Raw genomic sequence first — 68,872 nt, 5'->3', positions numbered from 1 at the left:
TGCCTCGCTCAGGATCACCCAGCTCCCTGGGGCAGAGCCAGGACAGGGACCCAGATCTGGCTGACTGGGTAAGCCCTCCCCTCTAGTCATCCTTGCACGGAGGAGTGGTTACAGAGGGCCTGACCCGTGCTGCGTCCTGGCTGGGTCCTGGTGGGACACAGGTACGTGGAGAACCAAACAGGTGAGGATCTGCCCGCCAGCCCACACACCAGGTTCCCTCCACGCCTTTTCCTTGAGCATTTGCTCAGGCTGCTTATGACTTGACATTTAGCTCATTCAACAAACTTTGACCAAAATAGTGCCTCTGTCTCTCCCCTCCGTCCCCCAGCTGCATACCTTCACCCACTGACCCAGGCCTGGGGGCGGGGCCAGCGGTATACCAGCATGTAAGTCAGGTGCTGGGACCACAGGTGCAGAGGGGAGATGGTAATCCAGATTCTGTCCCAGCCGATACCTGCAGAGCAGGGCAGCAGACAACTTCAAAGTACACATTTCAGGTACGCATGGGACCTTCACCGACATAGGTCAGATCCTGGGCCATAAAGCAAGTCTCAGTGCACGCACCAAAATCATATGAAGAATTCCTCCCTCGTCGATGTATAACAACGAAATCAATCTAGGAAAGCTCCAAATGTTTGCAAATTTAAGAAACACGCCATGGAATAACCCTGTGAGTCCAAGAAGAAATCCAAGGAAAATGAGAAAATATTTTCAACTGAACGAAAACAAAAATACATGTCCGAATTTGTGGGAAGCAGCTAACTAACTCAGGGCTTAGAGGGCATGGAAGCTTTCAGTGTTCATATTGTGAAAAAACAGAGGTTTAAAACCAGTAATCTAAAGAAGCTAGAGAGCAAATGAAAATCAAATTCTCCAAAATAACAGCCCCCCGGAGATGTCCGCATCTGATCCCTGGAATCTGACTCCGTGAGGATAGGTGGCTAAGGGGAATTAAGGTGACAGGTTAAATTAAGCCTGCAGAAACAGAGAGATTATGCTCGATTATTCCAGTGGGCTCAGGGTGATCAATCACAAGGGTCTTTAAAAGTGGAACAGGGCGGCAGAGGTTCAGCGTGCTGAGATCCGAGCAGGGCTGATCCCCCCAGTGCAGGCTTTGAAGAGGGAGGCAGGGGCCACCAGCCAAGGAGTGTGGGGAGCATCTGGAGGCTGGAAGAGGTCAGGAGGGACTTTGCTCAGTAGCCTCCTTGAAGGAAGAGCGCCCTGCAGACACCTTGATGTTAACCCCGAGAGACCTACATCAGACTTCTGGCCTTCAGGACCGGAAGGTAAAACATTTGCCTTGCCTTGCTGAGCTCCAAGTCATTAGTTACAGCAGCAATAGGAAATGAATACAAAAATCAACGCAGCTGGGGCGCCTGGATGGCTCAGTTGGTTGAGCGTCTGCCTTTGGCTCAGGTCATGATCCCAGGGTCCTGGGATCGAACCCCAGGTCAGGCTCCCTGCTCAACAGGAAGTCTGCTTCTTCCTCTCCCTCTGCCCCTCCCCCAGCCCCAATAGCCGAAGCCCTGGTGAGACTGATCAAAGAAAGGAAAGAAAGCACAAATTAGCAAACCCAGGAAAGAGGGAACATCATTACAGATCCTACATACATTAAAATGATAATAGGGGAACATTAGGAAAAACTTTGTCAATAAAGTTGACAACTGGTGCGAATCAAACCCCTCGAAAACCATAGATTATCCAAACTGACACAAGAAGAAAATAAGAACATCTAAAGAGCCTCATACCTATTTTGAAAATTTGCATTTGTAGTTCAAACTCTCAGGAGGAAAACTGTGGACGTTGATGGTTTCACTGGTGCATTCTATCAAATATTTAAGGAAGAAATAATACCAGTCTGACAGGAACCCCTTCAGACACTGGAGGAGGAAGGAGCACATCCTAAATTGTTCTAACAAGGTAGAGCCATCCTGATACCGAAACTCGACAAGAGAGAGAGACCACTACAGACCAGTATCATTCTTGAATGTAAAGCAAATCCTCAACACAATTATAACAAATCGAACCCAGCAATATACACAAAGGATAATGAATCGTGACAAAGTGGGCTTTTTGCCAGAAACACAAGGTTGATTTAATGTTCAAAATCAATCAAGGTGATTTGCTCCATTAACAGAGTAAAGGATTTTTAAAAACTGTAGTATATCACAAAAAACATGTGACCAAATTCATTCATGATTAAAAAAAATTTTTTTTTTCCAGACACTTAGGAATATGAGGGAACATCACGAACTAAATAGAGAAACTACAGAAAAACCTATAACTAATGCCACAGGGAATGGTGAGAGACTGAAGCCTTTCCCTGGAGACCCTGTGTCCGCTGTCCCCGCTTCCATCCCACCTCGAGTCCAGAGGTTCCAGCCGGTCTCTACGTGCCAGCATCATGACAGTCCATGCAGAAAACCCTAGTAAATCCACAAAGCGCCCACCAGGCCTGGCCTCAGTGAGGGAGGGATGGTTCTGGCATTGAAGGGAGCGTCCGGGAATGCTGAACTTGCGGAGAAGTCTGCAGGGGCTGCTTCTGCCCGGAAGGCCACCGAGGATGCTGAGTTATTTTAAGGCAAATTGGGCCAGGGTTTCTGCAGTGGCCAGGCTTGTTCTGTTTGAAGACAGCTTCTTGGCAGGACTGCCAGGCCGCGCTAATCCTGCCCCCTGGCCCCGGATGCTTGGGCCGGGTGCAGGGGGCTCCCTGCCAGCTTTTCAGGGTGGACATTGGAGGGGTAAGGGGACAGGGGCTGGCTGTGTGACGGGCCTCGGCCCAGACCCCTTTTATCTCCCCGCCCCCGACCCTGGGTAGGGGAGGGAACACTGTGCTGCCAGAGCCATTCCCCCCGGGAATGAGTGGGTCTCTGGAAGGAGAATCTGGCCCACGGGGCCAGCAGGCCCGGTCCTGCCAAGTTCACCCTGTCAGGCACCCCTGCCTTGGTTCAGTGCCCGGATCTGAGCCCAAGACCCTCACCGGCAGGCACCAGGCCTGGGGTACTTAACCAGAGCCTCCATGCTCAAGGGGGCTGGCCTGTGGGGTGAGCACTGGTCCCCGAGTCCCGAGCCGGGCTCTGGCCTCTGTGCAGAACTGCCGATGAACTCCCAGGAGGAGAGGGCCAGCTCCAGCTCCAGCTTAGAGCCCTTGTCACATCAAGTGGCAGAACTGGCTTTAGAGTCTGGCTCCCCTGACCCCAGAGCACCCCCCCGGGCTCCCGTCTGCAGCCCAGCCCCACATGCAAACCTAGCATAGATGAGGCACATGGTCCTCCAGTTGAATCAGACTCAGCCCCCTGTGGCCAGCCAGCGGTCTCCCCAGCGCCGAAGACAGAGGGGCGCCTGGGCTTCCGCTGGGACAGGACCCAGAGCAGACGAGTCTAACGCGGGAGCCGGGGCCAACGGGAGAGTCAGGCGGTAGCAGCTCTCTGCCAGAGCCCCCGCCCCTCCAGCCCCGCCTGGCAAGTCAGCCCACTGCCCGAGCTGGGTCACCTCCCCCAGCCAGCCTGCTGGGCCCTGTCACCACAGCAGTATCAGCCGCCGACGGTCCAATGTCGAGCTGGCACAGCCCCCAGCCAGGTTCGAACCTCCCACCTCCCCTCCAGCTCTCTCCCCCCTCAGTCTGAGGGTCTGGAGAAGGAGCCTGTCCTCTTGGTGGTCCAGGGGAAGACTCCCCATTGCCTAATGTCTCCGGCAGAGGCCACCAGGAGCATCCCTGTGGGTGAGCAAAGAGGGGCCATCGCCCGTGGCCTAGAGGGAGAGCCACCACGGCAGCGGGGGGTGCTCGGCAAGGGGGTAGGAAGGACTTACAGGGTGTTGGGCGGGTGCTGGGGGGGCACGGGGGGGCCTGAGGAGGCGGGGCTCTGCTCCGGACTGGGCGCTGTCAGGAAGGGGGCATCTCAATAACCCTCATCCAGGGGCCCCTGGCTGGTTCAGTCAGTACAGCGTGCGACTCTTGATCGTGGGGTCGTGAGTTCGGGCCCCACACTGGGCATAGAGCTTACTGGAAAAAATAAATAAATAGTAACCCCTAGTCCACAGGGCCTGCAGCCGGCTAGAACTGGGTTTGGTCATTCTGTGGCCTACACAATGTTCACGCTGTCGTCTGTGTTCAGTGATGACCGAGGGGTCTTGTCTTTGTCTTGATTATCAGCTAGCAGCCTTCTCTGATGTTGTTCTGTGTGGTTGTTTATATTTCACAGGAGGACAAGCTGTTCTGGAGAGGGAGGGCTCTCCAGAGAAGGGAACAAAAGGTGGACCTTCCCCACAGCCCCTCAAATGTTCAGGAAAATTCCCAAATGCACCACATGCTGGGATAGAGAGCTCAGGGGTGGACGTGGTGGACGGGCCAAGCTCTGCACTGAGGTTTCCCGGGTCCCCTGGATTTCCCCTGGGGTCCAGGGACAAGGGGTGGGGGCTACCAGGCAGTCTGGGTGGACTGGAATCCTGGGTGGACGGGGCCGGGGGACAAGAGTGGACACTCCCAAGATGAGAGGTTCAAGGTTGGATCACAAGGAGATAAACTCTTGGTACCTGCTTGTCAAGGTGGGCTCCATCCCGACAGTGCCCTCTCGAGTAGAGCTGGCACTTCCAGAGGGAGAGTCTGGAGCCTCCTAAGAGAGACATAGCTAAGGACAAAGGTCCCCTCAACCTGCGTGGCCCCAGCCTGGCTGGAATCCAGATCCTTCCTGGCTCCCACAGCCTACTTGTCAACCTGAGCTTTGTGCACAGGTGTGATACCCAGGTGTAGCGCAGAGGTGCAATGTCCAGGTGCCATGCCCATGCATGGTGCCAGGTGTGCCGCGCAGGTGAGGCGTTCCTTTGTCAAAACGTCTCTTGGGTGGCAGCTTCATACAACGTTCTGCAAGTTACTTCCGCCATTTGCCAGACTTCCGCCGAGCACCTACCGTGGGCCAAGCCCGGTGCCGCACCCCAGGGACCCGGAGCTGAAAGCCAGCCTCCCCGCTTCCATTCCAGAAAAGAAAGTGAGGAGTTGAGGGAAGTACCTCTGAGGCTCCTCCTGTTTGTCGCGGCTTCCCAGCACACCAGCTCTGTAACTAACAGGTGCCTGCCAGTGAGTGCATAGGGACCTGCCTGCTTAAGCAGTGCCATCTAACGGAGCATCTGAGACAAAAGGTCAAGTCCGAGAAGCTGAAGTGCAAAAGGAAAGCAGAGTACACAACGGGGAAACGTATGCAAATGTCATGTTATCATTGCTCAGAAAACCTTATCTCCCCTTCATGTCCCAAAATGCTACCCAGCACCACCCTTTTAAATCTATAATAGCAGATCAGATCTGCAAAGCAAGGAAGAGGGGCATTCTAGTTCTTCCACTGGGTAGGAGAGGCTGGGAGTCATTCTGTTTTGCTTTTTCCATTATTAGTTATTTTATGTATATTTTTTGCTACATGTTAAGCACCCTATGGGAGGAAAGGGAATGCCAAAGCACCCGCCAATCTCTCCAATCTCACGGGAGCCCCTGGATGGAAGACTTGGAGGCAGGGCTCAGCTGAGCTGCAGGAGACAGCCTCCAAACCCAGCCTTGCTGTGTATACTAGTCTCCTGTGGCCGCTCTAACAAATGGCCACATATTTACAGGCTTAAAATAAATCATTCTCTGCAGTTCTAGAGGCCAAAATTTGGGAGGGGCTGCATTCTTTCTGGAAGCTCAAGGAGAGAATCTGTCCTGTTACCTTTTCCAGCTCCTAGAGACCACCTGCTTTCCACGGCTTGTGGCCTCCTCCTCCCTCAAAGCCATGGGCGTGGCATCTGTCATCTCCCTCCGTTTCTGATCCATGCCACCGATTTCTTCCACTAGCCCTCCTGCCTCCTTCCAAGAAGGATCCTTGTGATGACAGGGGGCCCATCGGATAATCTAGGATCGTCCACCCATCTGAAAAACCTTAATCACGTCTGCAAAGTGCCTTTTGCCCTGAAAGGTAATATCCTCACAAGCTCTGCGGATTAGGACGTGGACATCTGGGGGCAGGGGGTGTGCATTACAAACCTCGTGTCATACACTATATGACACTGGGCAAGTCACTGCACATTGCTGGTCCCTGTCTCTCTGCCTGCACTGACTGGGGAGGTGTCTCCAAGTGTCCTCCCCATGCAGAGAGCCCTCAGAGTCTGCAGGCTTTCACCCTGTCCCACAACAGACACTCACGCATCGGAGAACTCAATTTTGCACAGGGCTGTAGATTTGCAAAGCACTTTTCTTATGTGCCAGACAATGAGCAAAAGCTCGTTAGATATTTTTCAGTGACTCAATCGACCCATGAATAAATATATAAATACACAAACTTATGAAATAGCAGGTGTGACCACCCCCATTGTGGGGACAAGGAGCCTGAGGCTCAGCGTGGACAGGTCACCTGACAAGGGCCTCAGCCTTGGTCTCCTAGCTGCAGAACGTGTGTCCTTCCAGCACCAGGACAGTCCGGGCACACGGGGTGGGGGGGGGGCGGGCCACTGGCTTCATCTGCTCGCTTGGAGAGCGAAGGAAGGAAATGGAAGGTCAACCGGCTGCTGTGGTCAGGACAGGGGCCTCACCTGAGCCTCCTGGTGGTTTCCCACAGCCTCACGTGACCCTCGGAGCCGCTCTAACACACACGAGCGCTCGAACTGGGGTTTCCTGCCAGGCCCTAGGGGATACTCAGTTCTCACCGAGTTGCTAAAAGAGGCAGATGGTTATCCTGGCAGTAGTCACTGGCATGCTCTCCAGGGGCTCCTGGGGGTTGGCTGCCGTCTATACCACCCGTGTCTCCTTCATTTTCACTGTTTACCCCCAGACCTGGGCCCCTCAGGGGAGAAGAGCTCAAACCCCCCAAAAGTCAGACATAGAGGCTTCAAACCAAGAGGTCTTTGGGTTTAAGTACTGGCTCTGTCATTATTCACTGCATGGTCTTGGGCATTTTTTTTAACTTAATATTTTTAGAGCAGCTTTATGTTCACAGCCTAAATGAGAGGAAGGTACAGAGATTTCCTATGCCCCCCTGCCCCCTTCACCATGCATGGTCTCCCCCATCATCAGCATCCCCCACCAGAGTGGGACATCTCTTACAACGGATGAACCTGCATTGATGTAGCACCCAAAGTCCAGAGCTGACATTAGTATCCCTCTTGGTGTGCATTCTGTGGGTTTGGACGAATGTGTGACGACATGCATCCACCACCGTAATGTCATCCATGGGGTCCAAATAAGGGACATACGAAAGGGACTATTTACAGAGGCATGGGCAGGTTGAGGAAGCACCCAGAGGCTTTGATTACAGGGAGCTGCTACCATCCCTGGGGCCGGAAAGAACAAGCCAAGGAAGTGGTGTTTCGTATGGAAGCCAGGGGGAGCTACAGCTGCGGGGGGAGGGGGGTCCCAGCAAGAGCTACGATCACAGGGGGCACAGCCAGTGCCAGGGATGCGGCACGTGGTCAGCGGCAGGAAATGCCCCATCTTCTCTCCATCTCCTTCCTCATCTCCAACTGCTGCTTCTGTTGCTGTCCCAGCCCCAACCAGCTACCAGCGGAGGATGCCAACCATCAGCGTGGGCACAGAGCCCGGCAGAAGACGGACCTGGTGGGGGGACAGCGGTGCCACAAGTGAAAAGTGACCAGCAGTGCTCACTATGGGACCATCCATTACCCATTCTTTCCACAAACATCTAGTTGGCACCTTCTAAGTACCAAACACTCTCCTCACCGCTGGGGACACTTTGGAGGAAGAAAAGAGACAAGGCCCCTCTCCCAGGGAATTCGCATCCTAGTGGACAAACTCAACACGAAAGAAATGACCAATTACAGAATAAAATGCCAAGCCCAAGCACTAGGAAGAGAACCAAAGCAGGACAAGGGAAGAAAAGAAAAGGAGGCTCTTTGAGATAGTCCGGAGAACATGCTGGACATCCCCAGGACCCACTCGCTACATGTGCTTTCTCCAGCTGGTCCCTCTGTCCAGATGCCCTCCCCACCTTCTGGATGCCCTGGCCCACTGCCCAGGCAGAGGTGCTTGCCCCTCGACCCCAGCGAAGCCCATCGGCACACTCCCTCTCCCGGCCTCCAGTCACCAGGAAGGCCTGCTGCCTAACCTATCCCATTTTAACAAGGGCAGGTGGCTTAGCTTCTCACAAGCACCATCGTGGGAGAGAAAGTCCTGAATACAGACAGAAATATTTGCATAATTGCATTTCAAAACTTTAAAACCATCCCTACACTTTAACACACGTCTAAGGACCAGTACCCGCCAGGGAAGGCTCCAGCCAGATGGCCTTGCCCCTGAGGGCACTCTTCTCTGCCTGTTAATCCTGCCACAGAACTCCTGGTCCAGGAGCCACCCTCACCCCTGTCCCCCTTCCCAGCACAGTGTCACAAAGGAGACAAGGTGGACCTTTTTAAACAAAGGATGAAAAGAACCCCTTCTTTATACTCTCGGGTGTGGGACCTGGGTGTTCCATCTGGGGTATGAGCTATGGGGTGCCCGACATTTCAACCAGGCCAGTACTTCTCAAACTTCTCGGAGCTTGGGAATCACCCGGAGAGCTTGGTAAAAACCCAGATTCCTAGGCCCCAACCCTAGATTCTGTAAGTCTGGGCTAGGGCCTGAGAACGTGCATAGCTAGCAAGTTCAGGGAGATGCCCCCCCAGCAGATGGGGCCAGACTTTGAGAACCAGAGCCCTGGGCCAGTCAGACGCTGGAAGCATCTCTTTGCTCCATCCCTGCCCCCTCTGCCAGCTGCCAGACCCTGAGCGACCGCCCCCCCCACCCCCCCACCCCCGCCCAGCGGGGCAGGGACTGAATCCGAACGTCTGATTTTTCCTCCCGGCTCGCAGCGCCCCGCGCAGGCGGAGGCTCCAGGAGAGGGCCCTCGGTGGGCGTTAAAGGACCGCCGAGGGGTGGGTTACTGGGTGGCCGGGGACGCCCCATCCCTGGCGGGCACCGCCTACGGCCTGCGCAGTGCACCGGGGTGGGGGATCTGCGGAGGGCGCCCCGGCCCCAGCTCCCAGATCGGGCGGGCCGCTTCCCCGGCGGCCGCAGGTCGCGTCCTCGCGCGGGTCTCGCTCACTCGCATCGGCTGCGGAGCCCGGGCGGCGGTGGCCACGGCCGCGTCCGGAGCCCCAGCGCGGGCCCGGGGGCGGGGCGGGGCGGGGCCTCCGCGGCCCCCTCCCCCGGCCCGGGCTCGGGCTCTGCGCGGTGGCGGCGGCGGCGGCGGTGGCGCGGGGACCAAGGTGAGCGGCGGCGACGGGCCCCGGAGGCCCCGCGGGGGGAAGGGGCCGGGGGGTCGGGGGAGTCGCACACGCGCCCCTGAAGAGGCCGGGCCGGGTCCGCCGGAGCGCCGTTTATGTGTGTCTGTGTGTCTGTGTGTGTGTGTGTGTGTGCGCGCGCGTGTGCGTGTGTGTGTGTGTGTGTGTCTGTGTGTGTCTGTGTGTCTGTGTGTGCGCGCGCGCGCGCGTCACGCCGAGTGCGGGGACATGGGATGGGGTAGGGGCCGGGAGGCCACGGCAAGGGGCTCCAGCTTCTCCCACTACGAGCCCCCCCCCCCAGGACCTCCCAGCTCCCCTCTCGGGGTCTCTCCTCGCCAGCCCTCCCCCCCAACGCCCCGCCCCGCCCCGCCCCGCCCCCTTCTCGTCCCTATCTCTGACTTTCCGTCCCTGCGGGTGGGTCTCTGCGTGTCGGTCCAGCTGGGTGTCCAGCTGCCTTGTTTCCTGATCTTCCTTCCCCAACACTGCCCCCTCCCCATGCCCCTCTTCCCCTCCCTTTACACTGCCCCCCCAATAGAGCAAACAAAGATGGTCGAGGGAGGGAGAACCTCCTTTTGGAGCCCTGTCCGGTTTCAGCGTGGGACCCCACCCCTCTGGCCTCTAGCCTGGGCCTCCTGCCACCTTCCTGTGGGGAGCTGGCCCTGCAGAGCCCTGGGTGGGGGGGGGGGCGGTCTGGGGCGGCAGGTACATCTGAGGGCAGAAACCCCAGGGCTGGAGCACGGAGGGGTCTGTGGCCTCAGAACTAGGGAACCCCCCTCACATCCCTTGAGAGGTGGCCAGCAGGGCAGACTTGCCTGCCACTGGGTCTGGGCCTCTGGCAAAATCAGACCGTGCGCTGGACCTTGTTCACAGGAGCAGGGCCTGACGCTTTCTAAGATTGTTTCCAATGGAGCCAAGGTAGGGGAAAACTTGCTGGGCTCGGGGAGGGTCCCTGGCCTGGGGGTCACTGGGTGTGGTCTTAAGCCACTTCCTGCGGGCGGCCTCCATTCCCCCATCCAGGCTGCAGGGCAGCAGTGAGATGGTATAGAGAGGATGGGGAGGCCATCGCTGTCCAGGTGATTAGTGATGCTTTTGGCGGAAGCCCCGCTGGGCCAGAGTTCCCCGGGATTCCAAACGGCATTCCCTGGACTGCATCTGGAGGGCGAGGGGCGCTCCCTGTGGCCTCTCAGACCTCCTGCACCGGGCCCAGCCTGAGAACCCTTCCTGGAGGGGTAAGCTAGGCGCTCTGGCGGCGGGGTCCAGGACCACCAGATTGTCCTCTTCAATGACAGTTCTTGATAAAATGCCAATGCCTGGGCTCTCGTCCTGACCTCTGATGAGGGCACCAGGAATCTGTGTCTTACAGCTCACCCCCCCGAGCCCCACCCCGTGCACATACAAGTGTGAACACTGCTGAGTGGTGGCCTTGGATGAGGGCACAAGATCACATACTCCCTCTGGCCGGTAGGCCGTGGGGTGGACCCAAGAGCAGCCCAACCCAGGGGCGTGGACTTTCTGTGTCCCTGAGGAAGCCACTCCCCTTCCCTGAGCCCAAGTCCCCAGCACTCAGCAAGTTATGGCCTCCCAAGGGTCTTTCCTGCCTCATTGTCTGAGATTTTGAGCTGTTTGTTGAAAATGTGGGGGGTAGGGGAGTGCTCCGGAGTCAGGCAGACCTGGGTCAGCATCGCGGGGCCACTGCTGGCTGTCCGCATGGTCCTGGGCGAGGGACTTTGCTTCTCAGGACCTCCATTTTTCCACCTGAACACTAGAAATCATGGCATTCCCCACTCCTTACGGGCAGTCAGGGGATCCAAAGAGGCCCAATGCCTGACACATCGCAAGCCCGCAGTGAATGTGATGTAAGCCATGAGAGTGGTTGGCGTTCTGCATTTCAGCTACCTTACTATCTGGTGATGGGGACATTCGCGTGTCCTTAATTTCTCATCAGCAGGGAAAGCTGTCTGTGCAGAAACATTTGTTAGCTGATGGATTTTGTTTGTTTGTTTATTTCTAATGGATGGATCAAAAGGCCTGGGGATGGTTGAGCGGCATCACCTGGGCAGAGTCGGGCAGCGTTCTATGCGGGTGCCGGGTCTTTCTCAAGACAGGCACTGTGAGATGACACCCGGGTCTCCCAGGCGACTCCCGGCAGAGCCAGGAGGACCTGGGGGGGAGGAGAAGGAAGGGGAAAGCCCGGGGCCCTCTCCCCACCTCTCCGGGTGCCCTGAGTCCTGGGCGTTCGTGGACATGAACAAAATCATCTTCTGGGACATCTGTGAGGAGGGTGGGCTCCCAAGATGCCCATAGAGGGGCAGGAAAAGCCATTCGTTCCTTCATTCATTCCCTTGCTCCTTCCCACAGGCCTTGGCAGATGGCAGGGGGATCCCCGTTGAGGCAAAGAGACCCACACGTGTAGGGAGAGGCCACAGGTGCGATCTGAACAGGGAGCTGTAGGGTCAGACTGTGGGGTCATTGCTGCTCAGGGTCACACAGCAGGGTCGGGATGTCCTGCTTTAGGCTCACCCAGAAGCCTCGGGTGGCCCCGGGGGACGTGCCGAAGAAGACCCAGCCACGCCCCAAGTCTGAGTCAGGAGATACAAATTAGAGTCTCGGACTGCTATGAAGACGTGGGTTTAGTGGAACAAAAAGGTAACTTCCTGGTGACACCATAACCCTCTTTTTGCCATTTAACCACATCCCTCTGATATGTCTCGGAACTGAATCTCAGTGGGGGAGCCCCACTGGGGGGAGGGCTTTGAGATCTGTGCGTGAGCCCAGTTCTGGTGACTCTGGTGACTCTGGTGACCCAGACTTGGGGACGGGGCTCTGGGCAGGGCTGGGAGGAGGAGCCAGCCAGGGCCAGAGAGGGGCCGCAAAGCAGGCTCACCTGCTGTAAATCCTGGCAGCACCATTTAACCGCTGTGTGGCCATGGGAAAGCTGCCTGACCTCTCTGAGCTTCAGTTCTGTCATCTGCGTTGGGTAGCTTGGACTAAACTGTTGAGATGATTAAAACCATGGGTGCTGGGGCCAGGGTGCTTGGGTTCGAATCCCGGCCCCACCTATCCCCAGCTCTGTGACGTTGGCAAGTGTCTTGACCTCTGTGTGCCTCAGTTTCTTCGTCTGTAAAGTGGTGAGAATTGCAAGCACTTGGCGCCTAGGGTTGTGGTGAGGATCTGGTGGCTCCGTGTAAGGCCCTGAGAGGGACAGTCCCCATGTGAGGATCAAGAGTGGCGGTACAGGTCCCTGCTCCTGCCGTCACAGTGCTCCGGTGTGTGGCCTTTCGCTCAGGCTGGCATCGGCCCCGGAGTTACTGTCCGTATCCACATCAGCGTTAGCGTCGATGCGTACCTCTGGCATCCCGAGAGCACTCGACGCCTGGCGCAGGGAAGCCTTCAGCTCGTGCCCATCTGTACCCTCCGGAGAGAACAGTGAGGCCACCGACTGTCTACACCCTGGGAAAAGTGGGGGTGGGGGTACAGGCGCCGGGCCGCTTCTGAAAAGATTATCAAGAAAATACATGCAGCTCATTTCAGCACGGAGTACTGCTCTCCTCAGCTTTGATTCCAGGGCGTGGGCTGACCCCCGGAAAGAGGGGGGGCTGCCGTTTCCTGAGCATCTACCGTGTGCCTGGTCCTATGTGCAGACCTTCTCCAGGCACTAGCCAGCCCAGAGGGTGATCGTGGCCATACCCAATTAACAGATATGAAAGCTGAGGCTCAGAGAGGCCAAGTGGTTTGCCTAGAGACCCAGGCAGCAAGGAGCAGGGCTGAGGCTCAAACCTAGGGTGTCTGGCAGGAGGTGTGAATGCCCCCCTTCCATCCCCACCGCACTACCTGCCTGAATGTGAGAGAGTGTCACCAAAACACCTTGACATCAAGAGCTACCACAGTGGGCTCCTCTGACCCCAGCAGAAGTCTTCTTGTTTTCTGGAAGGTTCTTAGGGTTTTGCTTTCTGTGCCATCCCCTGAACTGGTTAAAAACCTTCTATGTGTTGCCCAAGCAGTTTCTCCAGCAAAACCAGTCTGCCCGGAGCCCAGAGGAAAACCCAGGAGGAAAGCCTGGGGGGATGGAGGACCCAGGCTGGGAGGGTGGCCCCCATTCAGCTCCAGGAGACCCGCGTTCTCGTTCCGGTTCTGCCACATACCCTTTGAGTCTGAGGGGTTATTCTCCGTGCCTCGGTTTTCAAATCTGTGACATGGAAATTTCGATGTCTACCCTGCTTGGTTCCCATGAGGAGGAAGGGTAAGGTAAATCTACAAAATAATAATAGTCAACACATTGGCAGCCCTTGAGGTGCACCTGAAGACAGCTTAGAAGCTTACATATTTGCCCTCATGTAACCCTCCAAGGCCATGGTATGATCCCATTGTACAGATGAGGAAGGCAAGGCACAGAGAGGTCAGTCTCTCGTCCAAGTCACACAGCTGGTAAGTGTTTAGGTCTGATTGAGATGGGCTGAAAGCCAGCCACTGAGGCCACACATTGATGAGAATAAACGTGATGCCCCCTGCTTGACTATTTCCTGTGACGGGGAGCTCAATACCTACTGAGTCCCCAGGACTGCTAGTCTCGGACTTGAGTAGGTGGTGGTGATGGTCCCTGGCACAGTGGACTCAGCGTGGAGAGGGAAGGCTGGGAGAAGACGCTGAGCTTGGCTTTGGCTATGGAGAGGTGGGGAGCTGTGGTTTCCTCTCTGCTACGAAGTGAGGGTAAGAACCCCACGGCACAGGGCTGCTGGGACGTGTGAACGTGGGGATGTGATGTCAAGTATCTGGCAATGGCAGGGGCTTGAAACGTGGTAGCTGTTACTACTGTCATGGTTTTGTTGCCGCTGTGCTTACTATTAGTATTATTTAGGTCCCGTGTCCCTAGTAAAATCGTGGACCCCTGCGAACAGGAGCCAGGTGCCAAATGTCCCTGTGTCCCACCCTGAGACACGCTCAATATTTATTGATTGGATGCCTGGTGTTCAGCTCCCTCCAAAGAGAATGTCTCCATGTGGGCGAGGTGCTGGGAGACCCTTCATTTATATAATCTCATCCTGTGCCCCACGAGTGGGGGTCATCAGCTCCATTTTAGAAACGGTCTTAGATAGTGCGATGGGCCTGCCCGAGGTCACACAGTAAGAAGGGGGGAAAGCCGGGAGTACTTCCTGGGGGAGGTGGCATGGCACTGGGCCAGCAGGATGGGACATGTGCCTGGGCCAAAGGGCAGAGGGCTAGTGCTCTAAGGCATGCTGAAGAGGAATGTGGGAGCTGTCCACAGAGCAGGGCTGAGCCCAGCACCCAGCACCCAGCACAGGGCAGGGTGGTGTGGGTGAGGCTCAGGGGGCATTTGCTAAGCTGAGCTGACCTGAAGTCTCAGCGGAACCGTAATGTGCTAGCAGTCTGGGCTCTTGACCCCACCCTGCACCCCACCCAGCCACTTCCTTCTGTCCGGGCAGGAAGGGGTGCTCTGCGGGCTCAGAGGCTGCCGGCACCTTCCTGGGGACTGCTCTGTGAGCAGTGATAAAATATTTATCCGAAACAGCAGCAGCTGGGCTTCCCTGCACAGGGTACAGCCGTCCCTAGACCTGCAGCCTCCCTGAGTCCTGCTGAGTCACGGGGGAGCCCAGTGGGCCACCTGCCCGCGCCCTCCTTGGCCCCTCTGCCCTTTGGCCCTGTGGGAGCCTCAGAGTGTGTAAGCCGTTCAGCTGCCTGCAGGGCGTCCAGCGCAGTTAGCGCTGGGGGCTCCGGAGCTTACCCAGCGGCCAGCGGCCAGGATCGCAGGCAGAGGAGGCCAGCAGGCGGCGGGCGCGCCCCCCCCCCCCCCCCCCGCCCTGCTCTCACCCCTGCAGGGTCCCACCTCCTTGGTCCTCACGGCGGCCCGCAAGGGAGGTAGGTCCTCTTACACCTCTGTTTCGTGGTGGGGATACCAAGTCTCAGAGCAGGGGTGCGGCGGGTCGAGTCTCCGGCTACTAGTGGCTGAGCGGAGATTTGGCCCTCGTCTGTCTAACTCCTGTCCCTGGGAGGCCACACTCGGTTCTCGCCCGGAATCAAGGGCTGGGGTGTCTGTCCGTCCTGATGCGTCACAGAGTTATGACTTGGGTTTGTGCATTTGATTTTCAGAGTAACAGCAACAACAAAAAACAGTAGCAGATGGCTTCTTCCTACTGCCGTGTGGTGGGGGTGGAAGAGCAGGGGGTTCAGATTCTTTTGTTCACTCATTCATAAAATATCTTCTGGGTGCACTGGCCGCAGGCCAGCATTCGAGGCTCCGCGGACCCATGGGGGACACTGATGCCATGGTGGGGGGAGCCCCCGGAACCGTCAGGGCTGGGTTCAGCGCCCGGGCCCACTCACCACGTCCACGCGGGTTGGGTGAGCTCTGGCAGGCCGCTCCGCCTCTCAGCCCTGGTCTCCCGGCTGTGACTTGGGGGCAAACCTCACTTTCCTGACTGGAGCACACCTGTGTCCTTGTTTTCCGTCACCTCTGCACACCAGCCTGCTGGGCATTCATTGGCTTTTGGACCGGGTCTGGTTTCCAGAGAGGCCCCAGCAGGCTTTGTGGTCAGCTCTCCCAGGGAGGACCCAGAGCTGGTGCCTGGGAGGGGGCTTGCAGAGCTGCTAGCCTAAGGCAGCGGCTTTTCCCAAGGGGCTCAGAGTTCCCAAGGCAGGCTCTGGTCCTGGAGCCACGCTTGCCTCCAGCAGCTGTAAGACGGAGCCAGGTCACATGCAAGCTATTGATGAGATACCTGTGGGTGGCCGGGGGTCATCCCCGCCCCCCCCCAGACCTCCCACCCCGTGCTGGATCAGAGCCACTGTCGCCCCTCAGTGCCTGCCCGTGTACACAGGGCATCTCGCCTGCCTATTTGCTCTCCACTTTTCCCCCCTCTCGGCCTCCCCTTGTGTTCCTCTGCCTGGAACTCTTCCTGCCCTTCTGCACCTGCCCGGGGGGGCTTCCATTGGCTCTTCAAGGCCCTGTTGGAAGGTGCCCTCCTCCTCCAGGAAGTCTTCTTGGCTGCCCTGCGTCCACCCAGGCAAGATGGGGCAGCCCCTGGAATGTTTGCTCATATATTTGAGGCAGCATTTAGCACCCCATGCTCATCTGTCCCCAGTCTCTTTCCCTCCAAAGGCTCCCGGGTGGGGCTCTGCCTGATTCATCTCTAGGTCCCTGGGCTCAGCCTGGGGCTGGCACAGAGCGGAACCCCAGGAGTGTCTGGTGAATGAACAAGTGAGCGAGTGAGTGAGTGACATCCAGGACCGCGGCGGGGTTTTAGAAACACGTGGTAAGGGACGTGTGCAGAGCTAGAAGGTGTGCTCTGTGTGGAAACTCACTGCCTTTCTGGAATAGACTCTGTAGACAGGGACTCCATGTACCTGACCTTCCAAGACAATGGACATTTAGCTGGACGGGAAGGATTTCTGGGGCCAGGAGAGAGACAGGTGGGCGGGGGCTTGTTGCAGAGCCCTGGGGGTCAGGAGGGCTGGCCTCCCGGCCTTGGAGCTGTGTGACCCCGAGCAGCTCATCCCATCCATCTGTCAGGCCTCATGTCCATCCTGCAAACCCAGCATTTACCTGTTGGAGGGAAGCAGGCCGGTGGCAGGGCGTGGTCACGGGTGTTGAGAGGCATGTGCCAAACCTCTGGGAGGCAGGTGCCACAAAGACACAGCTCCTGCCTGCTGGGTCTAGCTCTCCATCGGACTGGCCTGACGTAGTCCGATGAGGGAGGCTGACGGGATGCAGACCCATGCTGTGGTGGAGCTGTCACAGAGGGAAGCCCAGGGGAGGCCCCGGCCCAGCCATCGGCCTTGCGTAGCTGGCACCTTGCTGGCGGGTGGGTTTGCTAGGAAAGCAGGTGTGCCAGGCCAGTGAGTACTGCATGGCTGGAGCCCCGGGGGAGGGGGAGGCAGGGGTGGTAAGACCCTGAAGGTGAGGGCTGGACGGGATCCTGAGTGATGCCGGGGGAGAGGGGGCGTGCCCCCCGAGAGCTTCACGAGATCTGCATCCTCTGAGCCCTGGGCGCTCCACCTGCCAGCCTGCCACTGCGGGAGGCACTCTGCACTAAGGAGCCTGTGAGATCCTTGCCCCGGCTTTGCAAGGCAGGCACTGCTGTGTCCCCATCTCACGGAATGGGGAAATTGAGGCCAAGTCACAGTAAGTGACAGAGCTGCGCTTTGAATCCAGGTCTGTTTGTCCCCAGAGCCCAACCTGGAATATCCGGCCTTTCCTGCAGCCCTTGCCCCTGACAGAGCCTCCAGGGCTTCTGCTGGGGCATCTGAAGAGAGGGGGTTAGCAGCTGACGTCATACAGCAAGGGAGCATCATCATAAACCTCACCACCTCGAGTCCTCCCTGGGACATGTTCTGCCATCTGTGGTCAGAGCATCGCCCAGGGTGGCTGGTTAGGGGACGAGATATAGCACAGGAGGCACCCTGGGGACAGGTGAGCCCCCAGAAGTGGGAAATGAGTGTCATGTCACAAGATCAACCAGAAAGGGCTCCGAGCAGCAGTGGGACCCTGCCACCGAGGTCTGCCCACTGAGTCACAGAGGGGGCGGGGCCAGCACGGGTGAGCCTTCCTCTGCTTTCCCTGAAGGTGAGGAGGACCAGCCAGTGAAGGGAAAAGGCCTCCTCTGTGCTGACGGTCAAGGTCAGGGGCCATCATCTTGGTCTGTCGGCCCCAAGGCCAAGAGGGTGCTCCAGGAGACTACAGGCCCTGGCGTTGGGTGGTGGGGGGGGGGGGGCGTGTTGCTGAGAATGTCCCTGAGGCAGATGAGCTTCTTCCCTGCACGTGTGCTAACAGGTGCTGTAGGCCCTAGGTGGGCAAGAAGGGAGGAGGGCGGGGGAAGGGGCCAGCCCAAGCCCCAGCCAGGGCTTACCATCCTTCCCTTGCTCCACCAGGAGAAGGTGAAGGTCCCCTACCCCCACTTTCAGCTGGACAGGCAAGGTGGGGGTGGGCTGGGCCCCCTGGGTGTAGCCTCGGTTGCTGGGCTCTAGACTCGGCAACATGCCCAGGGCAGGCCTCCGTCCCTGGTTGATAAAATGGGGACTCCTCCCTCCCCCGAACATTGTCTCTTCCTCCCAGAACAGTTACGGTGGTCAGGTAGACACCAAGGCTGGCACAGGGTAAAAGATTTGGCCAAGGTCGGATTCAAATCCAGCACTTTAGCTCAGGGCCTGGCCCATGCTAGGTTCTCAAGAAATACTCACTGAACGAAAAGGAGGGACATACACACAGCCTCTGGCCCTGCCCCCGCAGCCCTGTGTCCCCAGTGAAGGGCTGCTAGCTGCCTGCCCACCCGGGAACACTGTGAGTGAGTGCTAGGTAGTACTTATGACCACAGGAACCAGCCAAGGAAAGTCAGGAACATGTCCTTAATAGAGAGGCGTCTCACGCTCAACCTCCAAGCAGCCTGGGCAGTGCTGTCCCCCAAATGCAGATGCGTACGAACTGTGGTGGAGCTCCTGGAGAAGACATTGCTGGGTGAGGTCACCCTGGGCAGGGTTTTGCAGGATGAATAGGAGTTGGCTGACCAGGCCTGGCTTAGAGGAAGGTCTTCCCAGATAGAGTGAAGGGCAAGCATGCGGCCATGAACTGGGCGGGGCCTCCAAGGAGAGCAGCTTTCTCCAGGATGTTGACCTCCACTTTCATTCATCTGGGAGGCCTCAGGGAGGCTCTTGACTCCTCTCTCTCTCCCCTCAGACATCCCCAGAGCTGACAGCTTGGTGGGGTACCTGCAAGAGGCTGGGAGCTTACCGCCAACATCCTCTTGTCTCATCCCTGTGGTGTAGCCCTAGAGACCCCTTCCTGTCACCTGCCCCTGCAGTGGGGGGGAGATCGCTGTGGGTTGAGGCGGTATGGGGGAGCAGCGGAGTTTACAGGTGCTGCAAGGCTGCCTCACAGCCTCGGTTCCTGGGCAGAGATATTTCACCTCCGTCCCCACCTTATCTGCCACCCACGCTGTGAACCACAGGGAGAGAGCCAAAGCCTCTGTTACGCAAAACCAGAAACCACCGAGAAGACCCGAACAAGGAGCCCCTGGGGGACCAGGCCAGGTGTCTGGGCAAGGCCGTCCTCCCACGCCCCAGACCCAGAGAAGGGCTCAGGGAGAGCAGGTGGCAGGACGCCGTGTCTGCCTCCAGGTCCTGGCCCTGGCCCTGTCACTGGGGGGACTTGCAGACCCGTGGGGATCCCTCTCTCTGATTGTGGCTGGCAAGTCATCTGGCTGTACCCCAGGATCCCCACCCAGCCCAGGAGCACACCCCTGCAGCCACTGCAGTCAGAGCAAATGAAACAGGTGACAGTAACAGGGACCTGGGCACACCAGTGGAAGCTGGGGAAAGCCCAAGCTCCTGCCGTTCCTGAGGAGCCTGGTTTCCTGGCTCAAAGGATTCAGCAGATGAGCAGCGGCGACCAGGGCTGGGGAGACTGCATCATGCTCTTGGGGCCCCACGGTGCCTGGATCTGAGGCCAGCCAGCTGACCTTGCCCACAGATACGGGGTTCCCAAACTGATGCGGGTCCAGGAGGGCTGGGGTCAGAGGGGCAGGCTGGGCGCAGGTCCCGGGGCTTTTCAGCTCAGCGAACCACATGTAACCCCCCCACCCTAGTGCTCACAGAGCCCAAAATATGGGCCCACCTCATCTCAGCTTCCCGGTGGGAGGGGGTTCCCAAAGGCCCCCACGCCTCATTTCGCATCCATGGCCCCTTCCACCTGACTCACCACAACCCCGTGAGGTCCTGCCATCGTCCCCACGTGACATGCGCGTGTTCTCATGCTGGTGATGGTGGGACCAGGTGGGAGACTCAAGCCGGCAGAACCTGGGGGCCGGCCGGGCTTGCGGTGTGGGGAGGGGAGGGGAGGTAGCCCATGGCCTCGAGAGGCCTGAACCCCAGGCAGTGGCTTTTCTGAAAACTTCACACACCCCAAGGCCGGCAGCATGGCACACACTTTCCCCCCTCAGCCTCCACACCCCCTGCCTGGTAGGGCTCTCACCCTTCACACGCCCCACAGGTCTGGTGCTCCCCTGGAATGGCCCTCCGCCTCACCTGACTTCACTCCCAGCCCAGCTCTTGGGGCCCTGGGGAGACAGGGGCCAATCCTGGAGGGAGACCCTGTCTGTCTGAGCTCCAGCTATGGCCCGGTGCCGGGCAGGTCTGGGACAGCAGGTGCAGTGGGTGAAGGGCACAGGAGGGAGGCCCGAGGGTCACCTCCTGACTGCCTGTGTGGCCTTGTGTTTTCCGCGCCCCAGCCTCTCCCAGCGGGCTGCTGGGAGATTGCATCCGGCGGGTGGAGTTGCTGAGCACAAGGCCGGCCCCTGCTGAGGGCGCGGCCCACCGGGCCCTGCCGAGCAAGGTCATCTTTCCGGGCCTGTTTAAAATGTCACAGCTGCTGAGGGCTCTTCAGGACTCCCCAAGGCAATCTCTGCCCCCCAGCCACTGCCCTCCCGTGACTCGCCAGGGAAAGGGGAACGTGGCGGCCTCTGGGCACAGGCTCTGGCATCCACGAGGTGCTCACAATGACTTCATGGTGGCGGCCTCTGGGTCAGAGCTGGGCTCAGATCTCAGCCCTTCCCTTACCTGCTGTGCGCCCCCCAGGGCCAGCCAGTGCCCTCTGAACTGCAGGCTCCTCCCTGGAAAACGAAGCGGGCCTTCTGACTGGTAGGGCGGCCCCACGAGGGAGGGAGGTGGGTACCCAGCACCCAGTAGGACCTCAGCATCCCTTCCTTTTCCCCACACGTTAGGACAGTCCTGCCTGTGGGTGACCTGTGTGCCCCACCCCCGCCTGAGGCCTTGGTCTCCCCATCTGTAAAATGGACAGCTGGACTCCATGAACTCCTGGAGCCCTTTGGGCCAGGCTTCCTGCGGGAAGCAGCGGCGTGCGGAGGGCCTGGGGAGGCAGTGTCGGGCAGGGTGGCCCAGCACCCTTCCCTGGGAAGCCCGACTCTCATTTCCTCCTGCTGCTGTGGTGTTGAATGGCCTTTTTTGGAGGAAAGGGGGACCAGGTGGTTTTTGTTAAATGCCTTTCTTAGACACCGTGTCAGTTCCCAAACTTAAACCACGTTCACGGACGGGGGAAGTGTAGCAGCTGTAGACACAGGTGTGTGAGGAGGGGCCTGTGTAGGAGGGACCCCAGGGGGTGCGGGAGAAGGTCCCTTCCCCCCCAGACACCTCTGGGAGTGGGATCCTGAGTCTCTTGCTCCCTGCCCTGCCCTCTGTGGTCCCGGGGAGGGAGTCAGGCTGTGGTGGCTCCCCGGCTCTGTGGGCCACCTAGGAAATGCCCCGTCTGCTCTCCCTGACCCCCTGTGTGCCTGCAGGAACATCGCTTCGCCTCCCACAGCTTCAGCGGCCTGTCTACACAGCAGGACTAGTGATACCTGCATCAGAGGGGATTGCAATGCTATGACTGTGTGTGTACCTCCTCGGGCCTGTGCTTGGCTGTTAGAAAAATGTTCATAAAGGCATGCCCGTGGTTGTGTTGTTGCCGTAAGCATTATCAAGATGCACCTCAATTGAAAAAATAAATAAATAAAGCATGCCAGGAGGTCCAGTATACCTGTGAGATATGTACTGATTTTTGATTATTCTGAGCTTCCTAGCAACAAGAGCAAAGAGACAAAGAGGGCCGCTCGCTAGATTTGAATGCCCTTAAGGGGAAAGCACGGGTTTTCCTGGTAATGAAACCCGAGGGGTGATCCTTCTAGGAGCCCATGAAGGGGTCCCCGTGTGATGTGCTGAGCAGCATCCTTGGTATTCCTGTGGTCTGGCTTGATCCAAGGACCTGGTGTCTGGAACAGGCCCCCAGTCTCCCCTTAACTGCTGGGGAGAGGGGGGCCATCCTCAGGGGGTCTGCAAGAGGGACCCAGTGAGGTCCCATAACCTCGAGATGACTGAAGCGTCCTGGCTCATCTTCAAAATCCACAGGGATTTCACCTTCATCTGTTATAGAGCCATATATATTTAAGTACAAAAATAATATTTTCCCTCCTCCAAATCTGTCCCCTCGTGCACACCTAGCTGGGTGCCCGGTAAGCTGGGACCACTGAGCCCCATCCCCAAGCCCAGGACGCTGGCTTCCCAGTAGGCAGCTGGCTTTTATAACACTGTGCTCTGTTCTTGTTTTCTTGTATGCCTTTGACTGTGTTAAGCAAATTCACTTTACAGTCTCTTTCCAATAGTTTCTTGGCTCAAGTTCTCAGGAGTTTTGTCCTGATAGTTGTAGTATGTGTCTCCTTCCCTCCTGGTGGCCTTCCCTCCTTTCCTTGGGTGCTGTGTCCTTGGGATCACGAGTTTATTTCCAGCCAAGGGTTGTCTATGGGCACCTGGCCTGGCTTGGGGGCTTGCCCCTCCAGGGCACCTTTAGGATGGCTCGGGCGGGCAGCCCCAAGCTATCACCATCCTGGTCAAGCCGCGTCCTTTGTGAGGGCGGATGCCCGCACAGGTTCCAGAGGACTTGTGTGCTTTTCCAACTCCCTTGAGCTCAGGTAGAGATACACCAGTTTTCTTGGTCATCTCTCCTCGCCAGGGGGCAGATCTTTTTCTCAACTACCCGTTTATTAGAGGCGCAGCCCCTCGAGAGCCCTGGCTTTGTGTGAGCTCAGTTGCCTTTCCAGCACTGACCTGCTCGTTCAGCGTCTTCCCTTCTGACCACTGGTTTTACCCTCTGTCTCAACGCCCCAGCTTTTAGTTCATAGCCTTCTTCTGTGACGTGCTGATTACAGCACAGTGAGTAGAGCGTAAGACTGAAGAATACGGCTCTGGGAGCCAGACTGCCGGGGCTCGGATCCCAGCTCGACCAGCACGGGATGTGCTCAGTTTCCTCATCTGTGAAATGGGCACAGCAATGACTGAGGTTGCTGGCAGTGCTAAAGGGCTTGATGCACTAAGGCACTGAGAATGTCCCTCTGCATTGAATGATCGAATCTTTCAAGCATTCTTCAGGCCTTCAGTAAAATCAATACTAAATACGATCTAAGTGTAGGAATAAGACAGTCTGAATGATAAATATTAGTATTATCATTCTGGTCCCTGGTGATTTTCCTCACTTTCTTACAAGCACATATAAAAGTTACGCGTTTAGAAGATGTGCCATTTTTTTATCTAGCATTTCTAGGAGATGTGTTTAGGGAGAGAGCTTTCAGGTTGTGTCATTCTTTAAATCGTCCAGCCTCTTGACCTTTGAGTGGTCAATGCAAAAGAATCCTAATGCCCCCAGGGGTGACCACTTTTTACAGAGCACTTTCCAGAGTCTGCAAAGTACCTGTCTCCAAGGCTCCTACTAAACGGCAGGCTGTCTCCAGAATCCGGTGGAATCCAGCTCAGCCACCGACCCGCTCTGTGACTCAGCTTCCCATCCGTGCAAATCCTCCATCCTCCATCCCTTATCTGAGACCCTCAGGGCCAGATGTGACTTGGGAACTCCTGCTGGATTTTTGAATGATGATTCAACCTGTTGATAGCCCACAAGAGGGTATCAGGGCAACATCCTAGGGACTGTTTCTGTACTAGATCCACACGGAGTCGGGTACACAAGGACTCCAAAGAGCCTTACATCAGGGTGGATCCAGATTTTGCGGCCAGTCTCTGAAAAAACTTGAGTTTTCAGAGCTTGTGGGTTTCCTAGCTGCGGACGGGGATCCGTAGTGGGAGAGAGAAATTAGCCTCAGCTACCCCTCCAGCAAGCAGAAGTAGGGATTTAGAGCCAAGGAGCAGGGCCGGGGTCAGTGGGTGGGGAGGAAACCTGTGGGGTAAGGGGCACTCTTGTGACTACTCAAGGGAATTCTTGCTGAAGGCAGGCCAGGGTGATAAGATAGGGAGAGTGGGGGGTTGGGCTCAACTGGCCCAGCAGGATTCCTGCTCAAACTGGATCCTGCAAGGACAGATGGGGAGCCCAAGGTCGGTCCAGCAGACGGCTCTGAGGAGCCCGACCAAAGTCAGTCAAGAAGAAATGTCTTTGTCTGTGTCTACCGGGCACTTAGCTCATGCCTCTGCTCACCACAGCCACGGCCTCAGCAAGCACCCAGTCTGAGGGAGGAGGCGGGCCCAGTCAGAGGGAGGACGGCCTGGGGGTCACTGGCCGAGTTGGGTCAGAGGAGAAAGGGCTCTGCATCGCCGGGGTGGGGGCAGCTGTTGATAATGGCTCGGACCGATGAGCACCCACTGTGCGCCTGGCCCGTTTTATATCTGTGGACACATTTTCAGCCTTGGGAATCACCCAAGGAGGAAGGTGTTGTTATGGTTCCCATTGTACAGATGGGGAAACTGAGGCACAATTGAACAGCAGTCATCAGCCCGAGGTGGACCGCTGTTCACCGGTAAATCCACAGCCCATGCCCTGGATCAAGACACTCTGCTGTCTTAGTATTATTATTATCATCAATATTGCTGGAGAAGAAATTAGTTGGAGAGGGAGGAAGGGCTTCCCAGGTGGAAGGCAGCGCCCGGAAAAAGGCCCAGGGGTGGGAAGCAGGCAGAAAGTCTGGGGAACAAGCAGTCGCTCTGTCTTCTGCTTGGAGGTTGGTGGCAGAGAGGGGCCTGGATGGGCTCAGCGAGGGGATGAAGCAGTAATGGAAGGATTGGAAGCCTGTGTCCAGATTGTGGAGGGCCTTGGACACCAGGCTTGGAAATGTGGAAATCTTGCAGGCAGAGGCCTTCCTCTGAAGCCTCTGAGCTGAGTAGCAAGTGAGTGTGCTCACAGCAAGGTGGACCCCAGCAGGCTGCAAGGCCAGGAGGCCGTGTCTGGGGGCAGGGAGGAGTCCTGAGCTTACAGGGGCTTGTGGGCCCAGACGGGTGGGTGAGTGGCGGGCACAGGCCTGGGACCGGTGCTCGCTGGCCCAGTGGGGGCTGGGAGGAGGGCGGGGGAGCAGTACCTGCCCAGACTTCAGGTGTGGAAGGGCCTGGCCTCCAGGCGGATGAATTCAGTCCAGAGTCCACCGTGCGGTAAGCCAGGGACTGGAGTGGGCACCCCAGTGTCCACCCTGGCCCTGCCCTTCACCGGCCTGTGACCCCGTGGGCAACATCAGGATCTGGGACCTCAGTGTCCACCTGTAGTGGGGAATGAGGCTGCCCAGCGGGCCGGGTTATGGTGGAGATATGTGGGCCAGGGACTCAGGAAGGGGCACCTCCCACCCCTCTAGGGAGACGGAAGCCCCCCCCCCCGCCCTCAACCCCTCCATGAATCTCAGCAGTACTTTCCCCATTCATGAAATCCGTTCCTTCGTGGACTTTGAACCACATTCTTGCAGGAGCAGGGGAATGGCGTTCCACGAGCCTCCAGGAGCACAGCCCCGCACTTGGCAGCGTCCAGATAACCCAATGCCACCTCCTTCCTGGGCTCTTTGGGCTTTATTTATGAAGTCAAGAATGCAGGCCAAGTTTGGATGCCTCCTCTTCCTACATACCCTGCTGGTCCGGAATGCCCACGTGGGGCTAGTAATTCCTAGGGCCCTGGGACGGGCCTGGAAGGGAGCACTGAGTGACAGAGCACTTCCTGAGGCCCCCAGTCCTGCACCAAACCTTCCCATTCTCTCAGGCTCCCCCTCCTAGGCCTTTGTGTTGTCAGTGTGAGTTCCGATATCCCGAGTGGTTGTTCTTTCCAAGGATTCTTCCAAGAAAAGTCTGCTGGCCAAGGAGGCGCCTGAGGGAGAAATAAAGCTGTCCACCCCCAACCCCCTCATCTCCCGGGATTTATGCGTTCCTATTAGAGAAAGCAGGGGTAAGGGAACGAAGGTGTCTCCGGTTGGCTGGCCGTGGGGCCCGACCTGGCCACGTTCGGATGTCGGGTTCCCGGGTGCGGAGGTCAAAGCCAGGGCCTGGGGGTGTGCAGACCCCGTCGGAAGAAAGGTGATGGTCGTGTCTTAGGTCTGCCTTAACGAAGGCCCACAGACTGGAGGGCTTGCAACAGCAATTTATTCTCTCGCGGTGCTGGAGGCCCGAAGTCTGAAGTAAAGCTGTCGGCGGGGCTAAGACTCCTTCCTTGTCTCTTCCAGCTTCTGGTTGCTGCCGGCATTTCGTGCCGCTCCTCGGCTTGCGGCCTCTCTCACCCGTCCGCCGCTGTCCTCACACAGCTGTCCTCCCGCCGTGTCTCTCTCTCTGTGTCTTCACAGGGTCTTCTTATAAGGACATCAGTCATTGCATTTAGGGTCCACCCTCCTGCAGGATGACCTCATCTCAACCTGGTCGCGTCCGCAAAGACCCTGTGTGCAAACGAGGTCACGTGCACAGGGACCAGGAGTTAGGGCTTCAACATGTCTTGCTGGGGGACACCAGTCTACCCACAGCAGGAGAGCCGATACCCCCAGGACTCAGTCCGGCAGGCCGACTGCTGTGTCTGTATCCAAATCAAGGGTGCAGTGCAGTATGGGGCAGGCAGGGTCGTTCTCCGGGAGGAGGCTGGGAGGGACGGGCACCGGGTGGCGGTGGCCCCCAGCTCCCCCCACCCCACACGCTGCCGACCTTGCCTCTCGAGGTGATGCTGATTACCTACGAGAAGCAGCGGTGGCTGCCGTTTACTCCAGGCCTGCTCTGTGCCGGGCCCCCGGCAGACACCTGCGACCTCATCAGCGAGGGAGGTCATCGAGTGCACCGACGTGGAGTCCGGGCAGCCTGGGTTCGAATCCTGGCCTGGCTGTGTGACCTTGGACCAGTCATTTAATCTTTGGGGGCCCCAGCTGGCTTCCCTATAAACGGGGATGACGGGGGCAGCTGCCTCCGTATAGAATTGCTATGGAAAGTCAGGGTGGAGGCGGTAACGCACCGGCCCCTAGCGAGTGCTCCCCAAGCATGGTCTGCGGTCACTGCTCTCATGGCACCTCACCCTCATGCTGGCAGGCCCATGGTTCTGTCTCCCCATTCCATTCAACAGAGGAGACAAGGCGCCAGGAGGTTAAGAGGCTGGCAGGAGAGGTGGCCCCCCAGGGAAGGGCCCTGGTTTTGGGGGGGCCGTGAAGCCTGCAATCTCTGCTCTGCCCCACTCCTGCTCTGCTTTTACCCTCACTGTGCCTCGGGCACCTGTTTATAGACCAGAATCGGGGTTATCCAACGCCTGCCCCGGAAGGGCCTGGGGAGCTGGTTGTTCAAGACCTCATTCACAGATGGGAAAGTCGGGTTTGGAGAGAGGGTCATGTCAATGTGGTTACGGGGTGATCGTGTCGGCGACAAGGGACCTCTGCTCATCAGAACCTCCTCACCCGCCCCTAGAACTGGATCCAGAGCAAGCGGAGGGGAAGTATTCGGAGAACAGAGGCCAGAGACCACCCGCTTGGGGAAGAGCTCAGGATGGGGTCCTGGTGGCAGTGGGATGGGGCTGGGGGCTCAGCCGGTCGAGAGGAGACTGGAGGGGCACATGAGGATGTGAGGAGGTGTTGGACAGCACGGGAGCTCACCCCATGACGGCAGAGACCCTGTCTTTCTTGTCCGCTGCTGTATCCACAACACCTAGAACAGTGCCTGGCCTGTAGTAGGTCTGAGATGACCAACCGAATCACGGGCGATGCTGGAGTCACCCAGCATCACAGCTCTGACTCGGGAATCTCCTTCTGCCCCGCGGCCCTAACGGGCACCAGTTACAGGCCCCTGGCACACAGCCCATGGTGACGTGAGTTGTCTCATCCCACCTCACCCCCTCGCGGGGCAGGCATGTCGCCACCCCTATCCACCCCGGAGGAGGGACGAGTGAGCCGGACACTCCTCCCACGGCCATGGCTCCCTGTGCCCGGCACATTGCTAAGCCGCACCCTGAGTGTCCAAGACCCCAGGGTGCAGGAGGCACTTTCCCAGCCGGCTTCGGGGGAGCACCAGGCTTCGCCACCAGGGGGCAAAGCTGCCCCCTCCTTGCGGGCAGTGCCTGGAAGTGGGCAAGACGCGGGCCGGCTGAGGACAGCGCTAGTGACAGTGACAGAGATGGTGGCCGTCCACCCCCCTAGCCCCCCAAGCTGGCCTGGCTCCAGCTTCCGCTCTGCCACTTGCTGACTGGGACTTTGGGCATGTGCCTCGCCCCGCCCCCCCCAGCCTAGACGACCTGGAGGACCCAGTACAGCTCTGGCGTCCGCGCCCATGCCCTGCCGCCCTGCCACTCCCTGGGCCCCCTCACGGACCCGCGTCGGGGTGGCTGACTCCCCGCTTCGGAGGGCACACAGACACAGGCCGGCGTCCTGGAGCTCCAGAACTCTCCCTGGTGACTCGAAGTCTGGAGGCCTGGGGTGCAGAGCTGTCCGTCCAGGAAGTGAGGGGCTGAGCCAGGCTCAGGGCTTTGCAGACCCCGGGGGACCATGAGAGTCCCCTCGTCAGTCCACCACTGACGAGGTGCTCGTCAGTGACCCCCAGGCCCTGCCCCCACAGATCCTGACTGAGGTTCCCAGCAGCAGCTGGATGGGGCATTTTGAACAAACCCCAGGGCGCTTTCTGGTGCGAAGTCTCAATGCCGTGAGCCGGTGGACAGGGGCCAGGCCCATCCCACAGGTCACCGTTGGTCGAAGGCAGAACCTCTGGGCCAGCCCCTCGGCACAGCCATACTGCGAGTATCAGAGACACCTGACTCGCCATCTCTGGCCACGTCTGTGGGGAGCACGTGGCCCCCAAAGGGCTTTATGGTTCTTATTTTCCCCTGTCCTTCAAACTCACCCTTGGACACTTGGGGCAGGGGAGCGGTGACAGGCAGGGCTCCTAACCCTCAATCCCATCTGTGTTATAGACAGGCAGACTGAGGCCCTGGGAGTCACCGGACTTGGTGGCAGGGCTGATGGACCCCAGCTCCGGCTGCTCAATCTAGGGCTCTCTCTCCCAACAGAAGGACAAGTCCTGGGGTCCCTCTTGGTGACCAGGGCCCTGTACCAACTCCCGACACCCCACTGGTGGGTGGGAGGGGGGACCTAGAGCTTCGGTCCTGGGGGAGGAAAGGGCATGGTTGGGGCCATCTGGCCTGGCATGGATCCAGAGCAAGGTTACTCTGGCAGTTTGGGGGATTGGGACCCCAGTCTCCCAATCCCTTCGACAGAGGGCATTTCCCTCCCCTGAGTCTCGGCACGGATGGGCCCTGCCCAGGGCCACCCCTGCACTACGGTTGCTCAGTCCCCAAGCCCTCATCAGGCCTGGAAGGCCCCATAAATGAGTGGAGGGCCTGGTGGGCGCCCAGAGCCCCTCTGCCTGCCTGTGGGAGCAGCAGCTCAGCGACGGCCGTCACGTGGGGCCTCAGGCCCAGGAGGCCTGGTCATCTGATGCTTCCCAGGAAGCCAGAAATCAGGGTTTCTATGTCCATCTCTCCACCGTGAAACCTTGGCTGCGTACAGTGCTTGTTTTTTGTTTTCTCCCCCACACTGCAGGCTGTGCAGAACACATTTAGGGGCTTGACTTGGTTCGTGGCCGCCCCGTTGTCCCCGGTCCTGGGGGATTGGGACAGCCTTGTCTCCTCCTGGCCTCTGCCCCAGATTCCAGCCCTGGGGGTTGGCTTCTCCCCTGGGCTGTTGAGCCCCACCCCCATATCCCTGTACCCCTCACTGCCTGTCACCCGCCCAAACACAGGGCAGCAGCACCTTCACCTGAGTCCCCGCTGTACCCTGGCTCTGGGCTATCGGGTGTAGACAGATTTTACGGACGTCCTTAGCCAGGGCTAGGGGGCAGTTACAGCAAATTCCTTAACACAGACTGCAGACAGCCTTGAAGTCCCTCAGCCATCCCTACCTCTGGAATTTCTTGCTGGCCGCGTCTCCCAGAACCCTGGTCTCCGCCGCTCCCAGAGCCCCCTTTCCACTGCTCCCGGAGCGCTTCCTCTTCTCCCTTCCTCCCACCTCCCCCTCTGGGCTGCCCTCACCCACATGCCACCCATTTTCCCTTTAATTCCTCATCCGGAGGGGTCCACCTCCCTCCCACATTGAGCTGGCCGCTCCTGCCAGCCTGCCCGCCAGCACCAGAGCCCGTGCTAAGCGCCACCCACCTGAATGTGCCGAGCAAGCAAAGCCAGGCCTCTCCCCTGGCTCGGGAAACCACCATGCATCCCATCCTACCCAGGGTCCACCCCCAGGGCTCTGCTCCGCCCCATTCACACCACTGGTAACCACCACCGCTCTGTCTCGGTGCAGTGGGGCACCTTCCACAAAGCATCTGCACTCCTACGGTCTAACGCAGTCCCTCCACTCCTGTGGACAGATGTTCATCCATCCATTCGCCTCAATCTGCACTGCAGGCCTACTGTGCAGCGGGCTTGGGAATAGAGTACTGAGCCAGTTTAACAGTCCCTGCCCTCCTGGCTCATGGCACTAGGATGGAAAAGCCACCAGATGACCAGAGGGCAACCCCGGAGCCTAACCCCGGGGTGAAGGCAGCCGGAGAAGGGGGAGATGACTGGCATGGAGGGAGGTGTCTGGTTCCCGGCCTGGGCAGGTGGTGGTGGAGGTAGAGGGAGCATACAGGCTCCCCAGGTGTTTCTAAAGGGGTGAGAAACCGCCAGGGGCGAGGAAGGGGCCAGCTCAGTCCTTCCTGGCCTGTCAGCTCACACCAGGTTGTGCAGGTCTCAGCCTTGGGGATGATGCGCTCTGCGGGATTCCACGGTCTCTGGTCTCTGCTCCGTCGATTTTGCACTCAGGGCCAGGGAGTCTGATGGTCATGACTCTTGCCTCCCAAGGGTGAGGGTAATGCCGGCACATAACAGGTGCTCAGGAAAGGCGGATTGACTTTAACTGGGCCACGTATCCCTGTGAGGTTCTTGTACATTTTATATGGGGCTTTCTTGGCCCTCAAAGCCACACAAGAAGCTCATCTGCTGCTTGGCCTGATCTTGGCAAACCATCCCACCTGGGACATTGGGCAGATAGAGCCCCGCTTTGGGGGCTAAGCCACTGCCTCCTTCAGACTGATTCCTGTCTCTACACCGCATCAGACTGAATAAGCGAGCCCCCGAAGGAATCACTTTCTCAGGGGGTGGGTGCTTTGGTTCTCCCATTGAGAGGAAGCAGGAGAGGCACACATCCTGGCATAAAGGACCCAGTGGCCTCTGGGCCTCAGTTCCCTGTTCTGTACAACATGGGGGAGGGGGAGGCTCTGAGCAGCCATCACCTGCTGAGAGTCTAGGATCAGCCCCTCGTTTCTCTCCACGGATTTACGAGGGAAGTGTCTATGGGAAGACAGGGGGCAGGGGTTGTGGGGCCACCAGAACTTGCTCAGCACAGGCATGGCCCCAGGAAATGCCCAGGAGGTAGGATGAGGGCAGTGATACTGTGGTGCCCTGTCTGATTTGGGAGGGGGGGCAGGGCCGGGGGGAACTGTTGTGCGTGCCTGTGCTGTGTGCTTAGGAGGCCTGGGTTGGCCCAGCTTTGCCATTTGCAGATTGTACGACATTGGGCAGGTTATTTCACTTTCTAGGCCTCATCTCCTCAACTGAGAAATGGGAAGGAAGCATTCCTACCTCTGTATCAACTATACTCAAAAATAAATAAATAAACTAATTAATTAATAAAAGAATTCCTACCTCTTAGAGGGAGATTGGCCTGAGACCAAGCGTCCAAAAGTGCTGTGTAAAGCGTGGAGAGCACCAAGGCTGCACCCTCCCTTCACTGGGGTTACTCTCCGCAGCCACAGAGTCTTAGGGGACCCACTTACTTTTACCATCACTGATACCCGGAGGGTGGGTGGAGCACCAGCTCTGCTGGGTTCTGAGGCGGAGAGGCCACTGATGATTCCCCCAGCCCCCAGTCTGTCAACCCCTCCACGCCAGAGGAGGGTGGCTAGGCATGCTCAGGCTGGGCTTAGGTGGGGGGCGGGGTCCCAGCCCAGTGCCCCAAGGGGGCTGGAGGTCTCCACCAGGTCTTCATGAGAACCTGGGAGGAGTCTGTGTCCACCTGGCAGAGTCTTGAGGGATCTGTGTGGGCACAGCCTTTGCGGGGATGGCAAGGAGGGGGGTGACTTCGGGTGAAGCATTGGCAAAGGGATGAAGGGTGAAAAAGGAGTCACTGAGCTTCGTGCGTGTGGCCCCAGTGGCCGCCTCGGGGGGGACGCTTGGGATCTTCGTGCGTGTGGCCCCAGTGGCCGCCTCGGGGGGGAGACGCTTGGGATTGGGTTGTGCGTCCCACGAGTGTTGGTTTCTTGTGGGCATAGGTGGCCCTCGGAAGACCCAAGGGGTCCAAGCGCGACCCGGAAGGGTACACCGAGGGGGCTTTGGGGCAGTCGCAGCCAGGGAAGGGCAGACCCCGCCCCCGCTCGTGGTCCCGCCCCCCCCGAGCCCGCCCCTTTGCCTGAGGCCCCGCCTCAACCGTGCATAGGTCCGCCCCCGGGGCCGCCCCTGGTCCGCCCCCGGCTCGGGCCCCGCCCCCGGCCCCGCCCCCGCCTCCGCCTCCGTTTGCGCCGGGTCCGCGCTGCCGGCCGCGCTCCTCGCTGCGGCCGTTCGGAGCAATGATTAACCCGGCGGGCCAGCCGGCGCGGGGCCCCGGGCGGAGGCGCGGGACCGGGGCGGGACCCCGGAGGGCCTCTCAGCTTCCTGCTCTCGCCCAAGTTTCCTCGTAGAGGGCTCAGTGCCGGCCGGGGCCCACGGCGCGGCGTGGCGTAGGGCGCGGCGCCGGGCGCGCGTGGGCGCGGAGCGGGCCGCCGGGGTCACCATGAGGACTCTCCGCAGGTTGAAGTTCATGAGTTCACCCAGCCTCAGTGACCTGGGCAAGAGAGAGCCGGCTGCCGCCGGCGCGGACGAGCGGGGCACGCAGCAGCGCCGGGCCTGCGCCAACGCCACCTGGAACAGGTAAGGCCGCGCCCTCCTGGCGGGGGAGAGGGAGCCTTCCGTCGGGCCCGCAGGCAAGGAACGGAGGCCTGAGCGCCGCGGCACTTCACAGTTCGCAAAGAACTTGCTCCGCCGGAGTTGTGCGGGCGGAGAGGGAAGTTTAGTGCAACGTGTTTCTAGAAGGGAGGGACGAGACCGCGGACTCGGGGATCGTCCCGGAGCGCCCAGCTGGTGGGCGACGGGGTGGTCCTGGAGCCTGCGTGCTTGCCTCCCACCCGGGGGTCTTCCCACGTCTGCGCCCCGGTGCTCATGGCAATCTGGGAGGTAAATAGAGCAGGAAGTATTTTTCCCATTTCGCAGTTGAGCCTCAAGGGCGCTGTCGGTGGGTGGCCGCTGCGCTTCCTGTCTCAGAGTGAAGGTCCCTTTGGTCGGAGGGGGGTGGGCGGGTAGTTTCCCCTGAGCGGCCCCTGTCCTCCCAGCTGTCAGCAGGGGTGCAGCAGCTGCCTGGCATTCCTGAGACGACCCTCCCCCCTGGGGGCCTTTCCCAAACTAGCAGGGGCGTGGGAAGTCACCCCACCCCCAAGCTTTGTTTGAAGAGCAAGGCTGGGATCGGAAAAGAGATGGTTTATGTAGTGGGATTCCCCAGCGTGTCTGCTCCTGATCCCTTTTCAAAGTAGACATTTCCACCAAAAGGAAAAGGGAGGGGAGGGGAAGAGAGTGAGAGGCTGTTCAGGGGGGCTGTGGATGCCGTCCCCCCTCCCCCACACCACACACCTGGCAGAGAAGTGTTGCCAGATGCTCCGCTGGCTGTGGTCCTAGCCCCCAGGAACCCGGCTGTCAGTGTGGCCACACATTGATTCTGTTCATGGAGACTTTGCTGAGCATCCTATGGGCACGGGACCACCAGCCTGAGATCCTTGTCTGGGCGCTAGGCAGGACCCCATCATCCACATGCTTGGCTTCTGTCCCCTACCAAGTTGCAGACTGCCTGGGGCTGGGTTTGCCTCAGTTTCCCTGTCAGTGGGCGTGTGCGTTCCTCCTTACCGGGCTGATGTGGAGACAGTAAAGGAAGGACTCTCCCTGGGGAATCTCAGTGAACCCACTGACTGCACAGTGTCCTAAGAGTTGATTTCTCGTCTCAGAGTTCAGTAGATAAATGCCAAGCCCCCCCGCCCCCTCCCCATTCTCTGGTTTAGTGGTAGGAGCCAAATAGATTTAGTTCAATTCCCACCTCTGCCTCTTCCCTGTTGTGTGGCCTTGAGCAAGTCACTCAACCTCTCTGGGCCTTAATTTCCATAGCCATAAAATGGGCTCATAAGGGTGTCCACCTCACAGGGCGGTTGTAGGGATTAAGTGCAAACATACATATTCAAGCCCTCTGTGCGGTGCCCGGCACATGGTAGGTAGTGTGGAACTCAAGCCCAAACTCATGCTGGGGTGGGCCTGTAGGGATGAGGTTGGAGGGGCCCTCAGGAGTCTGCTGGTTCCTGAGCTTTCACCAACAGCAGCTTTGTGAGCCCCTCTTCCCCAAACGGGGTCTCCTGCTGGGGGGTGTCCAGACAGAGGGGAAGGCACTGGCTTAGACAGCCACCTGCCCCGTGTGACCCTGGGGCCAGCTCTGAGTCTTGCGGAGCTCAGGGAGGTGCCTGCTGAGAGAGGCTGCCCGAGTCCCTCCACTGCTTTTCACTTAATGGAATTTAGAACTCCAGCACCTGTCAGGCCTCAGAAGAACACGTTTCCTCTCCCCCAGCTTGAGTCTTCCATCCCTTGGGCACCTGGCCGCTCCCACCTGCCATCCTGTTCGCCCGACCCCTTCACGTCCCTTGGTTCACTTTGCCCAGCGAGGGAGTTATTTCTCACATCCCCCCTTGGGAGGTGCAGAGGGGGACACAGAGCACCCAGCAGACCTGCCCATGTCACTGTCACCCATGTAGGACAGGGCCGGGCCTGAGCCCCTTTCCTCCCCAGGCAGAGGGGATGCCGAGCCAAGGAGAGGCAAAGTGCCTTCCTCTGCCCGTCCCTGAGTGGGAACAGTGCAGGGCTGGGGTCTGCTCTGGTCTCTGCCCCCCCCTCCCCTTCTTGCAGGGCTCCCTGCGGGGGCCCCCAGGACAACAGCCCTCATGCAGGACAGCTGTGTCCGGCCCCCGGGGCCTGCCTTGCTGAGTTCTTCACTCCTTGTTTGGACTCCACGGCCATCTGTGCAACCATAGTAGTCTCATAGGGCTTCTGTGACAAATTGCCATGAGCTGGGTAGCTTTGAACAACAGAGATGTATCCTCCTGTGGTTTCAGAGGCCAGAAGTCCAAAATGAAGGTGCTGGCAGGACTGTGCTCCTTCCGAAGACTCGAGGGGGGTATCCTTCGCCTCCTCCAGCTTCAAGTGGTTTCTTGGCTTGTGGCTGTCTGCCTCTGTCTTCACGTGGTCTCTCCTGGGCCGCTGTTACCGAAACTCCCTCTCCTTTCCCTTACAAGGACACCGGTCATTGGCTCTAGGGTCACCCTCATCCAGAATGATTTTTGTCTCACGATCCTTCACTGACTACATCTGCAAAGACCCTGTTTCCCAAGTAGACCCGAATTTCTAGGGGACTCTCTTCAGCCCACCACAGTGACCCTGGGCACATCCCCTAAATTTCCTGTGCCTCTTTCCTCCCCAGAGCTTGCTCTCATGAGAACGGGATCCGTGCATTCACTTAGACATTCATCGTTCAGTTCGTTCGCTCATTCATTCCTTCGCTCCCTGGCACTGGGCGGCTCCCAGGGCCAAGAGTCAGCAGAGAAAGAACAGCCTCCTGAGCCCGGCTTTGGGGGAAGGAGTCAGGAGGTAAACAGGGACATAAGTAAAGGAATGAGGTCACTGGGTGTGCAGGAAATGTTCGAGTGAGTGGTGGGTGCCAGGCCCCACGGGCCGAGGATTCTCTGCTGGGCGGGTTTGTGCCCTGAGCCAAGCCGAGTGCAGGGCCCCAGACAGGCCGGGGCCTCAGGAGGCTGACCTGCTGCTCCCACCTGGAGTCCCCACCCATTCTCCTCCCTCAAGGGCCCGGGCATGGCGGGTGGTGTCCCGCTCTGTCCAGGCACTCCTCCTGGGCCGCCCCAGTTAGCTCCTCACAGGGTCTGGAGGGGTGGGGCCTCTAGTTCCATGAAGGTCATGCTCTTGAGCTGAGGGGCGAGAGGGAGCTCCCCAAACCTCAGCCCTAAAGGCCCTAAAAGGCCTGCCTAACACAGGTCCCCTGGGCATGTGTTTGGGCCAGAGGGTGTTAATCGTTATGGAGTTAGTGTTAACTCTCGTTCTTTGCGGGCCAGAACCGGCCCAAATGCTTGGGGTTTAGAGAGCCCGGCGCCCACCCCACCTTCTAGGTATGGGAGGGGAGGCCCCAAGCAGGGTGGAGTGTGGCCGCATGCGGGGCCAGGCACACTGCCCTGCGTGGGACACTCCCTCCCTCCCGCATCGTCTCCCTCCATGTAGCTGGGATGATTATCTTCGGCTTACAGAGAGGCAAACTGAGATGGCGTGGGGGGGTGGACTTGCTGAAGATCCCACGCTAATGTTAGGGTCTGGGGGTCTGACCCCAGGTCTGATTTGAGGTCATGGCGCAGGGATCAAGAGAGGTGGGTGTTGGTAAGAACCTGGAGGCTGGAGGCAGCCACCTTGTATGCACTCCCCTATCCTGGGCATCCGGGAGCCCTGCACTCAGAGTGCTGACCTGTGCTGGGCCCTGACCAAACCGCAGGCCTGACGGTGCTCCTGTTATTCCCCAGCGGCCCTCAAGGTGGGGCTCATCGGCCCCATTTTGCAGGAGAGGACACTGAGGCTCAGAGGAGTTTGGGAACTGCCCAGGTCTCCCCAGGGAGTCAGGGCAGACGCTAGGATCTAACCCAGGTCCAGCTCCGAAGCCTGCGTGTCTACCGCCCCCTCAGGAGGGGGTCTCTTGAGGGGCCGGAGGAGGTTGGCTGAAGGCTCCAGGGTGATCCGTTGATTGGGGGGTGGGGGTTGGAGGCTGCTGGGGGCCTGTGCTTGGCTCCCCCTACCCCACCCCTGCCTGTTTGCCGCTCCGGGGCCTGAGCCTCCTGCCCCCCTGAGGCAGTCTGGGTGTGGTCCGCAGAGGAATGGCCCCCCAAAATGTCCACACCCTGGCCCCCCAGAACCTGAGAATATGTTAAAGGCAAAACGGGACTTCGCGAGTGTGATTAAGTGAAGGATCTCGAGATGGGGGTCCAGTGTCGTCACAAGGGTCTTCGTAAGAGCGAGTCCCGGGGGACAGGGCAGGGGAGGAGGTGGCCAGATGGAAGCAGAGATCCAAGGTGCCACAGTGCTTCCCGTGAGGGGGGAGGAGCCTGAGCCAAGCACCTGGGCGCGTCTAGAAGCTGGAAAAGGCCAGGAAACAGATTCTCCCCTAGAGCCTCCAGAAGGAGCCAGTCACACCAACACCTTGATCTTAGCCTCGTGAAGCTGATTTAGAACTTCTGGCCTTCAGAAACGTAAGCAAACACATCGGGGTTGTTTTAAGCCACTATGTTTGTGGCGTCTCTGACGCCAGTACACCTCCCCCCCCCCCCCCCGCACCACCGAGCGCTCTGGGCCAGCACTTCTCACACCCTAGCCCGGGCTCAGGGCCGTGTGCAGCCCTCCCTATCCTGGCTCCAGAACCTGCTTCACAGCTGGGAAATGGGGAGCCACTGAAGGACATGGGCACTCCACTGTGCCCTCCACAGTCCGGCGGGTCAGGGCCCTTGCCAGGTGCCCAGGGAGGAGTGCAGGTGGGCACGGGCCCCTCCTGCTCAGCCAGGAACCCTGTTAGGGCTGGGGGCTAGCATCTGAAGCCAGGTGGACTGAAACCAGGGTGTGAGTGGGACCTGTTTGCTGAGGAGCGGATGAAGTGGACACGGCTGGAAGTGGCATTGTCACCCCATTTACCAGAGGGTCACGTCGGGGCCTGGCCCGGGGGCACGGTTGGCTTCCCAGGTTGCCTACCTCCTGTACCTTTCACCTGGATGTGAAGAGGAAGCCAGTGGGCCCTGCTCCCGGGGCAGCTTGCGCAGAGCCAGGTGGCCCCCCCCTTAATCTCTCGGGGCTCGGCATGACCCCCAGGTACCAAGGAAGACACTGGGGCTCCATTCAGTCACCCTTGGATAGACAGGGGAGAGGGAGGACTAGAGCCTTGGCTGTCAGTGGGGTGGCAGCCAGCAGGAGGAGGGGCCTGGGGGGCCTGTGCGGGACCCAGTGGAGCCCAGCTCCTCTGCCCTTCCTCGTTCACTTGACCATCCCTTGCCACGGACTGCAGGCCGGGGGCCGATGAGACACACCAGGCCTGGACACCAGTGGGAGGGCACCCAAGGAGGTGCCCACCCTGCTCAGGGTCTGGATCGGCCTTCTGGGGTCACCTGGTGTCCTCCGAGGCCTCTGGAGGCCATGTCCAGATCGAGGTAGGCACCAGAGAAAGGCAGGGCTCTGCCTCCAGGTCCCTGCCAGGGCCCTCACTTTCTCCAGGGGTCCACGGAGGTGTATCAGCTAACCGACCAGAGGCCGGCCATTCGCTCTCTGCTGGGGCTTCCTGTCTGGGCAGGTGGGGGCGACACTGAGAGGCCCTCACATGGGGTCCCCTTCAGCCCGCAGCCCCACGTGGGCTCCAGCCCAAACCAGGGTGGCCACAGGCAGGTGGCCCCAGGAGCCCTACAGTCAGCCCTCCCTCTCCCAGTTTGGCTCTGCCCCACCCCCTTCCTGGGCCATGCACTCTCCAGGGGCACCCGGGAGCCTCACCAGGGCTCCAGCACCTTCTGCCCCTTCACCCCAGGCCCACCCAGGGCCCAGGCAAGAGATGCTGGGACTCGGCCCTGCCCTCCTGTCCTGCACTGGGCAGGGGGACAGGCTCCACAAAGGACTGCCCAGTGGGGGGCGGCCATGGGTCTCACCCGGAAGTGCCCTCGGAGGCTGCCTGTGGTCTGCACAGGAGCATCTGCCAGTGCCCGCTCTGGGCCTGCCCACCTCTGGTCAGGAGGCCACAGACCGGGGTGGCTGGGGTTTCACTTCTATCTTGGAGGGAAGATAAGTCACATGAGGGCTTCTCGTTCCCCACCCTTCCTCTCCCCAAGTGGCTCGCAGCAAGGTTTTTTTTGTTTGTTTGCCCAACTTGGACTTGGGCTAGAAAGGGAACCTCAGCCCCTAGCTGCAGAGGAATGGAAGGAGGAGGGCCCGTCCGGCTTGGGGCAGCGCGGGAGGCGGTTTCCAAGCCGGCGCACCGGGGTAGGAGGACCGGGGGCCGGGCTCGCTGGCTCTGCTGGGTGTCACGCTCGTGTGACTCTGGGCAGTCCCTTGGCTCGCCAGACCCTCCTCGTTTCCTTCCATAGCCTGGGGTGTGACAGGCCCCCCGTGTGGTGGTTAGAAGGGAGAGGCTGAGAAAACCACAGAGCGGATGGTTGAGCTGTGGTGGGGGCTTCTGGGGACACACCTGTCCTCAGAGTCACTGCCGAAGATGCCCCAGCAAGTGTCCCCCGCGGGGCACGCCACTGCCCAGGCACGGTCTCCTTTGGGCGCTGGAGTTCCGAATCCATGGTGTGGATGGGGAAGCCGAAGCCCAGGTGGCCAGCGTTCACAGTGGGCGGAGAGGGAACGGCGGGTCTCAGGGTGACCCCCTGGGCTGGGCCGGGGGCTGCTCAGATACAGGTGTTGAGAGACGCAAGGGGGGAGGGCGGTGATAAACTCCCTCACTGGCTGATGCGCTGGGTGCAGCACCAGCCTGAGCCTGGGGGTCAGGGACGGGGGCAGAAGAGTCAAGCAGATAGACCTCCTCTCCCCTAAAAGACCACTGAGGTCAATTTTTTTTCCACAACACCAGTGTGAGGGAGGAGGGACCCAACCTGGGGGGATTGGAGGAGGGTTTGAGGTCCACGGGGCAGGTGGAGGGCGAGCCTACAGGGGGAGGGACAGCATTCAGAGAGCCGGCCTCACCGTCCAAAGCCACTGCGTGCAGGGTCACCCCTGGGCTGGGGTCCCTCCAGAAGGCTGACAGGAAGAGGAGGAAGGCCAGGGAGAGGCTGCTAGGAGCAGGTGTGTGTGACGAGCACAAGAGGCTGCCCCGGGCTCGGCCTGCGCTGGCTTCCTCCCCGCCTCGGGGTCCTTGGTCCTCTCTGCACCTCAGGAGCAGCTGGGCCCCCGGGTCCCAGGGCGGTGCCCAGGACTGCCGTGCGCCTCCGGCCCCCCAGCAGCCCCTGCTGGGCCGGGAGCGGATTCCAGCGTGGCAGCACTGGAGGACCACTGGGTTCCCAGCGACCGTTAGGCTTCCTGGCCGATTTTTCTCTCTTCTAGCTGTAGATGGGGAGCAGCCTTCCGGGGACACAGTGGTGGGGCTGGGTCCACCAGGGACTTCCAACGGGGGTGAGCGAGGCTCTGGCCGGGCATTTCATCCTCACAGCGGCCCAGGGTTGGGGGAAACAAGTTGGAGGACGTGTGTCTTGGACACGCAAGCCAGTGGCATTCTGATGCCAGGCCCGGAGCGGTCGGGCGCCCCAGGTCAAGTGCCTGGTGTCCCACGCGGTCTCGGCCAGCACTTGTTGAGAGGCTGGTAATTCCCGGTGGAGCTGGTCTCGGCCTCGGTCCTGGCGGGGACCAGCCGTGGACTTTGGATGTGGCCCCGCACGGCTCATGCCCCCCGGGGGCGCAGGGCCCTGCGCGAGCCCTGCCCAGACCCGGCTGCATGGGGACGGGGGGCAGCTGTTGGGTGAGCAGCTCTGTGCCCTCCCAGGGGGACGTGGCTTCTGTGAGCCTCTGTGTCCCCATCTGCGAAGTGGGGGGCCAGTCTGCATTCCTGGGAAGCATGGAGCTAATGCCAACGGACAAGGGCACCAGGAGCTTGGTGGCTGCTACCTGGTCTGCGATGTGAACGGCAGCGTGTGTCCAGCTGTCCCCTCCACGCTGAGAATCACGGCAGCAGGTCTGTGAGCTTTAGAGCAGTGACCGGGGCCTAGACGGAGGGCGGTGGAGCCACCCAGACCCGGTTCTCGCCCTCAGGAGTGTGTGGCTGAGCGAGGGTGGGGTGCTAATAGGAAAGTAAATCGGCAAAGTGCCAGGATAGGAGTCTTCCTGGGGAAGGGAGGGGGTCAGGAGGGCTTCTTGGAGGAAGTGGCTTCTGAGCTCAGTCTTCAGTATGCTTACCTCGTGTTCAGGGAAGGGAAGGTCCGGGCCGGCAGAAGGGGCAGTGGGTGCAGAGACCCAGAGGTGTGGTAGCCTCTGGCCCGTCCAGCAACTCTGAGACTCGAGTGTAGGATGCCCCGGCATGCAGGGAGGGGCCATTCCTGACAAGCCTCGAATGCCATGTCCGGGCCTTGGGCTATATCTGCAGGGCAGTGGATGCCTCACAAGACCCTGGTCGGGGAAGTGACGGGGGGGGGCTGGTGTAATCAGGTCCAGGCATACAAGGAGGGGCCCTGGCTAGAAGGGAGGGGAGGGGTGCAGCGGAGCTCCAGGAGGTAGAAGTGGATCTGACTTCAGGAACTTTGGCTTTGGAGGGTGAGGGAGAGTCAAGGATGAATTTTGCTTGGGGCTCTATGCTCTTGGGGTTTATAGACAGTGATAGAAACAATTTAATCAAATCACACAGAAATACGTGGTTACACAGTGACCAGTCTGTAAACGCTGGCAACAACATGTGATCTAAAGGGAGCAGATAGTGGAAGTAGTAGGAGAGGACCAACCAGCAGAAAGGGCACATGCAAAAGCCCTGTGGCTGGAGGCCGCTTCCCCAGTGGGGCCCGTAACACAAGCATTCAGTGCTCAGGGACACCAGGGGTCAGGAGGGGCTGGCTCAGGGGCACCTGGAAGCCCCCGGTAGGTGTCGGGTTGGGATATGTTACAGGGTGCGACAGGTGATCAAAGGTATCCTTGGGGAAAGAGGGTTCAGGAACAAGGGAAGGGGAGCAGAGTGTGTGCAGGCCGCAGAAGACGTCCTGGAGAGGTGACTCAGGCTTGGGGGAGGCTGGGGCTAGGGGTGCAGGATCTTGGGGTCAAGATGGGAACTGAGGCTCTGGTGTGGACAGGGTTCATGAGGACAGCCAACCCCTGCTTATAAGAGAAAAGACGGGCACCTGCTTCTGACCAGGCCCCCTTCTTTTTTTTTTTTTTTAAGATTTTATTTATTTATTTGACAGAGAGAAACACAGCGAGAGAGGGAACACAAGTTGGGGAGAGGGAGAGGCAGGCTTCCCACTGAGCAGGGAGCCCGACGCGGGGCTCGGTCCCAGGACCCCGGGACCGTGACCTGAGCCGAAGGCAGACGCTTAACGACTGAGCCGCCCGGGCGCCCCTGACCAGGCCCACTTCTGTTCCTCCAGCCGAGCAGGGTGGGCTGCTCCAGAGAGGGGTGGCGGGGCCTCGACGACACTCTTCTTTCTCCCGCCTGCAGCATCCACAACGGGGTCATCGCTGTCTTCCAGCGCAAGGGGCTGCCTGACCAGGAACTCTTCAGCCTCAACGAGGGCGTCCGGTGAGTGGCCACGCGTCCTGTCCTGGGCCCGAGACTGGCAGGGAAGGCTGTGTCAGGGCGGAGGTACAGCCAGGCCCTGCTCCCCCAGCCGCACCTGAGGTGCCGCCCTTACAGCCGCAGCGGGCAGTGACCACAGGGCCACGCGTGGACCTTGACTGCGGGCCCTGGTCATGTGGCTCTCGGGCCTGGTGGGCCTTCACCCCCACCCATCCTGAGCACTTTCTCCTCGGGGGAAGCAGGGTAGGACTTGGACAGGGGCTTGAGATAACGCCCACATTCCCCGCTGGTGTGGAACATCATGAAGGATATTATTCCGTTAAAGAGGAAGGACCCACCTGCCTAATGACGGGAGTGTCGTTCCCGGAAAGGCAGTTACAGCCCGGCCGAACGCCCCTCATTTCCTGTGGATGGCCAAGCAGTGAGCACTGGTGAGGGAGCCCAGGACAGACCAGCCCCTCCAAGCTGCCACTGTGAGCCGGGTGCCATCTGTCATTCGGAGGGAATCTGCAGGGCCAGCCCGTTAGTCCTGCTTTGCAGTGGAGGGGGCTGGAGCTCAGAGAGGTCAAGACACTTGCCCGGGGTCACACAGCTGCCTCAAGAAGGCATTTCCTACCTGTGTGCTGTTGCCTTCCCGCCCTGGCCCATGCTACCCTGTCCCTGTGTCAGTATCTGGGAAAAGTAGGCAGCCTCGCTCATCAGCTCAGGGTGAAACAAGGTGATGGAGACAGGGATCATTTTCCTGCAGGGCCCCCCAGCCCAGTGCGGCAGAGCTGAGAGGGGCCTTACCGACAGGTAGACTGAGGCCCAGGGAGGGGGAGGGGCAGCTGAAGTCACGGAGCAGGAGCTCGTTGCCTCTCCTGGGCCCCCTGCGTGTCACCCGCCCAGGGGGCCTTGCTTTTCTCGGGCTCCCATTTTACAGATTAAGGAACTGAGGCAGAGGTCACATGCTGCGTGTGCTCACAGGGCTGGTCAGTGGAGCTGGGACTTGGGTTCCTGACCCCAGGCCTTGTGGGTCCCTCGGGACAGCCCCCTGCCCGGCCCCCGCCCCCTCTTCTCTATCACTTGGCCACATTAAATCGAGTGACTTTAATTACGCGTGATACCCATAATTATGCGTGAATCCATCACTGGATTAGCCTTGATCCCACGAGAGAGCCCGGTGACAGGAGCCATTGATGGCGCTGTCACTCTAATGTTCCCCTCGGTTCTCGGGGCCGGCTGGTGAGACGGGCGGTTGGGGGTGCTCCTCGGCTGGGCTCAGGCAAGGCTAAGTCCAGGGAGGTGAGTAGTCACAGGATCCTGATGTCTGGCCGTCACCCTTTCTTTCCCATTTTTATATACATATGTGTATACAAGGACATACAATCCAGTCTTCAAACATACGGGTTCGGTGGTTTTTGGCATAATCACAGAGTTGTGCAGTCTTCACCACTATCTGATTCCGGAACATTGTCACCCACTCCCGCCCCCCCCCATAAAAGCCCGTCCCCATTAACAGTCACTCCCCATCCCTCCTCCCCCAGCCCTTGACAGATGCCAATCAGGTGTCTGTCTCTGTATGATTTGCCTCTTCTGGACGTTTCTCGTACATGTCATCAGCCGACATGCCCGTGGCCTTCGGTGTCCGGCTGCATCCGTGACACCTTCAAGGGCCATCTGCTTTGGAGCCTGTGCCCTCACTTCATTCCTTCTCGTGGCCAAGTAATATTCCACGCTAGGGAAACCACATCCCGTGTATCCGTTCACCTGCTGCTAGACGTCTGGGCCGCCGCCCCCCCCCCGGGGCTGTAACGCGTACGGCCCTGAACGTGCGGTGCAGGGCTTTGTGCGGACGTGTGTATGTGTGGTTTCTCCTGGGGCCACACGTGGGGTGTGCACAGCAGCTGCCCCAGCCTCCCTTCCCACTAGCTGCGTCTGAGCGGCCAGTTCCGCCAGCTTCTTACTGGCACTTGCTACTCTTGGGGTTTTGTATCTGACAGCACTGTGGGTGTGAGTGCCGTCTCGTGGTTGGGGTTTGCAGTTCCCTGATGACTATGACAGGAACATCTTTTCACGGGCTCATTGGCCATCTGTATATCATCTTCGGGGAAATGTCTACTTGGCCCATTTTTAAATGGGATGACTTACCTCTTCCTTGTTGAGTCGCGGGAGTTCTTCATATATTCTGGATCTAGACCCTTACCAGGTTCTGATTTGCACAGCTGCTCTACCATCCGTGGGTTGTCTCTTGGCGTTTCCGGCAGTGTTCTCCGAAGCACGAAGGTTTGATTTTGATGACGTCCGGGCTGCTGGTCTCGCCTCTCTCTCTCTCGACCACCTTCTCCTAAGGCCCCCAAACAGACACACTTGGCATAGTAGTTTTCCCAGATAGAGACTAAGTCACTCTGGGTTGCAGAGGACACCTCTTTACCCCGTTTCAGATGTCATTGCCCCTGAAGGACTCCTCATGCACCCCACCTTCTTAAACAGAATCAGGCCCCAGGATGCCCTAGTTGTGCTCAGCTGTGAAAGGCCTCTTGCCCCGTGCCCAGTGGTCCAGGCTGCTCTGTGTTCTCGGGCCTGTCTTGACCCTGCAGCTGCTGCCAGGGTGTCTGCCTCGGGCCAGGAGAATCATCTGGAAGCTTATGGGCAGGAGCTCGGCCACCTGCTCTGCTCCTGAGAGGCCCCTTCTCCTGCCTCCTGGGCTCTGGCTGGGATGCAGATTATCGGGCCGTGCCCCAGCTCCAGCCCGATGTCCCACTGGCCCTGTAGCGCCCAGGAGCCAGCAGGCCCATCTGGAGAGGGTGGCCCTGGCCTCGGTCTCTGCCCCCCCACCCCCTTTCTGTGGCTGTCCTTCTCCCCTCAGATGACACCCGGGCTGTTCCCCTTGCAGTGCCTTCCCCAGGTGGTGTCCCGGGGTGCATAGGCTGGCCTGGAGGCTCCACTGAGGATATGGGAGTAAGCTAACCAGCAGGCCCCACAGGGACCTCACCACTCGCCCCCCAGGGCCTCAGTCTCCACATCTGTGGAATGAGCATGGTTCCTCTCATCGGCAGCTGGGAGAGCCGGTGGGCACAGCACAAATTGGGGGATGCTTGTCTGGCCATGCCCCTCGCCCTTGCTCAGGGGCTCATGTAGTGAGTTAAGAGGAAATGTTAGGAGGTAAGGGGAGACCCCGGGCAGCCAGCAATGGGGCAGAGGGTCTGCTAGGCCCTGAAGGAGACAGTCATTCATTCATTCATTCATTCATTCATTCATTCATTCATTCATTCATGTTCATACTCACTGTCACTGACGACGGGCCAGGGAGAAGGTGAGGAGGGCTTTACTGAGCACCTGCTGTATATACCAAGTGTAAGCCATGGTCTCACTTGACACCCCAGACCCTCCTCCTCCACCTTCTGGCATGTCTCAGACCCCAGATGAGGGTGCTGGAGCTCAGGCAGGGGAGGGGACTTGCCCAGCGTCACACAGTGGACTGGCGGCGTTGGGGCTGGCTCTCTGGCCCCTCACGGGCTGAGGGGACTCACCCAGACTCAGCCCTGGCCTAAGAGAAGACCCTCCCTCCTTGCCTTTTGCTCTCTGGCCTTGCCCAGAGTGGCGCCTTGTGTCATGCGTGTGGTGACCTTGAGATAGACACTGAGCTTGGACATGGGGTCACACAGGAGCTGAGGTCATGTTTGGTCCTTGGAGGCGCAGATGATTGGGAGAAGGTGGAGGGACTGTGGCAGGGGGCTGACCACAGGGGGCCGCTGGCTTCACACCCCCTCGCTGTCCCAGGTGGAGCTCAGCCTGGTGAGTGTCGCCCCCGTTAACCTCACAGTTACACGGGGATGGCGTCGGGTGGTGACGTGGGATTGGTCCTGTGCTAAGAGAAGCTGCCGGCCAGGGGTTGGGGACAGGGCCCCGGTCGGGGCTGCCACCAGACAGCCGAAGGTCCTCACTCATCCCATCCAGGGACACCAGGACCACCTGTCAGGCTGTCGTGAGCCTCAAGTCTGTGACTGGCCTGGCGTGGCCGTGGCCCCTGAGAGCTGCTCAGGAAACGTGGCCCTCTTCATCTCCCCGCTCCATCTTCTCTGCACCTTCCAGATCCTGCCCGAAGCCCCGGGTTCCAGGGATGCCTGCCGCTCAGCTCCTGGGGTGCTGGTCACCTCACACAACCCGCCTGCCCTCTCTCTGCTTCACTTCGCCCCCAGGCCCCCATCCCCCGTGGGGACAGCCGGTCCTGGGATGCCCGCTTTCAGCACCAGGAAGGTAGAGCGTAGCCACCCTTAAAAGGCCTTTGAGGACCAGGGCACCCTCTTCGCGGGTATGGGGGTGGTGAGGTCAGTGCTCCCCGAGTGTGCACGCATGCACGCGCGCACCCACACACACACACAACAGCTCCAAGGCTGACCGAGATGAGAGCGGGGGAGGTCGAGTGTTGGGCCGAACGTTGACAGTGCCCAAGTGTCTCCGGTCTGGACCAGGATGCCCACCCTTCTCTCGGCCCCCAGAGGTGTGCGGTGCAAAGAGCTGTCAACCTGAGTACAAAGGACGGGGTTCAGACCCTGACTTGCTGTGTCCTGTGTGGCCTTGGACAAGTCACTGGACCTCTCTGAGCCTTCCTTGCCTCGCTTGTAGAAGGGAGCCAGAATGAGCACCTGCTGCTCGGTTGACGGAGTACAGGAGGGCCGTGAAGATGCCCTCGGGAGCCGTGCTCCCTGCTTGGGGTGGGGTGGCGGGGCGGGGAGCAGAGGGTTAGAGGCCCAGCACTGCCGGTGTCTCCCTGAGAACGTGACAGATGCCTGTGGCCCTCACTCTCGCTGTGGGGAGCCTTCCACTTCTGCTTGTGTGAAATGGTGGTGGGGGCCTACAGAGCCACAGCTGAACAGGACGGGGGCCCGAGGCCCACCCCGCCCCCTCCCTGCCCCCGGCCCCCTGCTGGGACGGGGCTGACGGGGGTGTGCCCACCCTTCGCCCCGGGCTGAGCGGGTCGGCCTCCCAGCTGCACCGGTGACCCCCCCCCCCCGTCAGCACCGCGTGGTCTCTGAGCCCTGCTGTCCCTCACTGTCCTGTCTCCTCCCACCCACAGGCAGCTGCTGAAGACAGAGCTGGGGTCCTTCTTCACCGAGTACCTGCAGGTGGGTGGTCTGTGCTCTTGAGCGGGCTGGGGTTGCTTTCTGAGCTGGCCAGAAAGGACAGGGGTCACCTACTCTCCATGGGTACACGGAGCACTAGGTTCCAAGGACTGCCACACCACCATGACTCAGTTTCCCCGTCTAGCCAGCGTGGCCGTTGTGCAGGTTAATGATAACGATGCGGGTGAAGTCTTCGCGCTCTGCGAACCCCGGCACGTGGCAGGACGCAGGGCTGGCTTTGTTCAGGGCCGTTCACCTCCTGGAATACAGGGTGGGCTCCCGGACGTCCACGTGTACATCACTGCACGACCCCAGTGCCCTGAGCCACACGGTGACGCCGTTGGCCTGGCGTCAGCATTGAGAGGCCGCTCTGTGCCTTACTTTGCATTTGTCACACCTCCTCGGGCCAGCAAGCCTGAAGAGTCCACGCACACACGGAACCACAGGCCCGGGGCACACGGCCAGGAAGGAAGGGTGGGGAGCAGCAGCGGGGCTGGGCTTCGAGCAAGGGCCCACCTGGCCGGCGGAGCAGCCTCCCCTCACGCGGGGTCGGGGTTGGCGGAACTCACATGCACGGTTTAAAGTGCATGGTTCGGGGGCCTTCAGTGTCCTGACACCGCTAATTCCTGGGTCAGTCCGCACTTCGCTCCTTTTTTGCAGCCATGTGAAATTCCACTGTCCAGAGACACCCGCTGTGTCTGTCCACCCGTGGGGGACGCTGGGACGTTTCTACCTTTTGGCTGCTGGTGGCGGTGCTGAGACCACCAGGTGTCATTCTCAGCCCAGACGCCTGGGGCAGCGTGACAGCATGACCCCCGCGCTTGGGGCGTCAAGGTTCACACGCCAGGACTTGAGGCAGGGGGCCCCTCTTGCTTGAAAGGCCTTCCTCCATCGGGGACTGCGAAGGTGGCCACCTGCCCTACTCGGCTTGTCTCCGAGGGGCCGTCGCTCTCCTCCCAGGGCGAGCTGAGGTTCAAGCTCTACCGGGAACAGGCTGGGGGGTGGAGGGGGGCATGGGTAAGAGCCCCTGCCCCGGGCCTCGGCTGCCGGCTTGGGAGGGACTCCCGGGGGCCTTGCCGGCCCGGGCACCCCCCGCAGCAGTAACGGCTTGCCTGTGTGTGCTTTTCAGAACCAGCTGCTGACGAAAGGCATGGTGATCCTGCGGGACAAGATCCGCTTCTATGAGGGTGAGTGTGGCGACCCCGCAGCTGGGACCGAGTGTGGGGACGCGCCGCATGCCGGTGTCCCTGCTGGGACGTGTGGCCCTCCCAGCCTTGCCTGTGTCCCCAGGGCTCCGGGTGGGAGGGCGGCAGGGGCAGCAAGGCCAAGATCTTACCCCAGGAAGGGACCTTAGTCGGGAGAGCATCTGCTCCCCCACCCCCACCCTGCAGCTTGCTGGGGCCCGAGAGGGCTGAGAAATCAGGGAAAAGGCCCTGCTTCCCCTCACTGCTCCTGGGGCCTTCTCGTGCCAGGGCACCCCATCTCAGCATCTTGGGAGAACCCCGGACAGGACCTTTGAGGACCTATTGTTGCCCTGATGTTCCTGAAGGAGGAGGTGGGAGCCAGGGACTGCCCCCTGGCTGGAAGGAGTTTGGGGCCTGAGCCTGGTGCTGGACCTCCTAGACGGGTTTTCTCTTTTAATGCTCCTACCCACCCATGAGGCCTTCAGGTCCCTGTGCCCATTTCGTAGCTGGGAGCAGCGTAATGATGGCAGGCGATTTGTCTGCAGCCACACTGTGAGTAGAGGGTGGGGGTGCGTTCGAGCCCGGGCCAGCCTGGCCCCAGCGCCCACGCCCTTGGCCCTTCCGGAGGCCCACAAGTTCCAGCGCCAGGGAGCAGCAGCCGAAATGTTGTCTCCTTGTAGGAGTGAATCGGCAGAGAGAAAGCTCAAATTACGGGAGGGCCCAGCTCAAACCACAGTGCCTTTGCTAAGGCCTGCTTTGTGCCAGGCCCTGTGCTGAGTTCTGGCTCTGTGAACATTGGTTGAGCGTCTCCTATGCACCAGGCCCTGGGCACTTGCTTACTCTCTGCTAGACCGTCCTGAGTGTTCTCCGGCTCCTAACTCAGGGCTCTCCCAGCAACCCTGCACAAGAGACATCACTGCAGCCACTGCACATACAGGGAAACTGAGGCACCAGGGCCACACGACCCTGTGTGGCAGCCTGGTTCCACTGCCGCTTCGGTTCTTCCTTGGATCCTTCCTCTGATCCTACAGAGAAGGGGTGTTAGCCCATTTCCCAGAAGAGGACACTGAGGCCAGTGGCCTAGTGTGCTCTGGATGAACTCAGCTGCGTGTCCCCTGCTCTTTCTGTGTCTCCCGCTTCTGTCGGGGGGGAAGCTCTGAGGCAGGAGCCTGGGAAGGGCCACCAGAAGCACAGTCAAGGGGAGGGAGAGGCACAGACTGCCAGGGGTCGAGGCTGACTTCCTGGAGGAGGCGGCAACGGAGTCCAGCAGTCAGGGCGGTGAGGATCTGGCACCTGGCGGAGATGCCCTCCCACGCCCCTCTCCTTACTCGGCACATTCCAACAGTGCCTCTGCCTCCCACCGGCTCCAGCCCAGGGGAGCTGGGAGCTTCAGAGAAGAGCAGCTTTGTGCAGCTTAGTCGAGCCCTGCCTGCAGCGGCCGTGTCCGCCAGGCCACCCAGTGGGGAGTGCCAGCCCCGTCCATCCTCCCCAGGCCTCGGGGACAGGCACGGAGCCCCAGTCTGGGGGCCATGGGCCCTGGCCTCCAGTTCCCATCCAGCCACAGACCTCAGCCTCAGTGTCCCAATCTTAGAACCATGGGGTTGGATGGGCTCCACCCGTGTGCTCACTCTGGGTCAGGCCCCAGCTAGCCTCGGGGGGCCTGGAGATGGAGGAGATCCAGCCCTGCCTAGCAGGGGCTGACAGTCCAGTTGGGGACACAGACGTGGACCAGACAGTGACAATTCAGGGTGATGAACGTCAGGGTGAAAGGAAGCCCCGGGGAAGGAAGGGTTAGTTCCATCTTGGCAGTCAGGGAGGACTCCATGGAAGCAGTGGTCCTTGAGTCAGGCCTCAGAATGTGGTCTGTCCGGGAAGACGTTCGGCCCCGTTCGGCCCCCTTCAGTCCATGCTGGGGGGACAGTCGCTGATGCCACACCCTGAGGGGTGGCCTTTGGAGCCTTCCCATCCACCTCCTGCCCCGGTTTGGCTCCCAGGGCAGCTCTTCCTTGAGACTGCTCCCTGTGGCCAGCCACGTCCTCACCTGTGCCTCTGCTGGAGGGTAGTGGGTGGCCTCATGTAGGCCAGCCCCAGGACCTTGCCGCCCGTCCCTCCCTGCAGCCTCCAGCCTCCAGCCAGGCCTTGGACATCAGCTCCCAAGCACAGCGATTCCTGGAAACAGGAGGCCTGGAGGGACAGCCTTGACATGGAGTCTCCCTCCCGGACCACGCCTAAGGCTGTGGTTCCGTGGTCTCCAGGCCTGGCTTACAGGAGTGGGCTCCGGCTGCCGCCAGGATGACTCCTCAGCGGCCAGAGACCCGAGGACTCCAGGGAGGAGCTCAGGGGCTCCTGCAGGCTCCAGGCCCTGGGCTCAGCCCTCTCTTGTCCAGCAGGAATCCCAGGCTGTTACAGGCCATCCGGCCAAACTCCCCAGTGGCCTTGACACACTGGCCCGTGGGCCTGACTCCACCAGGCCGTCCTCCTGGCTAGCTCTCCTCCTCGGAGCTCCTGCTGTGGCCTTTTCCACTGCCCTGTGGTCATCACGGGGTTGAGACCCGAGCCAAGATCAGCCTGGTGCGCTCCAGTCTCCCGGGCCCTCAGCAGGACTGAAAGAGGAAGACGGACCCGCCCACCAGGGGAGAACCTGGGTTCTGCTGAGCTTCCGCCGGTGGCCATGCCCCCAGCCGACACTTCGTGAGCACTTGCTACGTGGCAACCTTCCGCCCCGTGCGCACGAGGGTGTTCACACCCATCTTACGGAGGATCACACTGAGGCTCTGGTTGCCGGACTCCCCGGGGGTCCTGACACTGTCACCTCCGACAGCCCTGCCACCCACCTCGCCTGCAGCCCCAGACCACGGGCCCCAGCAGAGAACTTGGCCGGTGGGCGCGGCCGTGCTTCCTGGCCTCTCGGTCAGCGTGCAGTTCAGATGGGGCCTCGAGGCAGTGTTTTACAACATCTGCTTTCCACAGCATTTCCGCCCCGTGGGCTGGAGAGCAGCCTGCGGACGCCTGCCTGGCCCGTGCCCAGAGCCACCCCACGGCCAGCCCAGGGAACTGAGCCGCCTTTCTTCTTACCGGGGACGGTGGGGACCTGAAGCGACCTTTGTACAGGCCGAGCCCCGCGGGCGGCGGCACCCACCCATCCTGGGTTCTGCAGAGCTAGGTGTGGGCCCCCAGGGAGGGTCGGGAGCTGGCTGCCGGGCAGAGAGCCCCAGTGCCGGCCGATTGGCCACGCTCAGAGGCCACAGCACCCTGGCCACCCGCTGGGCTGGATGGGCTTCCTGGGGACGCCCCCAGCAGGCTCCCCTCCCAGAGCCCCCGAACCTACACAGACTTGGGCCTTAATGGGCAGGGAAAGTGTGGGGCCCAGAGCCCATGGAAGTAAGAAGAGGTGAAGGCCTTTGTCCGGCTCCCTGGTTCCCATGGAAACCTCGAGGCAGTCTCACCCGGGCAGTATAGTCTGGGACGCCGGCCAGCATGTGGCACTTCACCCTCCTCACCCAGAGACCCCGAGCACACCCAGGTTTTCTCCACCAGTCCTTAGTCTGACTTCCAGGTGGGGGGTCCCACCGAGCAGCAGAGGCCTTGGGCGACACGTCCTGGGGCCTGCTTATCCCAGACACAGCAGCTTTCATTCCAGGCAGAAGGGCTGAAGGTTCAGCACTTTGCATTTCCTGGGGGAGCCCCGACCCGGCTCGGGGACACCTCATCTGTCCTCATCCCTCAGGGGCTGCCCACCCTGAGGATGGCATGCTCCTTCTGCAGGGCTGGCAGAAATAACCCAGAGCTTGACCAAATGGCTGCTTTTCACACATCTACTTGTGTGGATTCCGCACTGAGGATGTCCCATCAACCTGGCGAACCCAGCGTCCTAAATCAGCTTGGGGAGCGCCTCCTCCAGGAAGCCCTCCCGGCCTGATCCTCTCCGCTTTTTCTGCTTCCCTTCCCTACCTGGGACATGCTGTTCTTGGACGTGGCCTCCCTGGCTCCCCAGATCCCACCCCAGGCAGCCCAGGGTGGCGGGGACCAGGGCCCTGGAGGAAAAGGACCTGAACCTCTCAGAGGCTCTGTTTCTTGGTCTGCCCACTGAGGTCACCCCTTCAATGGGACGATGACTGTGCTTATAGTTGCCATTCAGGGTCCTGCTTCCCTGGGGATCTTGGAGGCTCCACGGGGTCCCCGGTGCCCAGTGAAGGTGCTCTGCAAACGCCTACAGGGGTGGACAGATTCCCCGCCTGCTGGTGGCGGGGGGGCTGTCACCACGGGAATTGGAGGAGACGGGCGTGTGCGGCAACTGCCCTCAGGCACGGGGGGCGTTCCTGTGCGGGTCTGGTGTGGGATGAAGGAGTGGGAACCAGCAGCCAGTGCTTACGAGCTCGTCCTCTGCCCTGGACCCCGTCTCCGCTCGTTTCAGCCCCGCAGCCCTGGGAGGTCGGCCCTCGCACTGTCCTGTTTTATTAGTGGCGAAGCGGAGGCACAGGGAGACTACACCATGGACCCCCGACCACAGAGCTGCTAAGTGCTGCGTGCTGTCAACCTGGGGTCAGGGGGGCGCCTCCAGGGCCCGGAGCCCAGCCCTCAGCTCCCGTGTCTTCCTGCAGACGGAAGAGAGGACTCCGGCCTGGGGGCTGGTGAGCAGTGATGGCTGTCTGTGCCCACAGGACAGAAGCTGCTGGACTCACTGGCGGAGACGTGGGACTTTTTCTTCAGTGACGTGCTGCCCACGCTGCAGGCCATTTTCTACCCGGTGCAGGTGAACGGCCCCTGCAGCCGTGGGACCCCTGGGGCCCAGGCGACCGCCCGTCCCAGCCTTGCTGCATGCTGCCCCCGGCCTGGGGATAGGCACGTCCCGGACCTCTCAGAACTGCTTTCCCACCCACAATTTGGAACTAAGGACAGTTCCCTCCTACAGGCCCTATAAATAGCCCTGGGCAGCACATAGTAGGCCCTGCCCAGCACACACGGCTCGGTTTGTGACAGTAACCCTTTCCTTGCCTGAGGAAGCTGACTGGGGCCTCTCCTTGGGACAGGGGTCATCCAGGGAGGAGGACGGGGCGGAAGGGGTCCCGATGGTCTGTGTGTGAGGCCATATACCCGGGATCTGGTCCCAGATCGTCTGATGTGGAGGGAAGCGGGGGTTTCGCGTGACGGCAGCGGGGCGGGGCGCGGCCTTCTGTGTCTGCAGGGCAAGGAGCCGTCCGTGCGCCAGCTGGCCCTGCTGCACTTCCGGAACGCCATCACCCTGAGCGTGAAGCTGGAGGATGCGCTGGCCCGCACCCACGCCCGCGTGCCCCCTGCCATCGTGCAGATGCTGCTGGTGCTGCAGGTGCGTGGGGCCCCGAGGGGGCCACTGCGCCCTCCTGTGGCAGAAGCATCCCCGGTCACAAGGCTGGGCTCCCCAGAGGCAGAGCCTGAGGCGAGGATCTGGTTCCATGTGACTTGTCGATGGAGAGACTCTCAGGAGAAACCCGGAAGGAGAGAGGGAAGCAGAACAAGCCCAGAAGGTGTTGGGGGAAGATGGGATTTAACGAGAAGTGGGCCTCAGCCTCATCCCGTGGGGAGCCCAGGAGTGTGAAGGGGCCCAGAGTTGTCCCTCGTGGGCAGGGGCTGTTGGTCACCCCCCCCCCCCCGCAATGGTTCCAGATGTTTCTGGTGCGGATGGCTCTTACCGGCCAGAGCAGCTTTGGGAAGGGGGCAGCCGCAAGCTGGGGATGAGTGGCCTGCCCAAGACAGCAGGGGATCTGATGGGCCACCAACAGCCGTTACCGCAAACAGGGCCTTTTGCAAACTACTGCATCCCGTCACCGCCCCATTTTACGGGTGGGAAATGAGCCCTCGTCTGCCCAGAGCTAACGAGGCCGGGGCTCACCCACGTCTGACCGCCCCGAGGTCCTGTTCATTGTTCTGCATCCCCCCGTGCACGTGGGTATCCTAAATTAGGGTCTGCGAGTTTGGTCCTAGGGTCCAGGGCAGCCAGTGAATATTCCCGGAGCAAGGAAGGGCCTGATGAATGAGGAGGTCTGAGGGTCGAGGGACTGCACTGGGCACGAGCTGGTGGTCGTCCTGGCAGCCAAGCAGGGTGCCGGGCCTGCTGCTGGGATTTGGAAGGATTTTAGCTGAGACCTGGCTGGGTTGAAGCAGGGGACCTCGAAGGACTTTGTGTCTCTCAGCCTCTTTCGTCACCTCTGTGACGGATTGAAACTTCTGCCTGCAGGGCAGGTTCAAGGACAGTGGGGAGAAATGATGTAAAGCCTTCTGTGGTGCTTCTGGGAGCCCACAGTGGCCGGACTGGGATTTAGAGCCAGGGAGGCCCCACTGTGATCCCATGAAAGCCCTGAGGTGGGTGGCCAGACTGGGGCGGTGCTGCCCCCTGGTGGCCTCTCTGCCTCACGCAGCTTCCTCCGCTTGGCCCCTTTGCCCCCAAGACTTGCCCTCCTGCCCCTTTGCTGTAGCCCCACTCCCCACCTGGCCGGCACTTTGAGTGAGCTTGTCCCCACTGTTTTCGAGTCCCAGGTGGATCTGAAGTCACAGCTGCTGGTTAGCATGTGCCGAGGGCCTACCGTGTACCCCGTGCTTCGCGGGCAGAGTGACCATTCCTCTCCCAGGGAAGCTGGGGGAGCAGCTGTGCCTCTGAGTGTTCACCAGTAATGCAGCCCCTGGGCCCCCATTCTCTCACTGTGCAGTGGGGAGCAGAGACAGACATCCTTTACAAGTCTGGGGAATGAACCAACGTGAAGGTCACGAACGCCCTGCTGAGCGGAAGCACCTTGCTCATCTGTTGCACTGTTGCTGGGGGTGGAGGTAGTTCCAGGGAATGTGGGGTTTTCATTCCTGACGTTAGGAATTAGTGTCGTCTCTTTGGTAGTCACCCTGGCTGGAGGCTTAGTGATGTTACTGGGCTTTTCAAGGAGCCGGCTTTTGGTTGCATCGATTTTTCTCTAAGGATTTCCTGTTTCAGTCTCATTGAGTTCTGCTCTTATTATTTCTCTTGTGCTTTCTTTGGACTTCGTTCTCTCTTCTTTTTCTAGTTTCCTGAGGTTTAGAAGCTTAGGTTATTGACTTGCGGGCTTTCCCTTTACTAATATATCCGTTCGATGCTACAGTTTCCCTCAAAGCACTGCTTCAGTGCATCCCATCGATGTGGATCTGTTTTCATTTTCATTTCTTCAAAACATTTTAAGATATTTGTTAAGATTTCCTCTTCGGGGTCAGCTGGGGGGCTCAGTTGGTTAAGTGTCTGCCTTCGGCTCAGGTCATGATCTCAGGGTCCTGGGGTCGAGCCCCGCGTCGGGCTCCCTGCTCAGCGGGCAGTCTGCTTGTCCCTCTGCCTCTGTCCTGCTGCTCACCCTGCTTATGCTCTCTCTTTCTGTCAAGTAAATAAAATCCTTAAAAAAAAAAAATAGAAAAAAGATTTCCTCTTTGATCCACGGGTTATTTAGAAGTGAGTTGTTTGCTCTCCACATACTTGGGGATCTCCCAGCTGTCTTCCTGTTCTGATTCCTGGTTTCACGCCGCTGTGGCCTGAGAGCAGGCGCTGTATGATTTCTATCCTTTCCAATCTGTGAAGGTGCGTTTTGTGGCCCAGAACATGGTCTGACTTGGCAGGCGTGCCCCGTGAGCTGCGGAACGTGTGTTCCGCTGTCGTGGGGGGAGGCAGTCTGATGGCGATTAGGTCCCGTCGGTTGATGGTAGTGGTAAAGCGCGGTGTGTCCTTCCCGGTTTTCTGCCTGCTGGTCTGTCTCCCCTAGTGGATTAACGATCTCTCCCAAGCTTCTAGTGGTTTTGCCTCCCGTGGTCTGGCGCTCTGTTTTTAGGTGCAGGCATGTCAGGGGTTGTTACGTCCTCCCAGAGAATTGACCTCTGTATTGTTACATAGTGACCTTTTTGGCCCCCTATGACTAAAGTCCACCCTGTCTGAAATTAACCTTGAAATTAAGCTAGCTGCTCCAGCTTTCCTGTGACTGGCATCAGCATGGCATAGCTCTCTCAACCCTTTGCATTGATTGATTGATTGGAGGGAGGGAGGGAGGGAGGGGCAAAGGGAGAGAGAGAATCCTAAGCCGACTCCGTACGCCGGGAGCCCGAGGTGGGGCTCGATCCCACGACCCTGAGATCATGACCTGAGCCGAAATCAGGAGTCGGCCCCTTAACTGACTACGCCACCCAGGCGCCCCTCAACCCTTTGCTTTTAGTCTGTGTGTGTTTTTCCAGTTGAAGTGGGTTTCTCGTGGGCGGCGTGGCCGGGGGCTCTGGCGCTGTCCAGAGCTGTCATCTAACGTTCTAAGAGTATCTTGTGCTGTGAGCAACTGGCGGCCCCTCGAGGAGGAATGTCTTCCCGTTTCTTCGCGCTCACTAAGGCCCTGCTGTGTGCCAGGCCTCTGCTGGGGGTGCTGGGGGCACAGAGCTTGCCCCCCCCCCGTCAGCCAGACCAAGGCTGTCCTGTGGGCGGCTGCCTTCCTCAGGCTTTGGCTTTAATGGAACCAGAAGAGGTAGAGATCTCCTCAGAGCTCTGGACGAGGGGCGTCAGGGAGGAGAAGGTGGGCAGGGCCTGGTGGCCCTGGGGGGCAGCCTTTCCTGCCTGTAGCACTCCATGGGATGAGGAGTGAGGGCAGGGGTCCCCAGCGGAGGCCTTTAGTGGTGACAGTCGAGCTAAGCCTGGCTGGGCCAGGGCGGCAAGGAACAGGCTATCTAGTGACCACCTGCCTCCCTCCCTCTCTTGCAGGGGGTGCACGAGTCCCGGGGCGTGACCAAGGACTACTTGCGCCTGGAGACGCTGATCCAGAAGGTGGTGTCGCCCTACCTCGGCACCTACGGCCTCTACTCCGGCGAGGGCCCCTTCACACATTCCTGCATCCTGGGTAGGGCTTGACTGGGTCTTGAGCGGGGAGCTGGGTAACCTCAGGCCCCATCCACCTCTGCCCAGGGTCCAGGCCTCCCAGTGAATAGATGGCCACAACCAGATCCCACTGGGGATTTGCTTTTCGGTCATGCATGAGACTGTCCTGAGCATCCCCCAGCCCTGCTGTGTGCTGGGCCCTGGGCACGCGGGGCCCAGGGTCCCTCCTTCAAGAAGTGAAGGGGACCTGTCAGGCTGACACCGTATATGGTAATGTGATGACTTCCCCGAGAGCCCCACAGAGGCTGCTGTGTTCCCAGTGAGGTTCCATCTGTGTTCAGTCCTGAAAGGCAGGAGGTGGCCAGCGGAGGGCACAGCACATGCAAAGGCCCGGAGCCCAAGAAACCTAGCTTGTGTGGGGACTCACAGGGGAGGGGAAGGGGGAGGTGGGCGTCCTGGGGCTGCCTGGCCTGCCTGGCAGAAGCCCGCCACGTTGCTCCTTTAACAGACAGCCCATGGGTTCATTCGCCTCTGTAAACCGAGCACCGGCTGTGTGCCTGCCCCCGTTCTTGGCCGTGGGGGATCAGCAGAGACCAAGGCCCACCCACATGGGCTCTCAGGGCCAGGGAAGGCAGACCAATGAGTAAACAATCCCCAGATGAGTCTCCACGGGGACCCATACCCAGGTGATATGAGGGCCATGTGGGGGAAGGCCAGACTGGAAGCGACAGGTGTGCTGACGGAGGAGGAACCAGGCCTGGGGAGAGGTGCACAAAGACCATCCTGGACTGGGGGAGCCCAGAGGCACAAGGGCCACTTGGGAGGGCCCAGCTACCTGCTGGTGTAAAGCCCAGCTACCAGGCAGGCCCCAGCAGCTGGAGGAGAGCCCCTGCTTCCCGCCCCCCGCCCCCGACTCCGTGCGTCTCTGGACTCCAGGCCTCTGCTTGCCGGAGGGGGGGGGGCTCTGTCTCTTGCCCTGGAAAGGCCCCTGAGCTGCTCACCGGGCTCAGCCCTGCCACATGGTGGTCACTCGGTGGAACTGCAGGGCCCTGAGTGGGAGCCTGAGATCAGCCCGAGGCCATCCTCGTCTGCCCCCCGGGCGCCCGCCACACTCCGAATAAAACCCCAGCCCTGACCACCTCACGTGAAAAGACCCTGTGTCATCCTGCCCCCGCCCTGACACTTAACCACCGCCTGACCTGTGGTCCACCCACATGGCTTCGCCCTCTCCACGCACACTGGGACTCCAGGAAGTGCCGCGGGTTGTTTAACTTTCCATAGGTGGGGAAACTGAGGCACGTGCGCATTTGAACCAAGCAGCTGATTGAGCCTCCCCCTCCCCCAGCTCCTGACCATCCAGAGTGAGGCTGGGACGGAGGAAGGAAGGAAGAAGACACACAGGGACAGACCCAATGTCAGAGCCCTCTTCCTCACTTGCAGGGGCGTGAGGGGGCTGGGCTGAGGATCTGCCCCAATCGGGCTTTTCCCCGTGGCTGCCCTTTGTGCGGAGCTAAGCACACAGTGGCTGCCGGCTAGCCTCTGGCCTCAGGAAGGGCCTGGACCACACAGGTGCCTGGGTTTGCCAAGTGGCCCCCTCCCCCCTGGTGGCCCCTGGGCCCCCGTGCCCGACACCTTGTCTGTCTGTCTCTGCAGAGAAGCACTTCCTGCGCCGCTCCCGCTCGGGGGATGTCCTGGCCAAGAACCCGGTGGTGCGCTCCAAGAGCTACAACACCCCACTGCTGAACCCCGTGGCAGAGCACGAGGCCGAGGGAGCAGCACCCGGCGGCCCCGGCATCCGCAGGCACTCGGTCTCGGAGATGACATCCTGTCCCGAGCCCCAGGGCTTCTCCGACACACCTGGCCAGGCTCCCCCTGGGGCCTTCAGACCGTCTGCGGGCCCGCAGTCGGGGCTATGCCCCAGCAGACTCTATCCCCCCACCCAGCCCCCCGAGCCTGGCCCAGGTGCTGCCCGCCCCTCCCCACCCTCTTCCAGTCCAGAGAACCTGGTGGACCAGATCTTGGAGTCCGTGGACTCAGATTCGGAAGGGATCTTCATTGACTTTGGCCGGGCCCGGGGCTCAGGCACATCGGAGTTTGAGGGGGCCGGGGGTCGGCAGAGCATCGTGTGACAGCCTCGAGTTTCTACTGACCGTGTGTGTGCCTGTGGGGTGCGTGTGTGCAAGAGTTTTTTTACTCTGTCCCATGTGGTCGGCTGTGGGCCCTGGCCACCTTGCCGTTCCTGAGTCTTGGATGGAAAAAGTGTCACCACCCGAGCCCCCGGCCCTGCTCCGTTCTGGGTGTTGGCCCCTCCACCACCCCACGCGGGTCACCAGGCGCACCGGTCAGCCCTGTGGGCACCAAACAGACCTGGCCACCCACCCCCGGCCTGCCGCAGCCCGCCAGCGTCCACACCCACGGAGACTGAGTCCTGTGGCTCAGCCAGGCGTCCGGAACGATCCCCAGGGCAATGGGGGTCGGTAGCACATCCGCCTTCCCCCTTCCCACTCACCTCAGGCCATGGCGTGACCTCCTGTCTGACCCTGTTCCAGGCCCTCCTTGCAGCCTGTCCTCACTCTGCCCAGGGCAGCTGGGGGGCAGGAAGGGGATGGAATAAAGCTGTCTGCCCCGATCCCGAGCTTGTGTCTGCGACGCCAGGCCCCAGACATCCTTCCCTAGTGCTCACCCTCAGGTTGCCCCTTGCCTCGCTGGGGTCTCTGCCCCCGGCTCCCAGGGCGGGCAGGCTCCTAGTGTCTGGTTTCTCTGTCCTGTCCTGACAGTGGGGCCCAGGGGCCCCAGAACGAAGAGCTGGAAAGCTGAGTAGCCTCTCAGGAGTGGCTGGGACCATGGCGGGGAAGGGGCTCGCTCAAAGGGTCAGGGGTCAGCGTGGCCAGCAGGGGGAGAAGGGCATGTGAGGTTCCTTCTGGGCTGGGTGGGGGATGTTTTTTACACCCGGTTGGAAGCCAACCCTCCGACCCCATTCAGAATGCTCACTTCGCCTGGAGTTAATTTTCTGTTGGAGGTGGGGAGGGAGTGCCCAGGGAGCAGGCCTAACGGAAGGGGGCTGGGGAGTTCTGTGAGTCGGGTGGTCAGGGAGGGAAGGCTGATGCCTCACCTGCTGCCAAATCACAGGGACCACCAGCCCATGGGGATGGGCGGGAGGAGCCGCCTGCATGCACGAGCTTCTGTCCACTAGGATTCAGTTCACGGTGCACACGTGCGGTGAGGGGGCAGAACCGCGAGGAGCTCGGTCTTGTCATTTGTGAGATGGGAGTGTACTGGCCTAACGAGCTCCGTGGCCACCCAGCCCTTGGAGGGTGCTCCAGGAACAGGCGGGGGGCCCCAGGTAGGGTGCAGCTAGGCAGCTGGGAGAACAAGAGTGAGTGACCCCAGCCTCCGGGGAACCGGGCCTGGGGGCTGGGAATTGGGCCAGAAGCTTGTCCCTGGTCTGAGAACCAAGGAGAACGGCCGTTCGGCTGAGCTGAGGGGCTGAGATCCCTGAACGACTCTCCGTGGCTCCCAGCTCCTTCATGGAAGCTGGGATAAGCCTGAGACCAGCTAACGTTGGGGTGGGGAGTTGGGGGGGGACCACTACCAGCAGGATCCCCTCAAGGCAGAAGGGCCAGGCAAAGGGCAGAAATGGCAGGGACCTGTCTGGGCTCTGCCCTCACCGGGGGGCTGGGCCCTCTGTTATGTCCCCACGTCCTAGTGTGAAGGGCTCAATTGTGGAGATCTGAGCATCCCAGGCCTCTGGGGACTCCGGTGCCTTTGTGGGGACCCCTGAGCTCCCTGCCCTGAGCTGAGGGAGGCCCCATTTGCCAGCCAGTGGGGCCTCACCTGTGATGGGGAGGCTGAAGCCCCAGGAGGGCGAGTGCTGAGCCTGGGTCCTGAAGAAGCCAAGGGGCTCCTTCCGCTGGGGCTGCCCCCCACCCCCTGAAAGGAGCAGCTCCTCGTCTGCTGGGCTGGGAGCAGGCCTCTGTGTTATATCCAGCCTTGTTCAAAAAAAATTTATGGTAATCTACATCAAAACATCTTGTTAAAAGTTGGCAAATTACATCCGAAAAATCAGGACCAGGGATTTCATAAATTAGGATAAAGGACCTGCTGCCATAGGTCCCTCCCTAACCCACAGAACCTTTCACACACAGATTTGTGGGCCATGGCCACCGGTGTCCCCTCCAAGAACCAAACTCCCTACAATGAAGGTCACATCCTTGATCAGGTCTCGCTTTGGCCACCAGGGAGCTCAGGCCAAGCCCCGAGCCGGCTGTGGCCAGTGTAGGCCTGTGGCTCTGAGTCTGCCCCAGTGGCCCGCCGTCCTCCCAACCCACCCCATCCCCCGCCTCCAGTCCCTCCACGTGTTCCCTCGAAGGGACTTGTCCCTGAAATTTCAGGGGTGGAAACGGGTGGTGGGACCAGAACCTTCTGCAGGCCTTCCAGTTGAGGAGAAGCCCGTGTGTATGCAAACCCATGGCCTGGAAGAGAGCTGAGCGCAAGAGGGGCCGCTGGGGCTTTAGCTTCGTGAGCTCCTGGGAGACCTGCTCAGACAGAGGAGTCTGTGATCGGTCTGTCCCCCACGAGGCTGCCTGTCCTGTCCGCATTGAGGCCCCAGCCACAGGTCAAGGAGTCTGTTGAGTGAGTGACATCATTGGTTAATAGTTGACTGTGCACGGCGTCACCAGGGAACCTTCTCCGATGGAGCGTTTCCTGTGCGTCTCCGGGGCTGGGCTCTGAGAAACCGTCTCACTGTTTTTCTTTGTCTGTTGTAGGTCCTCCGGAGATCGTCCTGCCCCTGCCTCTCAGGTGTGGAGTCTCAGGCCAAGCCCACACCTGCCGCCACCGACTCTGCACTTCAGCCAGATCCCGGGGGATCCGTGTGCTGTGACCCACCTGCCGGAAGACTTCTCGTTCCGAGGCAGGTGCTCCAAAAGTCTGAAATGAAAGTCCCCCTAAATAGTCAAAGTCCGTAGCGCTTCAGGCAAAAAAAGCTGCCCAGAAGCAGGCCGGGGAGCATCACGGTTGTGGAAACGGGGCACCCGCTCTGCCCGGCAACCTCAGCAGATGAGGAGGTTGGTGACGAGGGTGCGGGGGCCACAGAGGGCCACACAGATCTGGGGGAAACCAAAAAACCATCTTAAAAGAATTATCCGGGGAAACCCCTGTCCGCACGACAGAGTGGGGGTCCCACCCTCCATCTTGGGGGTCTTGACGTGGTCTGTGTGACTCCTTCGGGCACCTGGGAGCCCAGGGACACTTTCTTAAAATAGTGTTTTTACAATAAAATACCTAAGATCACGAAGGAAACCAAAACCAACTCTACTGAAACCACTACGTCCGGCGCATCTTTAAAATGTGTCAACAGTGGTATCCGCACGTCTCGCCGGACGGGTCAACAGCCAGATCTCACGCGGGGCCCGTGCTCACCGGGACATCAGAGTGGTCGGGAGCAGAGAGGATATTTCGGGGTCTCAGCACCGCCCTGGGTGTGACGTGAGCCTCTGTGATCTCTGCTGGGACCAAACCTTGGGGGCTGCTACCTGAGTACAGGACCAAACCTTCACGGGGCTGGGCTTTGTTGACCATGCTCTTCATGGGAGGGAAGCTAACCAAGCTCATGAGTTCTTGTTTGTCCACGAGTTCTCGGCCCCCGAGTTTTATCCGCCGGCAGCACAGGGAGTCTGAGCAGTGGCCCGTCTGGGCTGCCTCTCTCCCCAGCTGCGCCCCCGGCCAGCCAGGCCAGCACTCGGCAGCCAGAGGGGCTGCCCTCCCTCTGCCCGCCCAGAGCCCTCCGCTGCTGCCCGGTGCCCTGGGTGGAAGTGTCCCGCTTTGTAGCCTGGGCTGGAAGGCCCTTAATGGGGAGGCCTCTCTAGGCCGCCTCTGGCTGCTGGCTCCCCACGCTCGACTCCCTCCTCCGTGGACGGACAGCACACACACTCACCTCCCGGAGGCCCTTTGCTGCTTCCTACCTGCAACCTCCACCCCCCATTCTTCGCTTTCCCTGACCCTGGGCCCATCTACCCGAGTACAGGATGTTCCCGGTTTCCCCGTGGGGCAACCTGGCCCAGCCTCCCCTGGGCCCCACCCGTACCTAAGGCCTGACATTCCCACGACACCGTGAGCCCCGGGAAGGCAGGCTTGTGCTAATCTGGCTGAAGACATAGGGTGCTCCATGGCCTGGGCTGCCCACCTCTCTTGCACCCCTGGAGTCCAGGAGGGGTGAGGGTAAAATAAGGATCCCCTCCTGGAAGAAGACACAGGATGGGAACAGCGAGCGGCTGGAGCCCAGGCCCCGAAGCAGGACTGGTTCCTGCATCGCATTGTCCCTGAACAAGCCCAGTGCACCAGAGCATTCGGGACAGGGGGGCTTTCATGGACCTCCCACAGGGTGGGGGGAGCCCTGCAAGAGGGAGCTTCCACCTCCGGCGCCCCCCACACACCTCTGCATCCCCTGTTAGACTTCAGGTTCCCCTCCAGCACATGCTTATCTATGCAGAGACAAGTTGTGTGTGTGTGTGTGTGTGTGTGTGTGTGTGTCCTGCCGATGGCACCAAACCATCCTGGCCCCACCCCGTCAGCATCTCCCTCCTTTCTGGCAGAAAAGTTGAGCTGAGTCCCTTGGTCTCAGACTTTCCTACCCAGCCTGCCATCCTTCTTAACAAGCAAAGGCCCTTTCAGCCACCAGGACCCACCTACTTTTGGAGGCAGGAGAACTGGGTGTGTGGACAAAGTCACCTCTGGGGTAGCTCTCCTGGACCCCTGGTAATGACACACGCTTGCTCTGGACCAGTGCCTGCATCGTCCTCCCGTCCCCATCCCCAGGGCCGGCTGCTGCCACCCATCCTATTTCACGGGTGGCAAGGCTCCAAGAGGTGTGAAGCCGGTGGTGGTCCCTCAGTCATGAGGCCGGTGCTGCCCGAACTCACTCGGTCCCAGCTCTGTCCCACTGCAGACCTCTGGTGGCCACCGGCCTGAGCATTCAGGGATGGGGACTTGGGACCCGCAGCTGGGGAACTGCACCCCCCCGGGGCCTGGCTCGGGAGGTGCCCGTCCAGAAGGTGTCTGCTGGAGGAGCTGAATGGCAGAGAAGCTCCTCCGAAGAAAGAAGGCCAGGCCAGAGGGAGCCTTGGTTCTTTTCTTGGAAAAGGTAGATGGAAATCCTACGGTATTTTTAGCCCCTCTCCACACGCCCCTCGTTTCCTTCATGTCGTCCTAGACTTCAGATCAAAATGACACTGGCATTTCTGCATGGATTCGTTTTAGGATGGAGCGCCCCGCAAACACATGGTTCCCCGCAGGGGGTGGAGGGGGTCCCACACGTGTACGTGACTGGCACAGCCTCCAAATTTTACAGGCCAACGGGCACGCACCTCCGGCCTTCCTGGAGCTTGGTCTGGGCAGGCTGAGCAGGGACATGGAGAAGCAGGGCACACCAGTTGGGGCCTCAAGTCCAAGCCCCCGGGGATGTCTGCTCCTCAGTCTGTTCAAACCTAGGGTGGGCGGGTACGCTCAGCCGGCCACGCCGCCCCCTTCAATCGCTGCCGCCCATTGCTGCTCCTGGCAGCTGGGACAGAGGATGCAGGACCCACTGGGTGGGGGAAGGCCACACCACGAGCCCTCGTCCTGCGTCGGAGGGACCAGGGCTACTGACCCTCTTGGGGTTACACTCAGAGTTCATCGCTGCCCCATCACGCCGAGGACCTGAGCTCCCAAGGATACAGGTCCCACATGCCCGCACGCTCTCAACAGCCAACGTTCTCCCCCCTGCCCCCTCCCCCTCGCTGCAGGAGTTCCAGAATCAACCTCCCATGTGCCTGGAAGCAGCCATCCTGAGACCGTGGGAGGCCCCTTGATCTTGTATCCAAAGAGTCTGTCCCGGTTCCACTGGCCACCTCCTGGTGGGGGGCTGGGAGCTGACGCAGGTGTCCTCCTGGAACAGGAGTCCCGTTCCCCCCCCCCCCCCCCCCCCCCCCCCCGCCCAGCTGCCGCTGCAGCCTCAGGGAGAAGGGAACGCTTGAGGCAGGCAGGGCCACTCATCCACTCGCCCGGACTGCTGAAACTCCTCGCCTCTCTGCATCTCCATGGCCTCCCCAGGAGGCCACTCCAGAGCCTCGCAGTGGGAAGGCTCTCTGGCTGCTCCCCATCTTGCTATCGGTGCCTTTGCCGAGGTCTGGGCCATTCTCTCTTATCTTCCAGACGCACACAGGCACTCACATACACACTACGCACCTACCTGCATTCACATGCGTGCACATGCGTGCTCACAGTCGCACACTCACACATACATTGCACGTATACACACACACGGCTCAGAGAGAGGCCTCCCTCCCCACCCCAGGGAGGGGGATTTCTTGCACAGGAGGGTCACAAATATCCCCTGGCCACCTCCCAACTCCCCAGAGAACCCTCTGCCCAATGCCACCTCAACAGAGGGGTAGAGGGATGGTCATTTGAGGCATCCGCCTGCATTTGCTGAGGCTCTATGTCTTAGTCAGCTCCAGCCGTGTAACAAATCTCACAGGCTGGGGGCCTCAAGCAGCAGACATTCATTTCCCACACTTCTGGGGGCGGGAAGCCCGAGCTCCGGGGGCCCACACCGTCGGGTTCCGGCAAGGACTCTCTTCCTGGCTTGCAGATGGTCACCTTCTCACTGTATCCTCAGGGGGTGGACAGAGAGCTCCTCCTGTGTCTCTCCTTCAGGGCACTAATCCTATGGGGTCAGGGCCCCATCCTATGGCCTCATTTAACCTTAGTTACTTCCTTGGAGAGCCCAACTCCAAATACAGTCATTCTGGTGGCTTGGGCTTCAACATACAAGTTTTCAGGGACGTGGAACCCTCCCTGGTGGGGTGATAGGCCCATTCCTCAGGCAGCAAGACTCCCAGGCCCATCCTGGAAGTCGGAGGAGGGTCATCATGGGGCCACGACCCCAGCCCAGGCACAGGAGCCCTGCTGACACTGTGGCATTTAGGAAAACTGGGGAGGGGGGGTGTCATGGTAACCTTCCTTGTACCTTTGCCTGCCTGTACCCTTTCTAAGAGTTCACATTGGCTTTGGGGTGTGTGCACCCCACAACAGTCCCCACTAGCAGGAGACCTCAGTGGGGCTGGCCTCGGATCACGAGGCGTCCTCCCAAGTGCCCACTTTGCTGTCTGTCGTGTCAGTCCCTAGAAGGACTAACTCCTGCTTTTAAGAAGGTACCACTGGGCGCTGCGTGGCCAGAGGCCCAGAAACCACAGGTGGGCGGAGACCTGTGCTCTGGAGGGAGAGCGAGCAGGGGTTTCTCTCCCTGTGGCAGAGCTTTCTGAAGCTGAGGATGCCCCCAGCGAAGGAGGGGAAGACTCCAGGATAAGGGAGAAAGGCTGGGAGCACAGTGTGTGCCTCTAAAGATTTGACTCATTTGTGATTTCCCATTTGACCATGAAAGTAATATTTGGCCTATAATTTTTATTTATTTATTTATTTATTAAAGATTTTATTTATTTATTTGACAGAGAGAGACACAGCGAGAGAGGCAACACAAGCAGGGGGAGTGGGAGAGGGAGAAGCAGGCTTCCTGCCGAGCAGGGAGCCCGATGCGGGACTCGATCCCAGGACCCCGGGACCATGACCTGAGCTGAAGGCAGACGCTTAACCGACTGACACACCCAGGCGCCCCTTGGCCTATAATTTAAAAGAAAGACTGCTGGGTATAAACCTATAATGGCTGGAAGTGGGTACTTGAAATGATATTTGCATGTATATAGCAGCATGATTCACAGTAGCCCGAAGGTGGGAGCAACGCAGTGTCCATCAACCAATAAGCAGGTAAACCAAATATGTTCCAGCCGCACAATGGAATATTGCTCATTCCTTAAAGAGGAAGGAGATCCTGACATCTGCCACAACACGGATGAACCTTGAGGACATTATGCTCAGTGAAATATGCCAGTCACAATAGGACAAAGGCTATAGGATTCCATGTTATACGAAGCCCCTTGAGTCGTCAAAATCATAGAGACAGAAAGTAGACAGGTGGTCGCCAGGGGCCTGGGGAGGGGAATGGGGTGTTAGTGTCTAATGGGGACAGAGTTTCGGTTTTGCAAGATGAAGAGTTCTGCCCACTCACACCGTGCAGGTGAATGTACTCCACACTTAGAAAGGGTTCGGAAGGAGGGAAGGGGGTGGGAGGAAGGAAAGGAAGAAGAAACGAAGAAAGACCTCCTTCCCTCTCTGCAACACTTCCCCTGGGGAGTGTGGAGTGCCCCACGCTGGCTCCTCTGTTGAGGCCTGAGTGGGGGGAGCATTATTCCAGGAAGGGACTGTGGTCTCCGAGCTCCAGGAGTGTCCATCAGTGACCTTGGGGATTCAGGAGAGCATCAGCCGGGGATGCAATGGGCACGGGCTCAAGCCCCTAATATCACGATGCTCTTCCGCTCTCTGCCTCCTGGGCACATGGAAGGCCCACACTTCCTTGTCTGCTTGTGGTAGGTGGGGCCACGTGGCCAGCCCTGGCCAATGAGCTCTATGCAGAAGTGGACGTGGGGCCCTTTGGAGGTGCCAGGTGGAGACTCTCCCGAGTTCATCTTCCCTCTGAGTGGTGATTGGCAGGATTCCAGATGGGACTTGTTCTGAGAGATGGGGTCTTGGGGGCTGCAGACATGTGGTGTGAAGGAGAAGGAGACCTAAGTCTGTGTGAGCTCCTGAGCCTGGGGCATGTGTGTTACTGTGGCGTAAGCTGGCTTAACCTGACTGATAAACTCCTCTTTCCCAAATACTCTAGGAGAAAGTGGTTCGTGACTGGGGAGAAGGCTGATTGAGATATGCTATTTTATGTGTTTATGGGTATTGTGTGCCCTCCTGGGTAGAGCCGGGACCCTGGGCTCTGATCCTGAATTGGTCACTGCCTTGCTGTGTGATGTTAGGCAAGTCCTCCATCCTCAGTTTCTGGCGTCTGTAGCAAGGGTTTTTCCAAATATAAAATTCTGTGACCTTGGTGATATTTCTTTGCTTGTCCATGCACTGTGGACACATGCCGAGCACGAATGTAAGATTCTAAGCTCCCAGACACCAGCATCCCTGATTAAGCAGCTCCATGCAGATGACAATGCACTGGGCAGACAAGCACTTAATGGGTTTTGACCTGAAAGTAATAATGGCTTAATAATAAACGGATGGTCTTACCCCAAGAACTCTTTTCTTCATTGACTGATGTGTTTGCTTAGAGCTCAGAACTGCTTTAACAGGCTGTGAAAAGCTATAAAAATGTAAAGTATCATCCACATCATCACAAGAAGAATGTCTCATGCTGACATTTCTCTTTTCACTATGGGGATTTACGTCAGCCTGTGTTTGGCAGGGGAAGAGGAACGTAAGACCTGGAGGGTGTGG

The 68,872-nt window shown here is 59.7% G+C and overlaps 1 protein-coding gene across 6 annotated transcripts; it reads left to right on the top strand.

Annotated features, from left to right (window-relative positions):
* The first annotated feature begins 9,148 nt into the window (after positions 1 to 9,148).
* PRR5 (proline rich 5) lies at positions 9,149 to 60,137 on the top strand. 6 transcript variants are annotated; one of them, XM_073882650.1, is made up of 9 exons: positions 9,149 to 9,219; positions 32,813 to 32,932; positions 42,306 to 42,386; positions 47,443 to 47,491; positions 48,618 to 48,675; positions 53,334 to 53,425; positions 53,858 to 53,998; positions 57,395 to 57,530; positions 59,162 to 60,137. In XM_073882650.1, exons 2-9 carry the CDS (start codon positions 32,823 to 32,825, stop codon positions 59,635 to 59,637), a joined length of 1,143 nt encoding a protein of 380 aa, XP_073738751.1. In that variant the 5' UTR covers positions 9,149 to 9,219; positions 32,813 to 32,822; the 3' UTR covers positions 59,638 to 60,137. The 6 variants fall into 6 exon arrangements, 5 of the variants coding, with proteins under 5 accessions (XP_073738751.1, XP_025737515.1, XP_025737516.1 ...); XR_012375301.1 differs by lacking the exon at positions 9,149 to 9,219 and adding an exon at positions 58,854 to 59,077 and having other exon boundaries at positions 32,542 to 32,932; positions 59,162 to 59,260; XM_025881730.2 differs by lacking the exon at positions 9,149 to 9,219 and having other exon boundaries at positions 32,543 to 32,932.
* The last annotated feature ends 8,735 nt before the right edge of the window (positions 60,138 to 68,872 follow it).

This window comes from Callorhinus ursinus, unplaced genomic scaffold (assembly GCF_003265705.2).
Source record: "Callorhinus ursinus isolate GAN/ISIS: 27379988/994484 unplaced genomic scaffold, GSC_fseal_2.0 scaffold48, whole genome shotgun sequence".
Taxonomy (NCBI): domain Eukaryota; kingdom Metazoa; phylum Chordata; class Mammalia; order Carnivora; family Otariidae; genus Callorhinus; species Callorhinus ursinus.
This window is presented reverse-complemented; position numbering and strand designations above follow the sequence as displayed.

Coding starts and splice junctions, on each gene's coding strand:
- PRR5 (XM_025881730.2), top strand. CDS start 32,796: ATGAGGACTCTCCGCAGGTTGAAGTTCATGAGTTCACCCAGCCTCAGT. Junction 42,387..47,442: donor AGCCTCAACGAGGGCGTCCG/GTGAGTGGCCAC, acceptor TCCCACCCACAG/GCAGCTGCTGAAGACAGAGC. Junction 48,676..53,333: donor CAAGATCCGCTTCTATGAGG/GTGAGTGTGGCG, acceptor CTGTGCCCACAG/GACAGAAGCTGCTGGACTCA.